The 62656-nt window shown below is 38.5% G+C and overlaps 1 protein-coding gene across 1 annotated transcript; it reads left to right on the forward strand.

The window, feature by feature from the left end:
* Positions 1-40987: 40987 nt before the first annotated feature.
* LOC113768806 (GDSL esterase/lipase At5g22810-like) lies at positions 40988-42706 on the forward strand. The gene is made up of 5 exons (XM_027313302.1): positions 40988-41237; positions 41343-41476; positions 41572-41805; positions 41956-42211; positions 42373-42706. Exons 1-5 carry the CDS (start codon positions 41000-41002, stop codon positions 42561-42563), a joined length of 1053 nt encoding a protein of 350 aa, XP_027169103.1. The 5' UTR covers positions 40988-40999; the 3' UTR covers positions 42564-42706.
* The last annotated feature ends 19950 nt before the right edge of the window (positions 42707-62656 follow it).

Consider the following 62656-nt stretch of genomic DNA (forward strand, 5'->3'; position numbering starts at 1 on the left):
GCAGCCTTTTCTGACCAGTGATCCGAGCTGCTACAGTACCTCGGATCCGTATGGATCCGAGCTCGGATCCACTAACCCAGAAACAACCGAGGGTTCGGATGAATAGTGGATCCGAGTGTGGATCACTTGCTCTGTTTTTGGCCCAACTTCAACCGATCTTTTCTTGATGATAAAAGCTGATTTAGCTCTTGACCAAAACATAAAACTTGTAGCCCTTTGAGTTAGCTTTCCAATGCATCAAGAATCACCTCATTTGGATCTGTGTAGGCTGAGAAATGACTGAAATACCCTTACCTGCTCCATGCCTTGTTCCAGTTTCGACCAGTAGAAATTTGCTATTGTAATTCGGCATTTTGACCTGGAACACCTTCAAACTGGATTTAGATGTCTTCACCAAAGTTGTAGATCTATCTCTTATCTTTAAATGGGTTCAAGAATAATCCCAATCCGATCATTGTAACTCAAGTTATAGCCGAAATACGAAAATGTGTCAAAACTGTCAAAATACACAAAATCCAAGTAAAAAGTGATAAAAACCTCATTTAATCACTTAAAAACATTTATTCACCAATTATAGCCAAAATGATTCATATTCTTCCAATAATATAACCAAAGTGACTAAAAATAATATAAAATGTCATACAATTATTACGTAAATTAGTCACTTATCACCACACATTAAAGCTTCTCAAGGAAGCTTCATTGCAGCCCAAACACTCTCCTTTCTCTCTCTCATTCCAGCGGCCAAAGGAGGAAGAAAAGCAGCCCACATTTCTTCTTCATTTCACCTTCAAATCTTCACCAAATCACCTCAAATTTTACGTACAATTTGCTAAACACTTGGTGAACAACCTCAGCTAGAAAAAGAGCTTACTTTCCACGGTTTTCTTTAGCTATCAAGGGCCGAAAATTTCTGCTTGAGTCACCAACAAAGGTAATCAATGATCAACCTTTCAATTCTTGGTTTATAGAAGATATCTTGCACGTATAAGCTCATATATTCATGTGGGTAGCGTTATTTATGTTGGAAATTTGGTGTGTGGGCTCTATGAACTCCCACTATAGCTTGGTGGACTGATTTGATGAGCTTTGATGTTATTAATGTTGGATTAGTGCTTAATTTAGTAGAAATAAGTGATATTGTGGATGGAAACTCAAAGGAAGTGAAGAGGGGAATTTTTCCGTTTCTGCCCCTGTCAATGCCGTGACCCTTAGAGCATTTTTTTGAGGTTCAATTGACTTGTTTATGATGTATATATGTTGTGTGGGCTGTGTGGAAGGTTTCCACAAAAAGTTACGTGATTTGGTTGGCCAAATGTTGTGATTTCGAAAATTCATCAAAACTGGAAACGGGTGTCCAGTGTACTCTGGCAGTGTTTTTGTTTCGGTCATAACTTTTTGCTCCGATGTTGGAATCGAGTGCTATTTGCGGAAATGGAAACTAGATATTCCCAGTTTTCCAACGGTATAAAATGCATGTCCTGATTCCACTTGAGTGATCCGTACCAACCTTTTAAACTTGCCTATTCTGTTTCTCATTTTACTGGAAGCTCTGTTTTAAGCAGCGAGTTGATGCTCGAATATGAGCTAGTTATGGACAGATTTTTAAAATGATTTCTTCTGAGAAATTGTAGATTTATGAATTTAGTTTTCAACGCCACCAACCATGCTAAATTCCAAGATGAATTGAGTGATTTGTAGCCGAAGTTCGAAACTGACTCAGGGATTGAAAACCCTCTTTTTGGCTAGTTGATGCCTTAACCTTGATTGGGACTTGTTGTTTCGAAATTTTGGTGTTAATCACCTACCAAACACATCTTGGATGTTTCTTAGACATTGTCTACATAAATGAACCATATCTGAGATGTTTTCATTAGCCGAATATTTAGAAAAGGAAAATTTACATACCAGGCAGATTTGCCTTGGAAACTTGTGGGACTTTAATGATTTTGTTGACCGACTTTCCGTATGTATTTTTCTATGAAATTTTACAGAGGAATAACCATTATATGGTAGTATAATACTGCCAAGTTTGGTATCATTCCGAGTCCATTTCGATACTCAACCAAAGTCCAAAGTTCGTGATTTAAACCTGGAAAATTTTCGTTCAAAGAGGAAATTCAGCAACTTTGAGCCATTATATCTTGGTGTTCAAAACTCCAATTCTTGTTCTGCTTATTGTGTTGAAAACTTTGATTGTAACTCTAATTGAGTTCCAAATTTCAGAGGCTAGTTCGCATTGTGTGAATTTTGATGGATTTCCAAACTTTGTCGAAAATCAACCCAAATCTGTCTTGACTTTCCAAAACAGCAACTTTGGGCCAAATTTCGAATATCTTCCAATTGGAATCATGGAAAAGTGTCTTCTAGGACTTTTAATACTTTGGGACTAGTTTCCAATGGTATCAAGTTTTTCAATTTTGGACTTGTAGAGAGAGAGATAAGATTTTTCAAAATACATACGACAAATCTGAAATTTCCTGACTTAAGGAAAATGGAGTTTTCAAACTTTCTCTCTTCCTTTGATATCACTTGATCGTTTTGCACTTGATTTCAAAGATGAAAACCAGATTTTTCTTGTGTTTTAAAACCCCACCCTTGAGTCTCGATTTACGAGTAATTAAGGCTCGTACTTGCGAGATTTTCTTAGATTGTACTAGCGTGCAATCTTTCTTGATACTTAGGGGTTTTAAGTGATTTTGAGTGATAATGCATTATTAATTGCTCAGGCACCCAAGAGGATCCCACGGTGGACTCTTGAACTTCGAGTGACATTTCATCTTTGTTTACTTGGTGAGTGTCAAGTGTATGAATACTTGATACATGCTTACTGTTATAAATGATCGGAGATTTTGAAAAAATGGAGTCGAGTGTGTCCTTTACCGCACTCATTCTCATTTGAAATAAATGACTCATGATTGAATTGATTGAATTGAATGAATGAACCATGAATGACTTAAATGAATGATTGAATGTATCAATTGCTTCAATGACATGAATTAGTATGCCATGGCTGCATACGTCGCTGGAGTGAATCTCCTCAACACACAAATGTTACATGGGGGACGCCCAAACTCATAGACTGACCTTGGGACTCGAGCCGACATGGGCTTGGTCGAGAACCTCGGTGAGCCATGAGAATTCCATGAAAAGCTTGATCTATTTGAGAGATCTCGCTTGGCATACTCGTGGAGTATCACCTTATAAATGTCGTTCGGGCCCGGTGCGATGTACGGTGGATGGACATGAGAAGTACGTGGAGATCTACGGATTGAAAATATCAACCCTGTTGATGGAGAGTCATCGCGAGAAGATATACGAATGAGATTGGCAAAGCAAGTGGAAATTAGCTCCTGAGAGCTACCATATCCTTGAATTGTTTCTGTTTATTTTTCACTGGAACTGTTTACTTCTTGTATTTTATCATTTTCCTGTTGATTGGGATTGTGACTTGGACAACGTGCTTGCATGTGTGTTCTTGACCTCACGAGCGCTTTGCTCGCCTCGTAGATTTGTTTTCGTTAACAGGAATGGGCATGGAATGAGTCTTGAAGGAACCCCTTTTGATGTACTTTTGGCTTAAGGTTTCTAATGTAATTGGCTAGATATTCCGGATGTTGTATATTTTGGGTATTGTTGTAATTTTTGGAAATTCGATGTAAGGATTGGATAATCGTTGTCGCGCCCCACTTTTCGAATGAATATGAATGTGAATTGAATTGTGTGATGATGTGTGTGAAGTGTGGTGTGAACATGTGCAAAATGAAAAGTAAAAAGGCCATGGGACTTTGGAAAGCGACGATTTGGCCAAATGAAATTTTAAAAAGGGTTTTTTAAATATGAAAACGGAGTCGCCACTTGGTATAGATTTGGGGTGTACCAAGTCACCCAAAAAGTGTTTTTAAAAGACAAAGTAGTAAACCCTTTTTAAAACGACTCCTAGTCCACGTAAGCCAAAGAAAAAGGTTCGGGGGTCACGTTTGACAAAGGGGAAGGCAAGGATAGAATCCAAGGCACCCCTTTGACCTAGCCAAGGCTAGTTGCGCGACTTAACCAATTTTTCCTAATTTTTCTACCCAAGGTATGTATCGCGTATTGGATATGTCTATATGAATGCAAAAATCTAGACCTAGGGGGATTGGGGGAAATTTCTCTTCAAAGGTTGAGTGGTGCCAATCACATTAATTGTGAAGCCCAATAATGATCCTTTTGGAGAGGTCACACCTAAACCTAAATGACGTGAAAAATGAGTGGAATGCATGCCATGTGAAAGTGTAAGTTTATGTGAAGTGAGAAAAATGATAAAAGTAATAAGATAAGAGTGAAGGTGTGCAAATGTAGATGAAAGTACTCGTGTGCGAGTGAAGATAAAATGTTCGTGTGCAAGTGAAGATAAAAAGGGTTCGTGTGCAAGTGAAGATAAAAAAAAGTGTTCGTGTGCAAGTGAAGGCAAAAAAGTGTTCGTGTGCAAGTGAAGGTGATAAAAGGGTGCATGTGTGCAAATGAGACGAAAGTGAAAGTGTAATGATAGAGTGGATTAAGAATGCATGAGCCTAGGGAATTCATGCAAATTGGGTACGGGGAGACCTAAATTGTGACTTGATTTTCCCTTTGATTAGAAGGCGAAACTAGCGTGCTAAGGCTATCGAGTAGCCACACTCGCTCGTTTCCCTTATCGGAAGGGGACCCTCAAGCAAATGGACCCTACAACTATCATGATATGCAAAAATCCTAAAATGAAGGGAAAGGGGGTTCGAGGAGCATGCTAAATGATAAAAACTAAGACAAAATGCATGAAAATGTAGTGAGCAAGCAAATGATGTGCTAACGAGGGGAAATCCCTAAGGGTCTAGCGTTGGACTAGCCCATTCTATGAACTCCGACTAGCGTTGGACTAGCGGAAACGTACACTCATCCATTCCATTCATTCATGGCTATGAAAGCAAGTAGACATGCCAAAACGCTCGTAAACACGTAGCACGTAACACTTTGCATGCCCGACTAGATGCAAGAGCCTAATAAAGCAATTAAACATGTAGCAACAAAAGCAAGCAACCAAGGGGAAGGGGAAGTGGACCAGATGCTCTACGAGCCCTATCTATTACAAGCCAAGAGGTGTACACATACCCCATAAAAGCATAAAGGGGAAAGGGAAATGGACCAGATGCTCTCCGAGCACTAGCTATTACAAGCCAAGAGGTGTACACATACCCCATAAAACTTAAATGAAAGTAAAAGTAAGTAAATGCATGCAAGGAGGTAAGGAAAGCGAAGTAGACATGCATATTCACATAACACGTAGGGGCACGTAGAGTCAAATGAAGTGCAAATAAAAGGGTAGAGTGTACCTCTCTCGAAATTGGGCCCCAATGAAATGAAATCACTTATTTATCCTCCAAAATAAAAGAAATGGTCAAGGTACCAATTTATTTGGAAAAAATTAAAGAAAATAGGCGAACACAAGCTCACTTGATCATAAAGCCCCCTAAAGTCATGAATTAAGTGCAATTGACAAAGCATGGTAGTTAATTGAAGCAAACAAACAATGAAGTTGCACAAATTAAAGTTACCAAGGACCAAATTGATGGGATTATTTAATTGATTGGGTCCTAGTGGCATTAGTTAGAAGCCTAGGGGTCAAAATGAAATTATTGAAAGCTATTTCCATGCAAGTTTCATGCAAGTCACGTAGGAACGAATTTCTGCAATAGTTTACTTCCTTCAGGCAAGACTAAATGCGATAAAATGCAAAGGCCAAACACAAAATGCAAAGGCATTGAAACAAAGGTGGGGGGAAATCTAGTAGGCTCTTGGACTCATGAAATGCGGCAAAACGATCTGGAAGCATGCTCATACTTGAAGAACAAAAACTGCTGCAATTTTCCAGGTTTGGTTCATTACCTTGGCAGAAAATGCAATCCACGAAGGAAAGGAAAGAAAAAACAGATTTCAGCAAAAATTATCTCAGGAATCTTCTTTTTCTTTCGCCTCATTCTCATGCAATTCCTTATGCATCTTCAACATATTCATGCAAACAAACTAAGAAGAAACATGCTGGAATTATCATCTAATGAAATCAGCAAAACTTGAAACCGAAAAGGAAGAAAACAATAAGACAAAGCCGTGAGTTTCTGGTTGGGCAAACTGAAATGCATTTTCCAGCAAGCTTTGAGTCATGATTCAAGTGTTTTAAGGATTCACACATACAAACTGAAACCAATCTTCCACTGCCCCTCTCCACACAAGACTAATTAACAAATTAGAAGAAGTTAGAGCCTGGTGGATAGTCACGGAAAAAGGAAAACAGCAAAACAAGTGCGGCGACTGTTTTCATGACAGTAAAACAAAGGTGCAGCCAAGTATTTTCATGCTCTTGAAAAATCAGAATCTGGTCATGATGAAACGATCATTCACCAACTAATAACTTCAATGCTATAAATGTGAGACACGAAAACATGAAGAACAGAAATGTAAATGCACATGTATCAGAAAAATGGAAGACATGTCAGCAGATACAAATATGGATGAGCAGCTCTTGCCGTATGAACTTTGGAGTTTAACAAATTCATGCACCAGTCATTGATAACACAAGAAAACAGGCTTGCATCTTTGTCAATCTTGCTATGAAACCCACTTTAATGGATAACCCAACCATTGAAAATCCAAACAAAGAAAATAATATGGGGATCGCAGGGCAAGGAAACCGGAAGTGGACTTCTGTGATTTTCTTGCTGCAACTTTGCAGCTTGTTGACAAAACAGAAAATCAAAAACAAAACTCTTGATCAAAATCTATAAAGCCTCCCAGAGAGGTAAGAAAGTTGCTTCTTGGGCAAATGGGAAAAAAACTGGAAGAAAGAAACACGGAGACATTAAAGGGCAGCCGACGTGCATAACCATGGGCTAAATCCTGTCAAGTTTTCCACGCTAGTTTCCCACGCAGGCATCAAAGCTCCCTCACACAGGCATTTTTACACGAATCTCAGATAAAACCCAACAACAAAACTCACATAAAGCTCAAAGCTTTCATCCCCCCCCTAACCAGATTCACGGCAAGATGCACAAAGAAGGAAAAGCAATAGGTACAAGCATGACTCTCAATGCAGATCCTACAATCGGCTATCAAACAAGATGGAGAACGTCACCTTTAATCTTTTAAAAGGCCAAGCAAGGCGTGAAATGATCGAAAAGAGCGGGCCTTGTGCTGGAAACAACTCAACTCCGGTGCTGATGACGCCGTGGGTTTCTCCAGAAACGCTCGCATCTGCCTCCTGCCAGCTCCCTCTCTCTCTTTTCAAAACTCCAGCCGCCGTTCAGTGCTCTGCCCTCTTCCTTTTCTGCCCAGAAACTCTCGCTGTTCTCTCCTTTTCCACACCTTTTCAGCAGTCATCAACTCTCTATCCCTGGCTGTCCTCCTTTCGGTGCTTCTCCCTCGCTCAGCCAAAGCTCCGTTGCCCTTGTCTCCCTTGCCCTCTGGTCTTTCTCTCCTCTCTTTTCCGCTCGCAGCCGCAACTCTCTAGTCTCTCCTTTCACCCTCTCAATCTCTCAGCTCTTCGTTTTTCTTTTAGCCATTCCTTCTTGTTCCAGATTTTCCTCGGGTGGGTTTCTTTTCCCTGTTTTCTCTCCCCGTTGCTGCTAACTCTCTCCTCCGTCACTCTTAGCTCTCTCTCTTTTTTGTTCTATTTTCATTCACTCCCTCAAGCCCCCTTGCGGCTGCTTCTTGTTTTTCTATTCATATGGGGCCAAAACAACCCTAAGCTCCAGCCACTTCCTCTGTATTTGCAGCCAAGGACTGCCCGAAGTCCTTTCTTGCAAGCTGCGAAAAACGCAGCTTGCAGTCGCGTTTCTTTTTTTTTTTTTTTTTTTGACTATCAACAGAAATGATAAAATATAAATAATAATTATAATAACAAATTGACAAAAACCAGGTAATAATAATAGTAATAATAATGAAAATAATTTAAAAACTAAACAACTAAAAACAACAAAAATGGCCATTTTTCCATCTTTTTCACATTTTCTTTTTTCATTTTCATTCATTTTCATTTTCTCAAAATAACTTAATAAAAATAACTAAAGTGCCCAAAGATTGAATTTAAAGAAATAAACATATTTTTGTGAACAAATTTTCCTTTTCCTTTTTCTCTTTTTTTTCATTTTTCCGATCTAACTAAAGCCTATTTTTTTTGAATTTTTCTTTTCAAGAAAGCATTGAATAAAAATAAAATGACTACAACATATTTTTGATGTTTTCCTTTTTTTTTCTAAAAACTCTACGCTAATTTTAAACTTAAAAGCTAAAACTAAAAATTAAAACTAAAAGTAAACAACGAATGCAAGCAATCTAAAATGAAAATCATGAAATAGATGCCATATAAAATTATTCAAAATTTGGTGTCTACAGTTTGCCCCTCTTTGTCTGAGTTTTGAAAAAACTTGAGACAAAGAAGTAGACACCAAATACTTACCTGTGTTATTCGGCTGCGAAAGATTCCAACGAACAGGAATTCTAAAATGGGACTGACCCGAACATGAATTTAAAATTGGGGATAGACCCACGGGATAGACCCGGGTAGAAATGTAAAACTGGGATAGACCCACGGGATAGACCCGAACCGAAATGTAAAATTGGGATAGACCCACGGGATAGACCCGGACTGAAATTTAAATTTGGGATAGACCCACGTTTATTGGTGATGCAAATGAAAGAAGTGAAATGAAGTGTTAATGGGACTGACCCATGTTTGTTAGTGGTGCAAATGAAAATTGAAAGGCACACTAGTGGGACAAACCCACGCTCCAGTGGCGGTGAAAATGAAATGTCTTGACAATCGGACAGTGGGATCAAACCCGAACCTGCCGTGAGAACTTGATTTGATTTTTTGATTTTTGGATTTTTTTGGATTTTTGGATTTTTTTGGATTTTAATTTTTGATTTTTCTGATCTTTTGAGGAAATCTTTTCAAAATTTGCCCCAGTATGATGAACTGGTCAGTGAGACAACATCTGAGCCTGACAGGGTGTGGACGGTCAGCGGGATAAAACCCGGTCCTGCCGAGGTTGGCGGGATAAAACCCGGTCCCAATTTGATAAAAAGCGGTCAGCGGGATTATACCCGGTCCTGCCGAGTTAGAATAAAACACACGCGTTAGTGAGATAGACTCGATGCTAACAGCGGTAGGATGAAAACACGCACGTTAGTGAGATAGACTCGATGCTAACGGCGGTTGAAGAAAACACGCACGTTAGTGAGATAGACTCGATGCTAACGGCGGTGAAATAGAAACGCACACGTTAGTGAGATAGACTCGATGCTAACGGTGGTGAAATAGGAACGCACACGTTAGTGAGATAGACTCGATGCTAACGGTGGTAGGATGAAAACACGCACGTTAGTGAGATAGACTCGATGCTAACGGCGGTTGAAGTAAAACACGCACGTTAGTGAGATAGACTCGATGCTAACGGCGGTGAAATAGAAACGCACACGTTAGTGAGATAGACTCGATGCTAACGGTGGTAGGATGAAAACACGCACGTTAGTGAGATAGACTCGATGCTAACGGTGGTAGAAGTAAAACACTCACGTTAGTGAGATAGACTCGATGCTAACGGCGGTGAAATAGAAACGCACACGTTAGTGAGATAGATTCGATGCTAACGGTGGTAGGATGAAAACACGCACGTTAGTGAGATAGACTCGATGCTAACGGCGGTAGAAATGAAACAATCCCAACATGACTTTTGTGAAGTTGGCGGCACAAAATCCAGGCCCAACATGATAAAGTTGACGTTGGCGGCACCAAGTCCAGGCCCAACGTGATAAAGTGAGGTTGGCGGCACTAAATCCAGGCCCAACGTGATATTTTGAATGTTGGCGGCACGAAACTCAGGCCCAACGTGATATTTTGAATGTTGGCGGCACGAAACTCAGGCCCAACGTGACTTTTGTGAAGTTGGTGGCACGGAAACCAAGCCCAACGTGATAAAGTGAGGTTGGCGGCACTAAATCCAGGCCCAACGTGATATTTGGAATGTTGGCGGCACGAAACTCAGGCCCAACTTGCTTTTTAGAATGTTGGCGGCACGAAACTCAGGCCCAACAGGATCTTTGGAATGTTGGCGGCACGAAATCCAGGCCCAACGTAATTTTTAGAATGGTCAGTGGGATAAGACCCAATCCTGCCATCCAATTGGTGAAGAAATTGAATTTGATTTGTCAAAGTACAAGAAATTAAATTTGATTTTCCAAGAAACAAAATTTTGAACTTGATTTTTTGATTTTTTGAATTTTTCTGATTTTTCGAGAGAATCTTTTTCACAAATAATTTGCCCCAGTGTAGGGCCCTTCTCCCTTCTTTCTCCTCTTTCTTCGGCATCGGCCTTCCACATCGCCAGATGCTTTTCGTCGACTTCAACTGTGAATACCTGCACAGGGCTTACGTGCACTCAAATGAGCGTGACTGATTTGAAAAAATGCATTATTTTGATTCTTGGACGAAATCCTCAATTGGACTTACAAAAATATTTGCCCCTGTGTGGGCTTATTTTGCGAAATTTTGCAAATAAAAATTTTGCCCCAGTTTGGGCCCATTTGATTGCAAAAATTGGTTTAGATGATTTCCCATTTACTTGAACAAAGAAAAACCGCACTTTTGCCCATTTAGAAAAGAATGCACATATACAACAATGTGAAGAAACTTTAAGCGTCAAGTTTGAACTCATGCAGAAATTTCATGATGAATTCCTCGAAGTAACACCAAATTCAAGAAGATTTCTTCCTCACTTTTTAGCATTGGTGTTAGGGTAACGGGTCACCACTTTTGGTTGGCTCATCTTTTCAGAATCAATCAAGTGACTTTATTTTTGAAATGGCTAAGGAAATGGGAGATAAGAATTTGTCTCATTTTTGTGCCCCAGTTGTATGTAATCCATTCAATGTCACATCTTAGTGAAAGCAAAGAGTTTGTTACCCTTATTTTCAAGAAAACTTAGTCAACATACAAGCTTTCTAGGCTTGTAACGTATGGACAGAAGTGATAGCTAAAACATGTGGAAACGGGTTATGCCCCTATGATCACAAATGATTTGATGAATTTCTTATGAGCATGATCCTCACTTTGGATTGTCATGAAAGAATAAGTCAACGATGGACTTTATTAGCTTGTAATTTGGCTTGAAAACGATAGTTTAAGACTTTCAAGGATATTGCACCATAGATCGCATTTTTCCAAAATTGCCCCTATTTTGAAATCAAAAGATCTCAGACTTTGTTTGCATTTTTCTCATCACTCACCAGAGACTTCAGCGTCGATTTTTCTGCATTTTCTTGCGTTTACTTTCCTTTCTTTGCTTTTTGCCTCTTTTCCCTTTCCCTCGAGCTGATGGGTTTTCACATGGTGAGTAGCGTCAACCTCATACTCAAGCAATTCAGAAATACAGCTAAAATTTTCCGGCATCAGAAATTTTCTTGACAGGGCCATTGCAAAGAACAGGAGTCAGGACTTTCGGCTTTGTAATGGGGTCAGGTGGGGTGCTTAGAAAAGTTAAGGCCTGAAAACGGATTTCGAAACTGGTTTGAAGAATCTGAGATCGCATTGTTGCGCCAACCCTATTTTAGGGTAAAATCAGAATTTGCCTCAGTTTTTGCTCAATTGAGGCTTTTTCTCTTTCATTTTCTTTTCCCTTTTGATTTTTCGGCCTTTTGCCGTTCTTTCGAACTTTCACAAAATTTGCCCCCAGTTTATTTTTGAACTGAGGTTCTCTTCTCTTCCCTTGTTTTTGATCTTGTTGCTTTTCACTTTTCACTTCTTGAAATTTTCTTTTCAACTCAAACTCGCCCCCAGTGTGGGGTTTGCGATTCTCAGGGGTTGCCAAACGAAATAATTTATTCTGATGGCTCAAAAGGGATAACTAGGGATAAAATGTTCGATTGGAAAAGAAGATGGCCTGACTTGTATTCCGTTCCTTACAATAACTCTGAAAGGAAATTTTCGCTAATGCGAAATTTTTTGCGTGTATCTGAATTAACTGACTGAGGAAGACCCTTGTTCGTCCATATTTGGGAAACGTAGGCGATCCGTGCGGACAAAACTCTTCCCTTTCTTTCTCCTTCTTTTTTTCAAAACTGGACCCCAAGTGGAATCAAATTTCCCCAATTTGCGGTTCCCTCCTTATTCTAGCATTTTTGCTTTTCTCTTTTTTCAAAATTCCCCAATCTCCTTCCCCAATGTGGGGTGCGATCATATGTGCAGTCGAAAAGAACCACCAATTTTTGCTCAAATGAGGATGCAAGGGATAAATAGTGTTTGGATTGTAGAAACGATGGCCAAAGTATCATTCTTACACTTCATGACAACCAAAGTAACGAAACGGTCATTGAAAATCCATTCCCCTATTTGATATTTGAAAATTTCCAATATAGGGTAGAGATCATTAAGGCCTTTATTTGAAACGAAATTATTCTTTCATAGGCTCAAATGGGAGAGCAAGTGATAAAAATCTGTATAGGTAGTGAAACAAATGCTCAAAGTATCATTCCAAATTTTCAAAACAAACAAGAATAATGCACATTTTTGCTTTCACTTAGATGTGAATTGAATCCGGTTAAACCAATGGGGATTTTTCCAAGCAAAGAATGTCCCAATTTGCAATTTATCAATCAATGTGACTGATTTTATTTTGAGGTTAAATGAAGGAGAAAAGGTATCTCATTGGACCTTTTGAGTGACCATCTTTTTAGCACTCTTATTGGATGACTCGGATCAACAATCTGGTGTACATAAGGATTTTGGAAAGCAGACACTTATGATCATGAAGCTTCTCCATTTGGTCTTACTTCTTAAAATTCATCATGAAATCTCCAATGAATAAGAATAAAGAATGAAATGTACATAAATATACACAAAACAATAATTGTCCAAAAATTTTATTGCTGAAAAAGTTTGAAACAAAATTTCTCATTCAATTATGGTACAAATGAGAAGAGAGACTTGTAAAGAGCTCCACATATACACTTTTTGTCTCTTTTCTCTTGGGAACAAAATGTATTAACAAATCAAATATACAAAATTTTCCTTTGGAAAACAATTACAACATCTCTCAGAGGCTTTAGCGTAGAGCTTCCAGATAAATCATTTATGTTTTCGTTGTAGGATCTGCCCAAGAATCAAATAACACTTGCAGTTTTGACACTTTTATTAGATCAAAATTATTATCAGGTATAGAAGAAATATTTCCACCTTATTGAAATATTTTTATGAATGCAGGGGAGGGGGAAAACAAAAGAAAAATATCCAGAGTTAGTAATCAAGACTATAAAATCGGTATGCATGCCCTATGGGGGAACCCTTTTTATGCCAAGGGTAGGCCTAGCATGAAAATGCAATCCTCCAGAGCAGGCACTATACAATACCTGATGGATCCAATCAGCTTATGGAGTGAAAAATAATTTGAAAAATTTGGCCCATTGGAATGAAAAGAGACATTTGTCCTAAAATGAGGGAAAAGTCCGAATGGATTGCTACTTTGATCGATGCATGAAATAATGTGTAAAAGAGATTGCAATGTCTCAATTAATTTATTTGGTGACCCTTAGACTTAAACCCTAAAAAGGGAAAAAACGGGTCAAATGGATTGGATAAAATTGATGATTTATTTAAAAATGACCAAATTGCCCTAAAAATAGGTAAACTGGTCAAATGAATTAAATGAAATTTGATTTATTCAAAAATTGATCGAATCACCCTAAAAAGGGTAGATTGGTCAAATGAATGAAACTTGATTTATTCAAAATCGATTCGATTGCCCTAAAAATGGGTGAATTGGCCAGATGAATGAAAAAGAGATTGATGATTTATGCAAAAATCGACCAAGTCACCCTAAAAGGGTAAATTGGTCAAATGAATTGAATGATTTTTCAAAAATCGACCGGATGACCCTAAAAAGGGTAAATTGGTCAAAGGAATGGTTTATTTAAAATCGATTATGAATTGACAAAATGGATTGATCGGATCGGCCGACCATTGGTGGTTTCAGAAAATCAGTCTATGAGCCTTCTAAAATCACAATTTGGCCTCAATTTATTTATCATCTCAATAGGAGGAATCGTTTGTGAATTTCTTCAAATTAATGTCCTTCACGCAAGGGATTTTTACCAATTTTTGATAAAATGGCCAAAAAGTGATTATTAGATGCTCATATTCCAAAGATCACTCTATGAAAATGATCGGATCTTACCTTACCTTGTGCACTACCCCTTCGGATGGTACGAGAAAGGTAAACGTGCAAGTCTCATTTGGATTACATATCCGAGACATGGGGTGGTTTATTCCTAACACGGGATCCCCCAAATGGCATTCCCTTTCTAGGGTTTATGCGTGATGCCAGTTTATTAAATCGATGTAAATATGTGACAAATATGACCTAAAGGACATAAATAATGTATCGGGGGGAAAAAGTCTAAAAATGAAATATATTTATTGAAAATCAAGTGCAAAGACTGAAATTTAAACATGTGAGCTATCTAGAGGGTGAGTCACTAAAAGAGTGCCAAAAGGGCCTCTTATCGCTAAGGCATATGAATGCAAGCCAAGAAACAAAAGAATGGTTAGTGCAATTGATAGTACACATAACACATTGGGAGCAATTAAGAAAAGAAATACAATAAAGCAAGTAAAAGGGGTGGAACCCCTTCCCTCGTGCCTAATGTGCTTAAAATAGGGTGAGGCCGACTCTACCTTAGGTCATTCTAATATGGATGCATGAGGCTGGGGTTCACTAATGCCTAGACTCGATAAAGCTTCGGCTCCCAAGCCTTCAGACCTAAAGGCGAAGGGTCATCACTCCCAGGGCCTTTGATCGGTGGCTCGAGTGATCCCTTAGGTAGCGCTATGGGCGCAGAGCACACCAGCCGCCTACCCAAGGCAATCGATCCTAATCCTACAAGGCGGTGTGGGATGGCGCCCACGAAAATACAAATAAAATGGGATAAAGCAAGTAAATATGCACGTATGAAGTGTTCCCCTATTTTGAGGGAAGGGGTTGAGAACCACGCGAGGCTCTAAAGGTGACACACCCCCTCCCAAATGCAATGCAAGCGCGAAATAAAGGAGTAAATATACATCCAATCAACCAAACATACGTACGTGAGTGAAGGAATAGTTGAATACGCGCGCGAGGCAAAAAGTCCTAAAATAAAAATGCTACCCTAATATCCAAATGCAATGCATAAAAAGGGTAGAAAAAGGAAACGAATGGCTAAGTCAAATGCTCGGACCCACTTAGGAAGTCCCCAGTGGAGTCGCCAACTGTCGCGCCCCACTTTTCGAATGAATATGAATGTGAATTGAATTGTGTGATGATGTGTGTGAAGTGTGGTGTGAACATGTGCAAAATGAAAAGTAAAAAGGCCATGGGACTTTGGAAAGCGGCGATTTGGCCAAATGAAATTTTAAAAAGGGTTTTTTAAATATGAAAACGGAGTCGCCACTTGGTATAGATTTGGGGTGTACCAAGTCACCCAAAAAGTGTTTTTAAAAGACAAAGTAGTAAACCCTTTTTAAAACGACTCCTAGTCCACGTAAGCCAAAGAAAAAGGTTCGGGGGTCACGTTTGACAAAGGGGAAGGCAAGGATAGAATCCAAGGCACCCCTTTGACCTAGCCAAGGCTAGTTGCGCGACTTAACCAATTTTTCCTAATTTTTCTACCCAAGGTATGTATCGCGTATTGGATATGTCTATATGAATGCAAAAACCTAGACCTAGGGGGATTGGGGGAAATTTCTCTTCAAAGGTTGAGTGGTGCCAATCACATTAATTGTGAAGCCCAATAATGATCCTTTTGGAGAGGTCACACCTAAACCTAAATGACGTGAAAAATGAGTGGAATGCATGCCATGTGAAAGTGTAAGTTTATGTGAAGTGAGAAAAATGATAAAAGTAATAAGATAAGAGTGAAGGTGTGCAAATGTAGATGAAAGTACTCGTGTGCGAGTGAAGATAAAATGTTCGTGTGCAAGTGAAGATAAAAAGGGTTCGTGTGCAAGTGAAGATAAAAAAAAGTGTTCGTGTGCAAGTGAAGGCAAAAAAGTGTTCGTGTGCAAGTGAAGGTGATAAAAGGGTGCATGTGTGCAAATGAGACGAAAGTGAAAGTGTAATGATAGAGTGGATTAAGAATGCATGAGCCTAGGGAATTCATGCAAATTGGGTACGGGGAGACCTAAATTGTGACTTGATTTTCCCTTTGATTAGAAGGCGAAACTAGCGTGCTAAGGCTATCGAGTAGCCACACTCGCTCGTTTCCCTTATCGGAAGGGGACCCTCAAGCAAATGGACCCTACAACTATCATGATATGCAAAAATCCTAAAATGAAGGGAAAGGGGGTTCGAGGAGCATGCTAAATGATAAAAACTAAGACAAAATGCATGAAAATGTAGTGAGCAAGCAAATGATGTGCTAACGAGGGGAAATCCCTAAGGGTCTAGCGTTGGACTAGCCCATTCTATGAACTCCGACTAGCGTTGGACTAGCGGAAACGTACACTCATCCATTCCATTCATTCATGGCTATGAAAGCAAGTAGACATGCCAAAACGCTCGTAAACACGTAGCACGTAACACTTTGCATGCCCGACTAGATGCAAGAGCCTAATAAAGCAATTAAACATGTAGCAACAAAAGCAAGCAACCAAGGGGAAGGGGAAGTGGACCAGATGCTCTACGAGCCCTATCTATTACAAGCCAAGAGGTGTACACATACCCCATAAAAGCATAAAGGGGAAAGGGAAATGGACCAGATGCTCTCCGAGCACTAGCTATTACAAGCCAAGAGGTGTACACATACCCCATAAAACTTAAATGAAAGTAAAAGTAAGTAAATGCATGCAAGGAGGTAAGGAAAGCGAAGTAGACATGCATATTCACATAACACGTAGGGGCACGTAGAGTCAAATGAAGTGCAAATAAAAGGGTAGAGTGTACCTCTCTCGAAATTGGGCCCCAATGAAATGAAATCACTTATTTATCCTCCAAAATAAAAGAAATGGTCAAGGTACCAATTTATTTGGAAAAAATTAAAGAAAATAGGCGAACACAAGCTCACTTGATCATAAAGCCCCCTAAAGTCATGAATTAAGTGCAATTGACAAAGCATGGTAGTTAATTGAAGCAAACAAACAATGAATTTGCACAAATTAAAGTTACCAAGGACCAAATTGATGGGATTATTTAATTGATTGGGTCCTAGTGGCATTAGTTAGAAGCCTAGGGGTCAAAATGAAATTATTGAAAGCTATTTCCATGCAAGTTTCATGCAAGTCACGTAGGAACGAATTTCTGCAATAGTTTACTTCCTTCAGGCAAGACTAAATGCGATAAAATGCAAAGGCCAAACACAAAATGCAAAGGCATTGAAACAAAGGTGGGGGGAAATCTAGTAGGCTCTTGGACTCATGAAATGCGGCAAAACGATCTGGAAGCATGCTCATACTTGAAGAACAAAAACTGCTGCAATTTTCCAGGTTTGGTTCATTACCTTGGCAGAAAATGCAATCCACGAAGGAAAGGAAAGAAAAAACAGATTTCAGCAAAAATTATCTCAGGAATCTTCTTTTTCTTTCGCCTCATTCTCATGCAATTCCTTATGCATCTTCAACATATTCATGCAAACAAACTAAGAAGAAACATGCTGGAATTATCATCTAATGAAATCAGCAAAACTTGAAACCGAAAAGGAAGAAAACAATAAGACAAAGCCGTGAGTTTCTGGTTGGGCAAACTGAAATGCATTTTCCAGCAAGCTTTGAGTCATGATTCAAGTGTTTTAAGGATTCACACATACAAACTGAAACCAATCTTCCACTGCCCCTCTCCACACAAGACTAATTAACAAATTAGAAGAAGTTAGAGCCTGGTGGATAGTCACGGAAAAAGGAAAACAGCAAAACAAGTGCGGCGACTGTTTTCATGACAGTAAAACAAAGGTGCAGCCAAGTATTTTCATGCTCTTGAAAAATCAGAATCTGGTCATGATGAAACGATCATTCACCAACTAATAACTTCAATGCTATAAATGTGAGACACGAAAACATGAAGAACAGAAATGTAAATGCACATGTATCAGAAAAATGGAAGACATGTCAGCAGATACAAATATGGATGAGCAGCTCTTGCCGTATGAACTTTGGAGTTTAACAAATTCATGCACCAGTCATTGATAACACAAGAAAACAGGCTTGCATCTTTGTCAATCTTGCTATGAAACCCACTTTAATGGATAACCCAACCATTGAAAATCCAAACAAAGAAAATAATATGGGGATCGCAGGGCAAGGAAACCGGAAGTGGACTTCTGTGATTTTCTTGCTGCAACTTTGCAGCTTGTTGACAAAACAGAAAATCAAAAACAAAACTCTTGATCAAAATCTATAAAGCCTCCCAGAGAGGTAAGAAAGTTGCTTCTTGGGCAAATGGGAAAAAAACTGGAAGAAAGAAACACGGAGACATTAAAGGGCAGCCGACGTGCATAACCATGGGCTAAATCCTGTCAAGTTTTCCACGCTAGTTTCCCACGCAGGCATCAAAGCTCCCTCACACAGGCATTTTTACACGAATCTCAGATAAAACCCAACAACAAAACTCACATAAAGCTCAAAGCTTTCATCCCCCCCCCTAACCAGATTCACGGCAAGATGCACAAAGAAGGAAAAGCAATAGGTACAAGCATGACTCTCAATGCAGATCCTACAATCGGCTATCAAACAAGATGGAGAACGTCACCTTTAATCTTTTAAAAGGCCAAGCAAGGCGTGAAATGATCGAAAAGAGCGGGCCTTGTGCTGGAAACAACTCAACTCCGGTGCTGATGACGCCGTGGGTTTCTCCAGAAACGCTCGCATCTGCCTCCTGCCAGCTCCCTCTCTCTCTCTTTTCAAAACTCCAGCCGCCGTTCAGTGCTCTGCCCTCTTCCTTTTCTGCCCAGAAACTCTCGTTGTTCTCTCCTTTTCCACACCTTTTCAGCAGTCATCAACTCTCTATCCCTGGCTGTCCTCCTTTCGGTGCTTCTCCCTCGCTCAGCCAAAGCTCCGTTGCCCTTGTCTCCCTTGCCCTCTGGTCTTTCTCTCCTCTCTTTTCCGCTCGCAGCCGCAACTCTCTAGTCTCTCCTTTCACCCTCTCAATCTCTCAGCTCTTCGTTTTTCTTTTAGCCATTCCTTCTTGTTCCAGATTTTCCTCGGGTGGGTTTCTTTTCCCTGTTTTCTCTCCCCGTTGCTGCTAACTCTCTCCTCCGTCACTCTTAGCTCTCTCTCTTTTTTGTTCTATTTTCATTCACTCCCTCAAGCCCCCTTGCGACTGCTTCTTGTTTTTCTATTCATATGGGGCCAAAACAACCCTAAGCTCCAGCCACTTCCTCTGTATTTGCAGCCAAGGACTGCCCGAAGTCCTTTCTTGCAAGCTGCGAAAAACGCAGCTTGCAGTCGCGTTTCTTTTTTTTTTTTTTTTTGACTATCAACAGAAATGATAAAATATAAATAATAATTATAATAACAAATTGACAAAAACCAGGTAATAATAATAGTAATAATAATGAAAATAATTTAAAAACTAAACAACTAAAAACAACAAAAATGGCCATTTTTCCATCTTTTTCACATTTTCTTTTTTCATTTTCATTCATTTTCATTTTCTCAAAATAACTTAATAAAAATAACTAAAGTGCCCAAAGATTGAATTTAAAGAAATAAACATATTTTTGTGAACAAATTTTCCTTTTCCTTTTTCTCTTTTTTTTCATTTTTCCGATCTAACTAAAGCCTATTTTTTTTGAATTTTTCTTTTCAAGAAAGCATTGAATAAAAATAAAATGACTACAACATATTTTTGATGTTTTCCTTTTTTTTTTCTAAAAACTCTACGCTAATTTTAAACTTAAAAGCTAAAACTAAAAATTAAAACTAAAAGTAAACAACGAATGCAAGCAATCTAAAATGAAAATCATGAAATAGATGCCATATAAAATTATTCAAAATTTGGTGTCTACAATCGTTATATATTGTTAAGTTCGAAAGTTTTTCTGCACTTTCTTACTTCATCTGGTTGTGTTGGCTAGTATTGTGTTAAGCCTGAATGGGATTTGTACCGAGATCTGCCGAGAGTTGGGCAGGCGTCCCACGGATACCCTTTGGTTCGCCTTAGAAAGAAGTGGAGGCGTCACGAGATGTATCTTAGAAGCCTCTGGTAGTTTCAACCTATAAGCCACATTTCCTATCTTCTGCATTACCTGATAGGGATCATAATAATTAGCAGATAGCTTAGTGTTACTTCTCAACTCCACTGATGTCTGCCTATATGGTTGTAATCTCAAGTAGACCCAATCCCCCACTTTGAATTCTCTCTCACTCCTCTTCTGATCAGCATATAATTTCATCCTATGTTGAGCTCCCTACAAGTTTTTCCTTAGTAGTTCATCAAGCTGCTATCTGCCCTTAAGATGATCTTCTACTCTAGCTATTTTGGATTGAGTATAAGGACCAAGTGCCAACTGTGGAGGGGCCATTCCATACAAAGCTTCAAATGGACTCATATGTATAGCTATATGATAGGTGGTGTTATAGCACCATTTAGCAAGGGAGAGCCATGCATTTCATCTCTTAGGTTCTAAGTGAGTCTACTTCTTAAGTACATTTCCAGCACTTGATTTACCCTCTTAGATTGGCCATCTATCTGGGCATGATATGCAGTACTCAAATTCAGTTTACTCCCCAACAAAGTAAACAACTCTGTCCAGAATTGACTAGTGAATAACTTGTCCCTTTCAGAAAACATGCTCAGAGGTATTCCATGTAATTTGCAGACTTGATTTAAGAAGATCCTGGCCACTGTTGGTGCATCAAAAGGATAAGTCAAGCTGATAAAGTGTGCTGACTTAGTGAATCTATCTACTACCACCATGATAGTATCAGTATCCTTCCTCTCTGACATTGGTAAACCTTCTATAAAATCCACAGTGACGTGGCTCCATGAGTACTGAGAGGTAGGAAATGGTTGTAGAAGTCCAGGGTAAGCAGTGTGCTCATCTTTGCAATTCCTAGATGTATCACATTGCAACATAGTATCCTTAATGTCCTTGTACATGCCTGGCCAGTGAAATAGTTGTTTGGCCCTCAGATAACTTGACTGTACCCCAGAATGTCTCCCTAATTATGAATCATGAATTGCAGTAAAGATCTTCTTCCTTATTCCTTCCTCTGTGCCAATCACAACCCTTCCTTTATATGTAAGCACACCATCCTGATAAGTGTAATTTGGTAGGTAATTAGGGGTGAGTAGTAGCTGCTTGATAAGGTCTTGTACTTTTCCATCCCCATTATAGCTTTCAATTACTTCTTTCATCTATTCAGGAATGACAAACCATTGCAGTACAGTCTCTTCTTCATTGTTGGCTCTCTAGACAGTGTATCTATAGCCACATTTTCTTTCCCTTTCCTGTATTGAATCTCATTACTTAGTCCCAGCAGCTTGGTTAGCCATTTTTGCTGATGTGTAATAGTGACTCTTTGTTCGAATAAGTACTTCAAACTCTGGTTGTTAGTTCTTATTATGAAGTGGTATCCTTCCAAGTAGTGTCTCCACTTAGTTACAGTAATCACCAAGGCTTGCAATTCCTTTTCATAGATTTATAATCCCAAGTTCCTTGGTCCTAGGCTCTAGCTCAGGAATGCTATAGGCCTCTTGTCTTGCATCAGTACTACTCCCACGTCTCCACAGCAAGCATCAATCTCAATTATAAATGGCTTAGTAAAGTCAAGCAGTGCTAGTACATAGATGTTACACATTGCTAATTTTAGCTTCTAAAATGCCTTATCAACTTCTACACTACAATGGAAGCCATCTTTCTTCAACAACAAGTTGAGAGGCTTTGCTATAGTTCTATACATTTTCACAAATTTCCTGTAGCATCCTGTCAATCCCAGAAATCCCTTCAATTGCTTTACTATAGTTGCTTTTCGCTAGTTCATCACGCTCTCCACCTTCTTAGGGTTAGCCATTACCCCTTGATCAAAAATAATGCGGCCTAAATACTCCACTTTTGATTGAGCAAATGAGCATTTGCTTCTTTTAGCATATAATTGATGATCCTTCAAGATAGTCAGTATTTCTAATACATGATTTAGGTGGCTCTCCAAGAATGAGTATACACTAGAATGTCACCAAAGAATACCAAAACATACGTCCTCAACTGTTCTCTAAAACTATGGTTCATGAGACTCTGGAAAGTACAGCAGGACCTTGAATTTGTAAAGTCCTTATGGGTTCTAAATGCTGTCTTGTGTCTGTCTTCCACCTTAACTCTGATTTGATGATAGCCAGCCGTTAAGTCTATCTTAGTGAAGAACTTAGAGCCATGTAATTCATCAATCAACTCATCTATCAATGACATAGGAAATTTTACTATCAGTTCACTGAGCTGTCTATTGTCAACACAGAACCTCCAGCTTTCATCCTTTTTCTTTACAAATAGTACTAGAGATGCAAAAGAGCTATTGCTAGGTTGTATGATCCCCATTTGTAACATTTCCTTGGCTAGTTTCTCTATTTCAGCCTTCTGCACATAAGGACACCTGTATGGTCTGATCTGAAATGAAGTTGCCCCTTTTTTCAGTGGAATGCCATGGTCATGACTTCTGACTGGAGGCATGCCCTGTGACTCAGCAAACATTTCCCCAAATTGGTTCAGTAATAACTTCATTTCTGCTGGCATCCTCTCAGGAGTTTCCTCACCCTCCTCTACTACATATAGTTGGGCAGTGATCCCATATGACTGTTTCCTTTTCCATTTATCTAGTTTACTTCCCTTGATAAGTTTCAACTTTAGCTTCCCTACTTCTCCTTTTAACTCCACTGGCTCTTTTCCCTTATGGAATTTCATGGTCAATTGTTTGAAGTCAAATTCAATAGGACTATATTTGGCTAGCCAATCAACTCCTCGCACCATATCACAGCTTCCCAACTTTAGGGTGTTAATAAATTGATGTTGGAAATCATGTCCTTGTATATTCTATTGCAATATCTTTTGTAGTTGCCTGGATTCTAATTTCTCCCCATTTGCTACATTGACTGTTAAAGGTGCCTAGTAGTTTGCAGTCATAAAGTTTCTGTTAATTTTTCATCTATGAAGCAATGAATACTGCCATTGTCAATAAGAATCAATATCTCTCTCCCTACTAGTTTACCCCTCATTTTAATACTCTTGTGTTCATTTCCCCCCGCTAGTGCATGAATGGAAACTTCTATGTTCTCATTACTTAGTTCCCCCTCAGGATAGTCACAAAATTCTTCAGCATCACCCCCTTGCCTCTCAAGTGTGTCATTAGATTCAACAGGCTCATCTACCAATATGAAGTGCATATGAGCTTGTTTCCAGACATGCCCCAAGGTATAGGGCTCAACACATTTAAAACACAACCCTTTTTCTCTCCGGCAACTGAACTCAGAAGGAGTAATTCCTTTGAATTGATTATCTGAGTGTGCCCCTTTCTTATTGTTCTTACTGAGAGTGAGTTCTGGTTTCTTGTATTGTGTGTTAGGCCACTTCATCTGTAGAGTTTTGTAAATGAGATGAGAAGGGCTATTTCTACATTATTTTCCCTTGTCTTTTCCTTATGGCTTCTAGATTTTTCTCCTATAGTTTAACAGCTTCAATAGCATCTGCTAAGGTAAGGGGTTTGGTTATCCTAACCATGTTAACAATTTCACTCTTCAAGCCACAAGGAAACAGGATTTATAATAAGAATCATGTTGTCCAGGAAGGGAAGACATTACCAGAGATATCAGCAACTTTAACCTCTCCAAGTATTTTGCTATACTCACAGTCTGCACCAGTTTGTTAAACTCCTTTTATAGCCTTCTCTGGATCTCCTTGTCCAAACCTTTCGCATACAGCCATTGCCAACTCATTCCATGGAACTGCTCCTCTCTTATGGTACATTCCATGGAACCAGATGTCTGCCTTGTCTTTAAAGTAGAGTTGAGTAATGTCAGATTTCAACTCTTCTTCTACTCCATGGATCTGGAAGCATTTGTTGGCTCTTCTGACCCATTCTCTGGGATTTTCCCCGTCAAACAAAGGAAAGTCTATCCTAGGGAATTTAGCTCCCCCCTTTCCCTCTGGATTTTCATACTTCCCTTTGACCACCTCCATCTTCTGGTCATTCCCAGTGCTACATTCCTCTACTTCTTTCCCCTATCATTCAGTTTGGACATAATCTGTGCCATCATATTCATCATCCCTTCATACTTTTGATGCAGATTCTTGATTTCCCTCTCAGTTCTCTCCTATCTATGTTCCATTGTCCTCGCAGCCTATTCTATTCCATCATTTCTATTGGCAAAATTTCTCACTACACTCTCCAGCTCCGTTAGATCCTTTCTCAGCATTTTTTCCTGAGTCTTAGTCATCTTAATGGATTGTAGTTGGGCTCTGATACCACTGTGATAGTACCAAGCTAGGCTAAGGAGAATGAAACAATAAATAGCTAAAATGGTAAGATAAACTTTCACAAAAATTAACAAGAAGACAAGTAAATGGCCAGAAACCAACTCAATGATATTATATTGATATGAGCAAATGTAGTTACAGAAAAATGGCGTAAATAGGAAAGAAGATGCATAAGAAAGAAGGAAAACATGGGGAAGGGGAAAATGGGCTAGGAATGATCCCAAATTTATTTAATTACAAAATAGTCTCTACCTATGCCATCACTAAATCTCCCTATATAAAGTTAGGACTAATAACTAACTCCTCCACACTACCGATCTAGCTTGGACACGTGGCCTTCTTGTGCCAAATTCTGTTACAGGACCATTGCTGTTGAACTCACGTTTCTTGAGCTAATTTCCAGTGAAAGCGTTGTTCTAAATCCATGCCTTATGATGCACCTCTCCATTACATTTCACGACTTTTCCATGGAAAACATGCCTTCAGCTTAATTCTTCAATTTAAATCTCTGCTTCATGACAAGTGAGTAATATAAGCAATAATTATAGTATAAGTTATTCATTTCCGTAAAAGTAAGCACCGAAGCAAATTATATATGATAACCAAGTTATTGAAATATGTAATAAAAAACTTGGTCAAAGTCTGAAGCCAAATTTCCTTTGAAGATTGTCCTTATTTCTTCCTCTATGTTCTTCCCTTCCCACTTGGATGATTGCAAGTTCATCAAAAGTTTCTATATGTTTGTTTGTCAGATGGTAAATGGAGTCATGTTGTCAGGTAAGGGATACTTATACTAAGTTGGTTAGTTTAATTTTTTTTTTTAGTACATGAATTCAATTATCCACTCCCACTATCCATTAGTTTTTTTTTTATCTACTCCAACTCTTACTCTAACCTATTTGGATCATGGAGAATGATGGAGACTGAACCACCGTTGGACCATATGAACATAGTAGATGGAGTTATGTTGTCAAGTAAGGGATACTTATACTAAGTTGGTTAGTTTAATTTCTTTTAGCACGTGAATTCAGTTATCCACTCCCACTATCCATTAGTTTTTTTTTTATCTATACCTACTCTTGGGTCACGGAGAATGATGGAGACTGAACCACCATAGGACCATACGGATGCATTACACACTCATATGAATCTAAGTAAAGCCATATTAAGTGGCAACTTTAATGGGAGATCAAGAGTTCAAGCCTTGCCTCTCCTACTCCACAAGATATGTGGTGGCCAGCTACTCTAGAAATAGTTGGTTACCACTATCCATTAGTAGCTGAGGCAAAGTGGGATACTATTTAGTTACACCATTACCCATTAGTGGTGGAGACAAAAAGGTAACATCAGTAAAATGTTTTGAAGACTTAAACAAACTTATTGAACTACTGATTAAATTTATGAACTTAATTTTAAATACTCACAAGCCTGAAAGAAGGTAAAAAAATTTGGGGTTTCGCAAGGCAAACTTTTCTTGTTTGATGATTAGTGACAACCAGAATGATTTATAGGTATCTCTTGATTTATGGGTATAAAGCAATTTGCGCAGCTTCACAATAGAAAATGGAAGTGCAGCATCGGAACATGTTTTACCAGTGTGCTGGCAAAGTTTCCATGGGTAAAAATAAAACTGAATGGGGTATGAATTCTAAACTTTTGATAGAGCAAGGCCTAAAGTGCAACTTTGTTTCCTTTTCATTGTGACTTTCTTTTTCACTAGTGTATAGAGGTGAGTCAAAACAAGCATTCAAGTAACATTTTCTTTTGCAATTTTTTTAGCTCTATTTATTTTCCATACGTTCAAATTTACAAACAAAAGATTTACTTATTTGTTATGTACTGAAAAAAAAACCTAATTTGGTATTGCTAGCATATGATAACTGCCATTAAAGGACAATTCAGGATTTGCTGCAAATTAATTTTTGAAAGTTTGCCAAGTGAATGAGTCACATTGTGCAGAAGTTAAGAGGATTAATTGTAAAGCTAATAATAGAGTTTACCACAATTTAATTTTCACAATCTGATATGATGCAATTTAATTAACCTTTTTCTTCTAACCAATACGTCTTACAAGCATATAATATTTCATCTGCTTTACTAATTTCAGCTGTGGTGTTTCTAGAAGAATAGGATGACAACAACATCAACTTTAAGATACATGGAGTCTTAAATTATTAATCTGTAATGCTAACCAAAAATTTATGGAAACAAATTCAAGAAAAGAAAAACTAGCCCCCCTCTTGATCATTTCCCTAATTCAATTCTTCTCTTTCGGATTTCTCAAAGGAGGAAAAGAAAAAATATTTTCGTATTGGACAACGGGGTTTATATATATATATGTTTAATATTCAACCGGACAGAATTGTGTACAGTGTATGTATATATAGATCAAATTCAATAGATCAATGAGTTTGATCAAATTCACTTATTCATTTATTTGTTTTACATATTTCGTTTATATATTTTGTTCATGGCTAGTTATACCCCCCGATCTATTAGTTGTAGTCCGACTGCAACTCACTGCCTTACTCTTCTTGTTCATTATTTTTTTGATTTAGGGGCTAACCCTTTGTCCCGTCTAGTATCATAGTTAGAGAAGGAAATGGGGTGATGGCTATTTTTCTTTACTTATTATGATATTGTTAGTGTAGATCTATATGAACTGGTTAGTTTAGTGATTACTATTTTTCTAAACATATTATAATATTGTTAGTATTGATCTATAAATTTAGATCTGTTAAATAAATATGAAACCAATAATTGCCAACCGCCGGTCCAGGCAGTAAGAGCTAGAGGCTATTAAAACCTATAGGACTGTTAAGGTGCCTATGGTCCAAGATCCAGGGCGGTGAAGTGTTCAAAACATTAGATCTAACTTTCTGGATCTATACTACCTTTATTATAATTTTTTTGGAAATATAGTAGTCACTCATAGATAACTAGTTTCAAAAGTTTAGATTTAAACTTTATAGATCTATATTATTTTATTATAATCAACCTAGAAACATAGTTATTCTCCATGGATCCCGAAGGATTCCGTGCCAAAGGGAAGAGGATTATAATATTACTTGTTTGTTTTTCAGTTTCATTTCTCATGGATTCATTTTTCAAAACGAATTCTAGCTCCTCTAGTTCCTCCTCAAACACCAAACTAAAAGAAGAAATTAATATATCAGATATTAATCAAGACATAGACAATTGAGAGATTCCTAAATATACTCAAACTGATATTTATGAAAAAGATAAAAATGAATGTTCTATGCTACAGACTATAAAATCAAAACAATAGAACAAACTATAGTCTTAGACGTAGACCATGAGGAAACTATGATAGCAAGCATTCCCATCAGCTGCTTTAAAAGAAAGGACAGATTTTTTTGGAAACACTCTGTGTCAGGAAGCTATACTATTAAATCTAGTTACATGCTGGCCAGAGAGGAAGCTGAACAATAAGGTTCGAGAGAAGCTGAAAGAGCATAAACAAGCTGGGAAAGAAGCAAACAAAATGTTTGGAAAAAGATGCGGGGCCTCAACATCAAACTTAAACACAAACATTGCATGTGGAAGTGCTTAAATAACTGCCTTCCCTTCAAAGAGCTAATTTACATGAGAACAGGAAAAGTAGACAACATCTGTAACGGTTATGGTGAAGATATTGAAACATTGAAACATATGCTATTCTACTGTCTTGAAGCGCAGAAGGTATGGAAACTAGTTCCTATCAGATGGGAAGGATTCGAAAACCTACGGCACAACATTTGGAAATGTTGACAAGCAGTAATGACGGGAAAAAAGGAACAAGGTATGGATCACATAAACCTCACTATAATCATATTATGGCAGCTGTGGAAAGCAAGAAATAAAAGGATCTTTGAAGAGGAATCAAGAGATGCTCTAAAGACTATGCAAAAAGTGCAAAGGGAATGGATGGAATTCGACAAAGCAAATGCAAAAGAAGGAGAAACATGCAGCAGCACTCACACAATCCAGCAACACCAAAGGAAATAGGAGCCACCAAAGGTAGCTGTCATTAGGATCAACACAGACGTTGCTATCTCAGCTCAGATGACTAGAACAGGCAAAGGTATTATTGCAAGGAACAGGACAGGGAAGATTCTTAGAGCAATGGGGTTAGTAGAACACAAAAGGGGAGAAGCAAGCACTGCAGAAGCTTTAGCTGTAAGAGCAGCGTTAATGATGGCCAAAAATGCAGGTTGGACTAAAATAGATGTCCAGATAGACTGTAAAGCAGTGGTGGATCAGATAGATGCAAGCAAAACGCAGGAGGGACACCTAGCAACTATCTTGGAAGACATTGTAGAATTAAGCAAAGACTTTGAACTGTGCAGTTTTTCTTTTGTCCATAGAACAGGAAACCAATGTTGTCATATGCTAGCTTAACATGTAGTCAAACTAGTTAATGACTTGGATTGGGAAAATCATTCCCCAGTGTGGCTAACCAACTTAGCTCGAAATGATTTGAGGGCAGTTGCCCCTTTTTGTAATTAACTCTTGTATTTTCAAGTGTTAATATAAATCTTGTTATTGTTTGTTGGAAAAAAAAAGATGTAGACCATGAAAAAATCAAACTATTATCCAAAAGAACAATAGAAAAATATAAAGAAAAATATAATTATATTCATTTTGGATTAGCACAAATTGCAGCCAAACCATTAACAAGAGAAGAATTAGACACATTTTTATTCCTCTGCCTTAGAGATAATAGGCTCTTAGAATTCAATGATTCCCTTCTTGAAATGACAGAAACCAACCTTTGTGGAGGACCAATATATTTTGATTGCTTTCCAAACTTTACAATCTCTTTAACAGATAAAAATATTCTAGATACTTTAACATTAAATATCAAAACTGCTAACTATAGAGTCAAGACTAGGACTCTTCCAGTAGTTATCATTTATAGGAACTAATACAAGGTTATAAATTTAGCTTTTAGGATATGAGCCATAAAAATGCTACAAAAAGGATAAAAGTTTTATTCCAAATGAAACTGGCTAGATCTCAGATCACTGTTCCAAGATCTATCACCTAGAACTAGGTCACACTTCCAAAAAGTTGGATACTTCCTGAAGTAGCACCAGCAGAAGCAATACAAAATACGATAGTTTCAAGCATCTGACAGTTTGCTTCAGGAGCTATCCAAATCAAATTCAATAGATCTTTTAAAGTATCATCCTCATCAACAACCAGTATAGATATGCCTAGACACTCAGTATCAAGAAAAAGATCAATCTAAGAAAGAACTTCAACCTCCTCTATCTCAATTCGGCTCCAAGATTTGGATCTCTTTTCTAAAATTCCACAAGCAAGATATGCAACTAGCAAACCTACCCCCTCAAAAATCCAAGATGGATCCTCTGAAGACACTGATCAGAAAGAACTTCCCAAGTCTCCTACATATTCCTTTATGATTGACAATCGACCTCAATTTGATGAGTTAAGGGTACTTACATTCGAGTACCAGGTCGACAAATAGAGCCTGAAGATAGAGTTTTATGCATAACATAATTATGCGGAAATAACATGGTTCTTCAACAAATACAAAGGAAAACACCGACAAGAAATACAAGAAGTATTCTACAACTTTTTTAGAAGAATAAGACAATACATCCAGTTCTTTGAATGGTTTGAAGTGTATTCTCAAAGAAACAAAATTGATTATCCTTTCTCTCAAGCAACAAAAATAGTTAAAATGTGGCAGACAACTGAGGGAGAAATCCAAAGTAGAACTTCTGCCACCAAAATCAATAACCTTCTCATATAAATCAATAGAAATTAATGCCAAACCATTCAAGTTCAAAACTGCCCAAGATGAGGAAGCAGTCAATGCCAAGGACATCCAAGGAATCTATGAACAGCATGACTACACCAACAAGTATTTACAAACACTTGGAGAATAACTCCTTACTAGACCTATCCCTAAAACTCCTTCACAAACACCTCTTCCTCAAACTCACTTTTCAAACCTGATGAAATACCAATCAAATTTCGTAAAGACCTCCAAATCAAGCCTCTGGACTAATTAGAAAAACGAATAGCCAAAATCGAATAATCATTTTTTCCCCAATATCCAAACAAGGATCAAATAACCAAGGATCTGCAATTGTTAGCCAATCAGCCTGCACCATAACCAAAGAAGACCTCCAAGAGTCTCCTACTTTAAATAAACTACAAACCTCCTTTCACAAAATCATATTCCCAACTGGAAAAATCCCCAAAAACTATACTATATCCGAGCTACCTACCCGGACGTTCTCCTTGAGGAAAAACCCAACATCCACGAGAATTCATACAATGCAAACAACATCTATGAATGGAACATAGATGGAGTGTTTGAATATATTACAACTCACTTCAAGCTCTCTCTCTCTCTCTAGAGTTGAAGAATTCTCTTCTCCTTCTCTCTAAACAATCTTAGTGTTAGGAAAGCTTCAAGACAAGTCTTGAAGATTTGTACTAACACTCCGGCAAATCTTTGTAAGCTTTCTTTCGATCTTATATTCAATAATATTCTATTGAATGGTCGGTTAAGCCATCTCATATTCATATTCATTTATTCATTTATTTGTTTTATATGTTTTGTTCATGGCCGGTTATACCACTTGATCTACTAGTGATGGTCCAACTGCGGCCCATTTCCTTACTCTTCTTATTTATTATTTTTCTAATTTAACTGCTAATCCCTCATCCCGTTTGGTATTAGAGCTAGAGAGGGAAGTGGGGTAATAGTTATCTTTCTTTGCTTATTTTGATATTGCTAGTGTAGATCTATAAGAGCTTGAAGAGAGTTGTGTATTGATCTATAAATCTAGATCGGTATAATGAACATATATGTATATATATCTATAATGAACTACCATGTAAGCTAAAAAGGAGATCTACTATTAATGGGCACACGCGGAAGGGAGCCCCCCAAACAGGAGGGCAGCTGTTTTGGGGGTGACCGTCCTTCAGGGGTTGGGTGGGTAGAAGTTCGATATGGAATATCAAACTTTGAGTTACCTTTGTAGCTATAGAAGGATATAGGGAATGAAGGTTACCGAAGATGAAATTTGAGGTAATCCTAAAGCTGAGTCTTGCCCCCCTATGATATACAATAGGGATGAAACCTACACAAGACGTGGGGGTGAATACCTATTATGAAAAATTGGAAATAGTAAAATTGTAGTTTGGTTATTCTAAAAGATTTTAAAAAATATTAGAAATGCATAATATGGTTAGAATTGAAAATTTATCATTGTATACATATTCTACATCTTTACCTTCAATAATAAAACTTCTCAATAACCTTTTCTTATTTTTGTCCTCTTCTTTGGGAGACTATAATCCATTGTTGCTTGGCAATTAAGATATTAAAATTTTGCCAAAAATGATTAAACAATACTACAATAAAGTCAACATAAATTACAATCTCTTTCTTGACTTTTTTGCTAATTGAATCTTCTTCACCTTGAAAAAGCAAAACAAGTTCAAAATGACACTATTAGGAAAATCTAAAAATTAATAAGGACAAAGCAGCTAGATAGACAGTACAACTCCTACCAATGCTTTTGCAAACCAAAACACTGACATCTTAATTTTCAGCACCATCATCATTAAATTCCAGACTTTTCTTTATTTTCTGCTTTGAATTCTATAGCTTTGTCCAAATAAGCTTGTCAAAGCATTTGAAATATCAACCCATTTAATTTTGATAAGCTATTTTCCTATAATAGATAATAAACTCAAGTATATCGAAATTGTACTCAATATTCTTCAATTTCAGACTTTCACTTCTCACCATCCTCTTTAGCAACTTGAATAATTGGATCATCAAATATTAATGTCATAAAAACTGAATAAACAATTAGCCCTTCAAGTTTAGAACATAATAATAAGTAAATAGTGGTGTTCATACCGTCCATAGAAACTTATGAAGAGGGTTTGCCTGCATGAACAATTTGCTGAAATCTTCCTTGTACACTTTAAGCCAAACATAATTAGCCACATCCATCTAAACTCTCTTAATAATGCGTAAAACAAACAAAAGTGAAAGTATATGAATATGAAGGAAGCAGTGGGATGATGTTAGGTTCATTTGGGTCTTAGCTATTGTTCTCTTCTTTTATTTGGTTTCAATAGCTAATTAAGATACAATCATCAACCCATGTATAAGCAGAAAGGTATACACACAAAAGCAAGCATGAAAAACATTCATCCAAAGATATATACAATTATAGCGCATTGTAGATCATTTAGTTAGACCATTGATTGACATACACAATTAACATGTCATCTAAACCAAGTAATTTTAAAAATAAGAAATCTAACATATTGAGAAACTTAATCCGAAATACAAAACCACGTATTAAAAAGAAGTTGTAAGCAAATAAATTTAATCATTGAAACAATTCTAAGGATATGTACCTTAATTAGAAGAATGGTAATCAAAGAATTCAAAGCAACACTTCAACCTATCTGAGGAAAACTCTTAGTTAACAACATGCAGAAAAGTAATTTTACCAATTTAGAAAAAACTAAGAGACTAAGAATGTGTTTGATAAAAGTGAATTGAAGTCTGAAATCTAAAATTTGAAGTCTAAATCCATTAAATTATTGAATTGTTAAGTATTAAATCTAATATATTTGAGTATATATCATATTCAGTGATAGGTGAATAGCTTATCACTTATTTTTTAGGGCAAGTTTTGCCTACAAAATTTAGTGTTACTTAATTAATTCAGATGTTCAATTTTTTGTGGTCAAATGCGTTTGAACATGTTAAGATCAAAATTTATTAAATTTAAGTATTGAATAGGGTTATCAAATAGGGTCTAAGTCATATGAAGACTCGAATTATTCATTAGCATATAATTAAACGAAATTTCACAAATTAAACTAACAAAACAACATGAATTTTGAAAATGGATAGAAAAGAAGAAATTTTGCACCAAAAATTTTGAATAAAAGAACAAACAAATTTGCTTTCAAGCAAAGGATAATTTAAAATAACTAATTTCATTACCTTAATAACAAGATGAAATTTGTTTCTCCAAAAATTCTAGCTTAAAATACCTACAAATCCTGTAAAAAGAAAAAAGAAATAGATAGCAACACAAACTTAGAAAGGGTAAGCAAAAGATCGTAGAAGCAAAAGGAAAGAAGATAAAGAAGACATTGGCTATTAGATCAATTTATTTGACTTAAAAGGGGAAAAGAAAGAAATTAATAAAGAAGGCTGCATTCCAGTGAAACGGAAGTAAAAGCAAGAATTTTAAGTAAGCAAGAGTTATGATTGTAACGGACTACAATTAAATTACTTTTCTCATAGATATTAAATGTAATCTTAAGTATTCTAAATGATTACTTAGTATGAATTTCCGCAAAAACCGTTTAATTTAGACAAATGCAAAACTTAAAAATCACATTTGAGGATAAATAGGTAAATCCACCCCAATACTAACATTTAATAATTCATCTACACGTGCATTATATGTTGGATGAGCACATAAAGGTTAAAAGTGCCATTTTCTTTTATATATACGTGCATTACATTCATGTACAATTTACTTTAGCTATTTTATGATAGTGACTTAAACTACTAAATTAACTCTATAAGAGGTGGATGAAAACTTATCAACAGTAAACCATAGACTCCTTTTTATATGTGTAGGAATAATTGGAACCATATGGCCACAAAAGATGACTAACAAAATCTTAGCCATCGGTTTTTTTTTTTTTTTTGGGAACCATTATAATGAAACGGTTTATATTTTGGAGTTGTCCGCTTCCGAATGGCATTGCTAATTTGGTAAGCACTTGAAGACAGAAAGAAAGCATCTTTTGGGAAAAGTGCTCCAGGTCAAGGGGTCTTTAATTTTATGTCACACTGAACGAATTCAGGTACCGTGGTATTAACTCCTAATGAATATAGTTGACTTACAAATTCTATTATGTTTTGATTAATCATGACAACTCGCAAATACCTTCAATATTCTTAGGAATGACAATGAAACAGGAGTGAGATGGGATTCCTTGCTCCTAACCAGTCATCCAAAAGCTCCCCTCATCCCCTGTCCTGTCCCTCGTTGCCCTTACCCCTATCTCATCTAGTTACTATTTTTATTTTATATTTAACTTTATTGTTGTATACTAATCATTCCTTTGTATCTTTTGCAAAAGAAAAAACTTAATATGAAACAAAGTTTAAAAGTTATTTTGATCTTGTGAATCTGTTTCTCTATATTTGATATTACATAAAATCTAAAACAATTATTGTTATTTTTTTAAAACTATATACCATAACCAAAAAAAAAGGTAAACTAACATAATATGTTTATCATTTTATAACCACAAAAAATTAACAAGAAGGATTACATTATTTGTCATAAGAAAATATCACATTATCAATTTTATATTATATGTATACAATTATATCTAATTATATATTATATATTTATATATATAATATTAAAAAATTAAGCACGGGCCAGGACAGGGAACAGACCCTTGTTTAAAAGCCCGGGTGAGAAAAACTCCCCCTAGACCCGCCCTCACCCTACTGGCAGCCACCCACCCGTTGCCATCCCTAAGTATCGTTCAATTTCATAGGATGCTTACAACCAACAAGACGAACTTTTCCTTCTTAATTAACGAGTCTGAGAACTGAGAACCAAAATGCAGTAATGCCTCCAGCCATTTAATGGAAGAAAGCAATTTGCTTATTATCCCAAAAATGGAATTTTGATCCATGGACCTTTTACAAGAGTTCGCAAAATTTCTAGGGTTAAGAGTCATAAAATTTTTGAGAATGTAAGGACAAAAGTACAAATTTATTTTCTGTAATTTGCATATTTTCACATCTGTTTCCAGTGTCCGTGTCTCAGGCTGTATGTCTATCTATTTTTGTTTCTTTCTCCCACTTTTTCTTTTTTGACTTTTCTTTTGCACTTGTATATGAATAAATTAGACTGATTAGTTGGGAATCTGGAAGTTACGGTTTTGAAAATCAATTATGTGTATTGTATTCAAAGAAGAAAAGTTTGCAATCCATATAACTACACAAGTGCTAGCTGCAACTTGGTAATCACGTATTATCAATAGTAACTTTTTTCCTAGTATAGATATGTTATTTCTAGTGCATGTTTAACTTATAATTACTGTAGATTTTTCTAATCTAAATCAAATTGTGCTGGATAATTTTTAACAATTTCGTAAATGAAATTTACTTTAATAAAAAAAAAGGGTACAAATTTTTTAAATGACCTTTTTGCTCTATTTAATTTCCGATGCTTCAGACTTACAAACAAAACCTTGGTTTGTTACCTACTTTAGATTTCAAACGACTTGCTTTGTTACCTTTCTATTAGTCTAATTTTCTGCGTAATTCAAAATTGCGCGATCACAATTTGATAACGTCAAAATATATTCATGGGCGTGAAAGTGTGAGAACCCGAAAATTTTCTTATTTTATCTCATATTACTGGCTTTTCTAAATGTTTATTCACTTGTTTTCTCCGAACAATTTATTTCAACCCTTTTAAATTCATTTTTATGGAACCATGTCTTATTTATACTTTTAAAACGTCTCGCTAACAAATTTAAATTTTTCGAAGGCTCGTTTATTAAGGAATAACAAATACACACCTTCGAGATGATAGTCGATCTGAGAGTACAATGATTTTGGAGAATTAAGGATGATCAATAGGGGACTAAGAAGAGTTAATTGAGAGATTAGATGTGATTAAATTAAATAAAGTTTTTATTATGCGTACGTCGATAATTTCTCGAAAGTCGTACCGCACGACAAATTGGAGACTTGAGAAACTAATACTAGACTCGTGTGAGGACTTGCAAATTTACTTATTTTAAACTCTTATTACTAGCTTATTTAAATATTTAATTGCCCGTTTGCTCCGAATATTTTATTCTAACCTTTTTAGACCCAATTACATGGAACTATGACTTGTATATATTTTTAAAATGACTTGTTACAAAATTTAATTTTTGGAAGCTCGGCTAGTGAGAATAGTGAACACGCGTTTGGAGGTAATAATCGATTTGAGGGTACAGTGAGCTTGGAGATTGAGGACTCATACATTAGTTTTAAAATATGTATTTTTATGTTTAAGTACTCAAGTATTAGTTAGAAATACTATCGTTACAAGAATTCCTTAGAAATTTCGTTCTATCGCGCATAAATCGAAAGTACGCATTTTCACGCGCGCGATTAATCGAGGGACTTTAGACCTTTATTTTTAGACTATTAAGAGTGAATAATAATAGTATCAATGGAAGTGCATTAGAGGTTTAGTGCACAAATGAAACAAAGCTGAGAGGAAACGAGCATGAAACGCCCGCGTACGCGCACTATTCCTAGTTGACTTTTTGAGCATTGTTGGCCACACATTCTTAAGCTGCCTCAAGAAGCTTTTGCAGCTGCAACAACTCTCTCTTTCTCATTCAAACAGCCGTGCATCACCTTGGAGAAGAAGACCAAAAATTTTCCTTCATTTCACCTCATTTTCTTGCACCAAATCACCTCAAATTCACACTACACCTTGCAAATAACTTGGAGATCAACTTAAGTTAGGAAAGAAACTTCAACCTCACGGTTTTCTTGAGCTTCAAAGGACCAAAAATTTCTGCTCTAGCAACATCTAGGAGGTAATGACGATCAAACCTTTGAATCTTAGTTTTTGTAAGTTATATTGCACTTAGAAGCTTGTAGCTTCATGTGGGTAGTTTTGGATTGTTGTAGATCTTGTGAGTGGGTTCTATGAAATCCCACAATGGACTTGCTGAACTGATGTGATGATATTGGTTGTTGTTTATGTTGAATTAGTGGTTAAACTAGTGATTATAAGTTGAAAAGTGGAAAGAAAACTCAAAGGAAACAAAAGGAAGAAAAGTGCCGGTTCTGCCCCTGCTTTGCCGCACCTGTTGGTGCAAATTTTTGTGGTCCAATTGAATTTTTTTTAATGTAGATATATTGTATAGGTTGTGTGGAAAGTTTCCACCAAAAATCACTTGATTTGGTTGGCCAAAAGTTGAGATTTTGAAATTTCTTTACAACTGGAAAACGTGTCCAGAGTTGTTCTGGCAGTGATTTTGAAATGACCATAACTCTTTGCTCCGACGTCAAAATTGAGTGCCATTTGCAGCATTAGAAACTAGACACTTCCAGTTTTCTAACGGTATAAAATGTATCCCCTGATTCCACTTGAGTGAACCGTACCAGCCATTCAAAGTCACCTGTCCTGTTTCTCCTCTGTGTTGGAAAATCTGTTATGAGCTGCGACTTGATGCTCGAATATGAATTAGTTGTGGACAGAATTTTAAAATGATTTCTTCTGAGAAATTGTAGCCTTGTGAATTTATTTTCCAACGCCACCAACCACACTCAATTCCAAGTTGAATTGAGTGAATTATGGCCAAACTGCAGACCTGCATCATTGCTTGAAAACCCTCATTTTTGGACTGATCAATGGCCGATCTTGTTCGGGACTTGGTATTTTGAAACTCTTGGTGTTAATCACCTACCAAACACATTTTGGATATTTCCTAGACCTTGTCTTCATAAATGAACCATGCTTAAGATGATTTCATTGACCCAAAAGTTAGGAAAAGGAAAATTGAAGTACAAGGCAGATTTGCCTTGAAAATTCTTGGAATTTTAGTGGCTTTGTTGACTGACTTCCTGTACGAATTTTTACATGAAATTCGACAGAGGAATAACCCTTATATGGTAGGGTAATACTACTAAATTTAGTACCATTCTGAGTTCATTTCGACGCCCAACCAAAGTCTCAAAGTTCATGTTTCAAACCTGGAAAATTGCTCAATGGTCCTCATTTTGAACCAACTTTGTCTGCTATATCTTGGCGCTCAAAACTCCGATTCTTGTTCTGTTTGTTGTGTTTTAAACTTTGATTGTAACTCTAGATGATTTTCAAATTTGAGAGACTAGTTCATATTCTGTGAATTTTGCCGAATTTCCAAAGTTGGCCAAAAACCAACCCCGAAACTGTCTTGGTAGCCCAAAACAACAACTTTGAGCCGGATTTTGAATGTCATCCATTTGGAATCATGGAAAAATGTCTTCTAGGAACTTTTAGTACTTTGGAAGTAGTTTCCAATGGTACCAAGTTTTCCAATTTTGGATCTACAAAGAGTGAGATACGATTTTCCAAAATTTGCTTGTCAAATCTAAAATTTTCAAACTTAAAGGAAATTGAGTTTTTCGAACTCACATTTTTCCTTCGATATTGCTTGATCATTTTGCACTTGATTTCAAAGATGGAAATCAGATTTCTTTTGTGTTTTAAAATTCCACTTTTGAGTCTCGACTTACGAGTAATTAAGGCTCATCTTCATGATATTTTTCTGATGACAGATTTGATTTCCTCTTATGCAAGTGCCTCTAATGTTCTTCATTTTCAATAGATGATTAGGATAATTGGATCAACAAGACAAACTTTACTTGTTTCATCAGTGATAACCAGATTCAAGTATGGGTATCCATTGATTTATGGCAAGAAATCAATTTGTATAGTTTCACAACAGAAAATAGGAGTGTAGCGTTTGGGCCATCTTTCACCAATCTGTTCGCAAAGTTTCCATGGCTGGGGTATGAATTCTAAACTTTTGATAGAGTAAGGACTAAAGTGCAACTTTATTTTCTTTTTCTTTTTGACGTTTCTTTTCCCCTGCCATATAAAAGTTTATGAGTCAGAATTGCATGCGAACAAAAGAATTTTGCAATCCATACGGCAAATTAGCAAGCAAGCATTCAGAGTAACGTTTTCTTTTACAACTTTTTAGCTATGTTTATTTTTCAATATTTCGAATTTACGAACATAAAAAATTACTTGGTATTACTCTACATCTCTTCGTATTGCAAAAAATTAAAAAAAAATAAAAACGTAATTTGATATTGCCCGAATATGATAATCACCATTAAAGGAATATTCGTGATTGTGCTGCTAATTAATTTTCGAAAGTTATGCTAAGTGAATGATTTATTTGCAAAGTGTGTGTCTCCACGGGCAGCAATTGAGAGGCTTGTTTATCAAGCTCATAATAGTTTATCACAATTTCCACCGTCCGACAGGAGGCAATTTAATTAACTTTACCTTTTCTTTTCACCAATACTTCTTACAAGCAGATAATGATATTTCTTCTGCTTTATCCATTTCATGCTTTACAGCAGCATGAAGTTTAATATACATAGAGCCTTAAAGCACTAATCTGCAATGCTAACAAAATCATTTGCGAGAAAATTTCAAGAAAAGAAAAAGTAGCCCCAATTTTAATCATCTCCCTAATATAACTTTTCTCTGTTGGATCTTCTTTATTATACATTTTCCTTTTAAAATTTACATCTTCATAGGTGAAAAGATTTTTTTTTTTTAAAAAAAACAGCTTTCCACTGAATGTTACCCTTGCTAAACTGCCGTGACTTTATTCATGAAGCTTTCGATTTTAGATGTTGATTGCAAGGCTACTGATGTTTGTAAAGACTCATTTGGTGGTAGTAAGAATTTAAGACACATACAAGAAAGTTGAATAGTTGAAAAAATCAACCGACTTTGAGCCATTGTATCTGATCTTTGTTGTGCCATTGCCTTTGTTGATCAATTCAAGTTGAGAAATCTTGTGGCTTTGGACAATCTATGCATAAGTAAAGGTGCATTAGAAACCAATACAGCTCAAATAACACTTCTAGCAAGACACGCCAAATAAACTTAATTTGAACTATTGCCAGCTAAATGTTGCTCTAGTTAAATTAAACGACAACTAAGCTCATGGATGTCAGAACTATTCACTGACAACCTTACTTGCATCTAGAAAGGAGTTGCAGAATACTAGATCAGATAACTAGCGAATGTTAATTGGAGTCCAAAATTTAGGCTAATCTGGAGGACAACCATAAACTATAGTCAATTCATTTATCATTTTTTCAAAAATTGGCTATTCTAGCATCAAATGTTCAGAAAACGAAAATCTGTCTTAGCAGCTATTACACCAAGAGAATAGCTTCCACTATGGAATGAACATGTTAAATATGTTTCCCCGAAGACAGTATTAACCACACCAAGTTTACCTAGAGCTCTCCCCCCCCCACCCCCCCCCTCCCACAAATATATTAATTGACCAACTGGAATTTTCTATTTCTTTTTTTTAAAAAAAAGTTTGATGTGCTCTGAAAGTTGTAGCTGTAATTAACCAAGTTGGTGAACATACATATGGCATAACATTCAACTGTTTGAATGCTGTTCTTATCTAGATACTCTACCAGAAGAGTACTCTACTTCCCATAATCTACCACGTTAAGAGGGTTGAGTTTTAAAATTGCAAATCGAATCTCTTGAGATGTAGGCCTTTCAACCAATTGGGCTAATGAATACTACATCAATGGAATTATATAAATGCATCATCCAATTGCTGCATTGCAATCATCATTCCTCTCTTTTTCTGAGTTACATCACTGATTAACTGCTTGAAAACAATGGCCGCTTCAGTTTTTCTATTGACATGCTTCCTACTAGTTTTGGGCCTCAATGTTGTCAATGGACAGCCTCTAGTTCCTGCACTATACTTGTTTGGGGATTCTATTGTTGATGTGGGAAACAATAACTATTTAGAGACTCTAATCAAAGCCAACTTCCCCCCTTATGGAAGAGACTTCATTAACCATGAAGCAACTGGGAGGTTCTGCAATGGGAAGCTTGCCACAGATTTTACTGGTACTTCTCTTCAATCTCAACCCTCCTATCATTTTCTCCTCCCTTTGTTTTCTCAATGCAAATGTATGATTTTTACAGGTATCTAACGAATTTTAGCTAATGCAGGTGAGAATCTAGGCTTCACTGATTATCCAAAGCCTTATCTGAGCAATAAGGCGAAAACAACGAAAAACATGTTGCTTGGGGCCAACTTTGCTTCAGCAGGTTCTGGTTATTATGAAGCTACAGCAAAAATATATGTAAGTACAAAGTCTTTTACTATGTACAGACATTCTATATACAAGTGTAATGCTGATCAGATGATAATATTAACTGTATATTTTATATGGTTTAGAATACCCTTTCACTAAGCAAGCAGCTGGCACTTTACAAGGACTACCAGAATAGGCTAGTTGTGATTCTGGGGAAAGTCAATGCTTCAGCCACCATAAATGGTTCAATCCACTTTCTGAGTGATGGAAGCAGTGACTTTGTTCAGAACTACTACATCAATCCTCTGCTCTACAAGAAATACACACCTGATCAGTTCTCAGACATCCTCATCCAATCCTATGTAAATTTTGTACAGGTAATGTTTTCTCCACGAACACTATTGCTCTCTGATTGCATATCTGCAACTGCAATTCCAGGAGTAATAATCTTGATGCAGCACGTAAGTTAGGTGAATTTTATATAATCCATCTGCTCTAAAGTTAAATTCTTGCAAATTCTGCAATAGGCACTGTACAAGTTGGGAGCAAGAAAGATTGGAGTCACAACATTGCCACCAATTGGATGTCTTCCAGCATCCATAACTCTGTTTAGCGAGGATACCAACAAATGCGTTGAGAAGATGAATGCAGCAGCTGTTTCATTCAACAATAAGCTTAACATGACATCGCAAAGCTTAAAACAAAAGCTCCCCAATCTCAATCTTCTTGTCTTGGATATCTATCAGCCACTTTTAGACCTTGTCACCAAACCTGTAGATAATGGTACTTGTCAACTTCCTCATTCTCTAATTGAATGCAGAAAACTACTAATCCTGATTAAATTATTTTTCTCTCGTTTGTTATTCATTCAAGAGTGGAAAGAGTGAGGCCAAAGGTTGAATTGAGGCAAGATTATACATATACTGAAATCAATTATTTTGCAGGATTTTTTGAAGCAAGAAAGGCATGTTGTGGTTCGGGGCTGATAGAGACATCTTTTCTGTGCAATGCCAAGTCTCCAGGAACATGTGCAAATGCATCAGAGTATGTGTTTTGGGATGGATTCCACCCAACAGAAGCTGCAAACAAAGTTTTATCTAGTGACTTGCTAGTCAGCGGCCTCAACCTTATCTAATGTCTTCCACTAATTAAAGACAATGCATAAGAGTAATGATTTGATGTATTCCCCAGGTCAAGTTTGTTGCAATTGTAATTGAGTATTTCCCTTGATCGTAATGAAATTTATGAATTGTGCGTGCATCCATCAACAGTTTTATTACAGAGCACTTAATATATTTGATTATAAAACAAGCATTAGACAAATGAGTAATTTTATTAGCCAATCCTCTTGCTGTTTATGTTAGTGTTATCAGTTCTTTCAATCCATTTAATGGTGAATGTTGAGCAAAATCCTCTCACTAACCGACACAAACCTAACATTTGGAACATGTAATTAGAGATGTCACAAAATTTAGTGACCAATCAAATACTTTTAGTTTTTCTTATGGTTTTTCATCTCACTAACTTAGAAAAGCACTCTGTAGTTTGTCACCTCATCAATAAAATTTAAAGCAACATGTAAAACAAAATGCCTTCAATTAACAGCAATGCTTGCGCTCAATTTGAAATCTCATATGAAAGCTTGTTAACTAATCAATATACGAAATTAAACCAACTAATTAATTTTTTTTTTAATAGTTCGATCACTAAATTTTTATTTCAGTCAAAAGGTCACCTCTAATGAAAGCGGACATTTTTGGGCACTCAACAATTAAAAGCATATTTTGTCACTGAACAAATAAGGATTTAAAATCTACATTTTAATTAGCTGAATAAGTCATTGCGGCTCAAAAAAAAAAAGACATTAGTTACCAAATCAAAAAAATATTCAAAATGAGTCACTGATTATTTCCCACGTTCTAGCTTACCAATGGGAAAAAGATCGAGAGAAAGGAGGCAGGCCTACTGTTTTTTTCCTTGCATGATCATGATTGGAATGCTGTTTTGGCATCTTTCCGAGATTCAAGACGGAGTAATTTCAATCTGTTGTATGTATGTGGATTTATAATGAAAATTAATTTGCTTTGTTTGTGGATTCAGACAATATGTACCGTTTGCATTTTGTAGAGTGGATATCTTTTGTTCTCGTATATCATATAATATAGTGTATATGGGCCAATTATGGAGCTCCTAATTTTGTCCAACTTTCACTAAACTCTTTTAATCAACAATTTTTCAGTAATTATATGCCTCCTAATTACACCACCTCAAATAATTCAACATCTACCATCACACCAATTTACAATATTGCAAGGCATGATTGGGCAGTAGGTATATTTTCACTTGCATTGCAATATGTTTCTCTCCTAGTTTGCAATAGTAAGTCCACAAATAAAAAGAAAAAAATACTTCAAAGCGAGCAGAAGGTAAATTCCCTTGGTGTCTCTTTTGGTGTAGATACTAGATGCTTTGATTATTTTTCAAAGGCTTGATTTCAATTATTTGAAATTATTTTTTGTCTCTATCTCATCTATAGTTGTTTGAAAATTTCCATGTTGGAAAAAAAGAAGTTTAAAATGGAATTCTGTTCTAAGAATTCCTACTTCGTTCTATTTCCCTTATTAAATTATGTAGACACCAAATTTTAATTTATCTTTAATTTATTTTTATTTTATTTTATTTTATTGATAATCATTATCTATTTTTACTTATTAATCTCATGATTTTGTTTTTAGACTTTTTTTAGCATTTTAGATTCCAAATTTTTAATCTAGCTTTATTTATTATTATTTTCATTAAATGATAATTATTATTCATTTTTGCTCATTAGTCTCTTAATTTTTATTTTTAAGACATTTTTAGCATTAAAATTTATCGGAAAAAGAAAATTGTTCACAAAAATAGGCTTTAATTCTTTTAGATTCAATTTATGAAAATTTGTTGTTTGTTTACCTAAATTAAGTGAAAATTAGTAAAATACAAAAGGAAAAATCATTAATCAAAATTAAAAAAAAATTAGCGTTTCATTTAATTTGGTTAATCTTGTTTTATTTCTATTTTTTGTTGTTAAAATTATTTCATTATTTGTTTATTGTTGTTAAAAAAAGAAAAAAAAGGGAACCACGCGCGTGTGCAATGTACGCGCTATTTCTTCATGCCAGCGGTGCTACAGTATATAAAATGCAGCAGCGTAGCAGCTCTTTCCTCACTCTTTTTTGGTTGTTCTAGCTTCGTTGGATTGCTTTAGTACAGGCCATTTGGCCCTAATCTAGAAACCTCAATTGTCTTGTCTAACAAGAACCATCAAACAGCTCCAAAATGAGATAAAAAAAAAAGGCAGCTTCATCCCGTCGTCCAGCCAAGGGTTTAGAGAGCTTAAAAGGAAAAGGCAGTGTAGTGGGGCCAATCTACATATGCCATGTATCAGCCCGTATGCAGCAGCTCGGGCAGATCAGTTCGGACATAGTGGGCACCAGTTCAGCCGTTTCCACCGCCATTCAGCCGTGTGGGCTTAGTGGACCGCGCCTCCCGCGCCTTTCGGAATTAGCAGGCGAAACCCTAGAAAGACTCCCCCTTGATTAGGACTCGTAGTCCTATAAGGAAACTCTCACCCTCAAGCCTATAAATATAGCACCACAAGACGACACAAGGTACGCCTTCAACAGTACTCTATGCTGAATCCCTACTTATAAGCTCTACTGACTTAATCATCGGAGCTACTCCGGGGAACTAGTCCCCTCATTTCCTACTTTTTGCAGGACAGTTCGTTTGATCTCCTCCCATCAGCTCGGCCTTCCTCTGTTCGCCTAGCTCGCTGCACCTCGGCTCGGATCACGTTTCTAACAGTCGCATCAATTGGCGCCATCTGTGGGAAAGTAATTCTCCTTTTCTGCGAATCATGCCAAGGACTAGATTCCAGAGAAAAGCCGATAGGTCTAAGGGGGACGAACGGAGCAACCCTCGAAATTCCCATCAGAATCCCCCGCTGGGGAACGAAGGGGCGGAGCTCTCGCGAGTCCCGCCTGAACAACTAGTGCAGGTAGTGGCTGGCAATTTGCCCACCTTTGAAGCTATTATGAACTACCTAAAGGGGCAGTCTGGAGGCCATCATGACTGGGAACACACGGCACGGAAGGCGGATGAAGTCGGGCCGACAGAGTCAAGGACGGGGAGCCCTAACCCTCACCCAAAGTGGGCGCGAAAAGAGCACACCCGCGAACAGGTCGAGGTCATGGAATCCTCCCACAAGAACTCCCGAACTGAGCACCTGGAGCCCTTCCAAAGGTTCCCACGGAGGGAGCCCTCTCCTAGGAGAGATGAATACCGGGTGCATGACGAACTGGATCTTTTGCTAGATCCGGAGGCTGATAAACATATCGCCTCCCCCTTTGTGCCTGACATCGAGGATTACCCGCTACCCGCGAAGTTCAAATTACCAAGCATGAAATCTTATGATGTGACCACGGACCCAAAGAATCATCTGTTTGCCTTCCTAACATAGATGCGCCTGCAAACAGCCGCAGACGCGGTCAAATGCAAGACCTTTCCAATGTTCTTGGAAGGGAAGGCGCGTCAGTGGTTCCAGGGGTTGCCTTCCAGGTCAATTCGGTCATTCACACAGCTTGCGCGGCTATTTTCACACCGCTCATTTGATGACGATCCATCAGAGCCCTGAGGAGTCCTTACGTGAATACATGGTTCGATTCAACAATGAGTCCCTCCAAGTCCGAGATCGGGACGATAAGGTTGTCATGCTGCTTTCATCAATGGGCTGCGCAAACAGAAACTGTATACCGAGTTTGTGGAGAAGCCTCCCAAATCAGTTCGGGATATGCTGGACCGAGCTCATGAGAAGGCTAATGCTGAGGAAGTCAATCGCCTGAAAGGCGCACAGGAGAGACTAAGGGATGATAGGCACAGAAAGAGTGCTAGTTCGGGTGAAGCGCAATCTAGCTAGGCCCGGAAGATCACTCTCGACCGCCAACCCAGGAGCGGCCCCTGGTCAGGAACGAGTCGGCCCTTCGAGAAGGAGAGGGCCTGGACCTCCCTCACAGCGCCCAGAGCTCAGGTCCTGGCGGTAATGGAACGGGAGGGCCTCTCTCGATATCCTCTGCAGCTGCTCGGTGATAGGAGCAGACGAGATCGGACTTTGTATTGCGCCTACCATCGCGATGTAGGTCATGATACTGAGAATTGTCATCATCTAAAAAGGGACATCGAAGAGCTGATCAAACGAGGACACTTCAAGCAGTTCATACGGGAGGGACGGGCCGACCAGAGGCAAGGGGGCAATAAGCGGGAGCACGCGAGCTACCCACACGATCGACCTCAGGGCCCCCGTGACCGAACTCCCGAGCTAGACGTACAAAACCTAGCAAGGGTAATTAACACCATTGCAGGAGGACCTGTTGGGAAAGATAGCCACACAGCTCGGCAGAATAACCGCCCCCTCTTAACGAAGAAAACCCAAGTAAGCGATTGAAAATATACGAGGAGATCATCTATGGACCTGAAGACGCAGTACCCTTGGCTTCTAATAACCATGAGGCCATTGTGATAGAAGTCATCACGTGTAACTACAAAGTCAGAAAGGTATATATAGACAATGGGAGTGCCATTGACGTGTTATATTACAAGATCTTTAAAGAACTGCAATTGGAGGACAAGCAGCTCATACCAGTCAGAACTCCCCTGATAGGCTTTGCAGGTCCACCGGTGAGACCGGAAGGGATAATAACCTCATGGTCACGGTGGGGATGTCGCCAAAATGTCAAACTGTTTCGGTGAATTTTGAAATGGTAAAAGAGCCCTCGTCGTACAACATGATTTTGGGACGGTCTACCCTAAACGCGTTTCGAACCGTCTGCTCCACCCTGCACCTTAGCATGAAATTTCCTACACTGGCAGGGGTGGCCGAGGTGCAAGGGGATTCAGAAGTAGTTAGGGTCTATTACATTACGACTCTCAAGGGTAAGGAGAAACTGGTGGCTCAGACAACTCGCTTAGAGCCCTGGGAGCCAATAAAGAAGAAAGAGCGGTTGGAGACCGACGAGGGGCTACTCGAACTGCCAGTAAGTAGGGAGAGACCCGATCATGTGGTCAAAACCAGCTCAGACCTGGGCGAACAGACACGGAGGGCACTCGAAGCTCTTCTTGAGAAATATGCGGAGATCTTCGTCTGGAGTGCAGATGACATGCCTGAAATTTCGTCCGAGCTGGCAATTCACAAGTTACACGTAGATCCCAATATCCGACCTGTGAAGCAGAAGAAGCGAAATTTTGCACTTGAGCGGAATGAGGTTGTCAAAGATGAGGTAGGCAAGCTGCTAGAGGCCAAAATTGTGAAGGAGGTCTTCTATCCGACCTGGCTGGCCAACCCTGTGTTGGTCAAGAAAGACGATAGAGTTTAGAGAATGTGTGTGGATTTCACCGACTTGAACAAAGTTTGCCCGAAGGACTGCTATCCTCTTCCCCGAATCGACCTGCTTGTGGACTCGACCACTGGGTATGAAATCTTCTGTTTCTTGGATACTTTCAAGGGGTACCACCAAATAGCTACGGACGAGGAAAATCAAGAGAAGACCTCATTCATCACGGAGTATGGTACCTACTGTTATGTCACCATGCCGTTTGGACTAAAAAACACGGGCGTGATGTACCAAAGATTGGTGAACAAACTGTTCAAAGATCAGATAGGTCGGAATATGGAGGTCTACGTGGACGACATGTTGGTGAAAAGTCGAACTGAGGAGCAGTTCATTACAGACCTCAGAGTTGTTTTCAACGTTCTTTGGAGCTCACGCATGCAACTGAACCCCAAGAAATGCACTTTCGAGATCAGGTCGGGCAAATTCTTAGGATATATGATATCCAAAGACGGGGTATGGACTAACTCGGATAAGGTAAAAGCTATCATGGATATGGCTCCTCCCAAAAACATTAAGGAGGTGCAGCGCCTAACTGGTAGGATGGTAGTCTTGAATAGATTCCTGTCCAAATCGGCAGTCCAGGACTTGCTTTTCTTTAAGGCCCTAAAGAAAGGTCCCTAGTTTGAATGGACCTCAGAATGTCAGAAAACATTCGATCAACTGAAGAGTCACCTTGCCACGCTGCCTGCCCTGACTTCCCCCAGAACGAGGTGAAACTCTATTCATCTACCTAGCGCCGGGGGAGGAGGCCGTTAGCGCGGTGCTAGTAAGAGAAGAAAACAAGGTCCAGAGACCGGTGTACTATGTCAGCGTGCTTTACAGGGGGCGGAGGTCATGTATTCGCCGGTTGAGCGCTACTTCCTGGCATTAATTCACGCGGCGCGAAAGTTCAGGCCATACTTCCAGGCTCATCCCATTATGGTAGTGACTGACCAACCTTTGAAATCAATCCTGTCCAGACCGGACGTGTCAGGGAGGATGGTCAAGTGGACTGTCGAGTTGTCCGAGTACGACCTCGGGTACCAGCCCCGGACGGCCATCAAAGCCCCAGGATTGGCGGACTTCATAGCGGATGGCGTTTCCTTTGGGCAACCAGAATTCGAATGGGCCGAAGAGGCTGGCACCAAGCCAGCTGAGGCCAAATAGGTCGGAGAAACTCTCTCGCGAGCTGAGGCCAAACAGGTCGGAGAGGTTCCTATGCGAGTTGAGGCCATACATGCTGGAGAGACTCCTTTGCGAGCTGAGACCAAATAGGCCAGAGAGGCTCATTTGTGAGCTAAGGCCAAACAGGCCAGAAAAACTCTCTCGCGAGCCGAGGCCATACAGGCCGGAGAGGTTCCTATGCGAGATGAGGCTATACAGATCGGAGAGACTCCCGGACGAGTTGAAACCATACAGGCCAGAGATAAGGCCATGCATGCCGGAGAGGTTCTTATGCGAGCTGAGACTATACGGGCCAGAGAAACTCCATTCGAGCCGAGGCCAAGCAGACCAGAGAAGCTGGCATCCAATCAGCTGAGGCCGATCAAGCCCTTGTACGGGCTGACATCAATGAAACCGAGGAGATTGCTGGACAGGCTGTTCCAGTCTGGGCACTATACGTCGACGGCTCCTCCAGCAAAGAAGGGTGCAGGGCCGGACTCCTTCTAATCAGCCCTACCGGGGAAGAGCTGGTCTACTCCTTGAAATTCAATTTCAGGGCCTCCAATAACAAGTCTGAATATGAGGCCATAATTGCAGGGATGGAGATGGCTTGGAAATTGGGGGCTGAATCAATAAGGGTCCATAGCGACTCTCAGTTGATAGTAAACCAAGTCTTGGGGAACTACGAGGTCAAGGAATAGTCATTGAAGAAGTACGTTGCTAAAATACTTGAGCTAAGGAGCCGGTTTAAGCAGTTCACCCTCGAACGAGCCCCGAGAAGCCGCAATAAGAGAGTGGATGCTTTGTCTAAACTAGCTTCCACTTATTTTGGCACGCTGAACAGGGAAGTATTGGTAGAGGTCGTAAAAAATCGTGCATATGAGCAGCTGGACATGGCAGTAGTACAAGTGATGAGCTCCTGGATGGATCCCATTGTACAGTACCTAGTCAGGGGAGAACTTTCCCTGAGCAAGATAGAGGCTCGCAAGGTCCTTCTCAAGTCACAGAGGTATGTTGTCGCGGATATAGTGCTTTATAGGAAGTCATATCTACGTCCATGGTTGAGATGCATGACGCCTGAGGAGGGGAGCTACATTCTGCGCGAACTACATGAGGGCATATGTGAAAATCATGTCGGTCCGCGAGTTCTGGCCAAGAAGGGCATGTTATCCGGATACTACTGGTCGACCATCTTTTGGGACTCGGCCGAACTGGTGGCAAAGTGCAGGTCATGCCAACTACACGCGCCGGTTCATCATGCCCTGACTCAAGAGATGGTCTCTCTTCAAAGCCCATGGCCATTCTTTTAGTGGGGAATTAACCTGCTTGGTCCTTTTCCCCGAGCTCCCGGAGGATATGAGCATCTAGTTGTGGCAATAGACTACTTCACTAAGTGGGTAGAAGCTGAGCCCCTCAACACCATCAGCAGCATGTTGGTTCAAAAGTTCCTCTGGAAGAATATAGTTTGTCGATTCAGCATACCACGGGCCTTAATCTCAGACAATGGCAGACAATTCACTAACAGTTCCTTCCAAGACTGGTGTTTCGAGCTCAGAATACAACAACACTTCACTTTCGTAGGGCACCCACAAGCTAACGGTCAAGTCGAGAATATCAATAGGACCATTCTGCATGGCTTGAAGGCACGGATCGAATCTGTCCGAATTGGGTAGATAGACGAGCTGCCAACCATACTGTGGGTTTACCGAACCATGCCTCAAACTGCTACACAGGAAACTCCGTTTGTCTTAACTTATGGGGCAGAGGCTGTAATCCCAGCAAAAATTGGAATACCCTCGGGCAAGGTCCAGCATTTTGTGGCCCAAGAGAATGAGGAGGAAATGCGACTCAACCTAGACCTGCTAGAACAACAGTGGGAGGAAGCAGCCATAAGAATGGCAAAGTATAAAGGGCAGGTCGCACGGTACTACAACGCTAAGGTAAGACACCTCTCCTTCAAACCAGGAGACCCGGTGTTATGAAAGAACTCGATAAATCGAGTTGGGGGCATGAGCAAACTAGACTCGAACTGGAAAGGCCCCTACATGGTGAAGGAGGCAGACCGAGCTGGCTACTGTAAGTTAGCTCGCCCCAATCGGGAGGGACCAATCTAAGGAATTTTCGCTAGTATTTGAGTGCATGACCTGGGATTAATTCGCGTGGGTCTGGATAAGTTAGAAGTCAGTTAGGGGGAGCTGGATGAGCTGTTTTTACACATGTTAAGCGCAATTTTTGGCAGGGCGATCTGCACATATATGTATTGAGATATTGTGACATGAAATGAAATTTTGGCTAAGTGTTGAACAAAGGAAAATTCATTCATTTTCAAGTAAGCGTACAAAACGAGGGCCATACAAAAATGAACTGGCCAGTTCGGGTTCCTACCCTACTCTGACTACGCCTACACTAAGTACTATTTAATTCTCCCCTTGGTCCTCTTGTTCGGCCTTGGGGGAGGTCGCGGGTAGAGAGGGATCAGCCACGAGGTCGGTAAGCTTGCGGCCGTGTGCGTAGCCTGTCACCAGCCTGTCTATCTGGTCAACTGCGCCCGGATTGTAGTCCGACCACACTCCCCGCTCGAAACCAGGCAAGTTCATGGCCTGCACATCGTTTATGGCCTTGATATATCCGAGCTGTAGGACTGGGCCATTTAGAATGGCTAGATCGTTCATGAAGCCTTCTGACTTCTTGAACTCTTGGATGCCTAGCTGACGCCCCTCCTCTCTAGCCGCTTCGATCTAGTCGAGGAGCTCGGAGGACTTCTTCTTCTCGATCTCCAGCTGGGAGGTCAGTTCGGCCACCTTCTTCTTCTCCAGTTCGCAGGTGGACTGGGCATCCGCGAGCTGCTTCTTGACAGTTTCCAGCTCAGCATCAGCCGCTTCAAGCTGGTTCACCAGCTTGTCCCTGGCAGCCCGACCTGGGACAGATTCACCCCCATGTTCGCGTACCTCTGCGTCAGCTCGGCGCCCGCCACGTTGAGCTACGTTCAAACGTAAAGTTAGACAAGCAGGACAGGTGGAAGGAATAGAATCTAGCGGCCAGCATTGGGAACTCACTTGAGCCGTGTTGAGGTAGTAATGTCCGAGCAGCTCGAGACTCGAGGCCATCTTGATAAAACGATGATCTCGGGGAAGTTGGAATGAGTGGCCGGAGATCAGGAGTAGGGTCGATCACCTCTGTCAGAATCAGCCCCGCAGACCAGAGTTGGGCGTTATTGAATTCCTTCACATTCAAACGCGTGTCCGAACTGACCAAACGGTCTAGCTCGGCAACAGGAAGAGATGAAGGGAGTGGGTCGGACACTTGGACATTCTCCCTCCAGGTCGGGGGAGGAAAATCGGTGTTCTTCACGAAAAAGAACTAGGCCTCCTAGCCCTTGATGAAGGAAAGAGCGCTAAAGAACAGCTCACGGGTTGGGAGCTCCGCTCCGTTCCTACGAGCGAAGTAGAACCAACCGTGAACTTGACCGATGACCTTCATTTGGAAGAAGGATCTCAACAGCTCCAAGGAGTAGGGAATCTCCAGGATCCTACAGAGCATGAAGAAACCTAGGATTGACCGAACTGTATTAGGAGCAAGTTGGGTTGCCCGGATCCCCCAAAAAATCAGAATTTGAAAGAAAAACTGGGGAATAGGAAGGCGGAGACCTGTATGAGCTGGTCCTTGTAGATTGCCACAAACTCAGGAGTAGGTCGGCAGGCAATCTCCCCAGGTTGGGCAGCTCGGGTTTCAAACTGATATGGAATGCCATATTTCTCCACCAATTTGTCCACATCCCCCTGATCTAGGATAGGGGGATAAGGTCTACCTCTCCGAAATCAATGTCAGGACCCCTGAAGGGTCCTTCCCTAGCTCGGAATGGAGCTGCCTCGAGCGGAATTGCTTCATCAGCAATTCCAGCTACGGGCTGAGCAGGCTAGTTGGGTTGAGCCATTGCTAGGACAGGAGAAGGAATGGAGAAAGAAATATACTCTGACTAGGATGAACTTGGAGACGAAGAACTAGAAAAAGAGGAAGAGGAAGAAATGATTTCTATGGGAATAGGCCGGAATACTTTACGCCTGGGGGGCGAACTGGTTATATCGGAATGTGCAGAAGAAGAAGACATAAAAGAGAGAGAGGACTTACTGCCGAACAGGGAAGGAAAGCTAAGAAGTGCTTAAAAGGTGGCACGAACTGACTCTTGGTCGAACTCACTAAGCGATCGGACAAACTTGGAAGGGGAGAGATGTGCGAGCTGCTAGAAATTGGAGAGAGGAGGAAATGAGAAAGGAAGTGTGAAAGTGACATCTGGTGGGGCCTATTTATAGGCCACCAGGGTGGGAAGACGAAGCGTCCCGACTTGAAATTTGAATTTATTACCGAAAAACCGCTGTGTTGCGTGACGGTTGAGCTGGTAACTACCATTATGAGAGACGTGACGCTTGAAGTGATAGTTACGTCAACAGACGTGACAGCTACCCGAGGAAAAGCAGCTATCATGGGATTGTGGGCCCCACAAGGAACTGACTTGTCTCGAAATTTGGTCCAGGTTCATGCGACTTTTCGATGACCCTAGACTTAAAGGGGGGCTAGTGTAGTGGGGCCAATCTATACACGCCACGTATCAGCCCGTATGCAGCAGCTCGGGCAGATCAGTTCGGACATAGTGGGCACCAGTTCGGCCGTTTCCACCGCCATTCAACCGTAAGGGCGTAGTGGGCCACGCCTCCCGCGCCTTTCGGAATTAGCAGGGGATATCCTGGAAAGATTCCCCCTTGACTAGGACTCGTAGTCCTATAAGGAAACTCTCACCCTCAAGCCTATAAATATATCACCACAAGACGATACAAGGTACGCCTTCAACAGTACTCTATGCTGATTCCCTACTTATAAGCTCTACTGACTTGATCGTCGGAGCCACTCCGGGAAACTAGTCCCCTCGTTTCCTACTTTTTGCAAGACAGTTCGTTTGATCTCCTCCCATCAGCTCGACCTTCCTCTGTTCGCCTAGCTCGCAGCACCTCGGCTCGGATCACATTTCTGGCAGTCGCATCAGGCAGCAAGGGTTGAGAGAGGAGTGACGGTTGAAAGAGAAAAAAAGTGAGATGGAAAAAGGGGTGGCGGCTGAGTTAGAGAGAAAAACCAAAGGGAAAAGAGGAAACGAGATTGAGAAGAAAAACTGAGGAAAAAGCGAGAGAGAGAGCTGAGAGTGAAGGGCAGGAAGTAAAAAAAAAAAAAAAACTAACTAAGAAAAGAAGACATCAATGGAGACATCGAGAAAGAGAGACCGAGAGGGAGAAAAGCTCAAGGCTTGGAAATCTGGAAGGAACTTGGGACGAGACCTTGCCTATTTGCTTCACCAGATTTACGAAACTGTGGAAAATTTTTCACTCCATCGCTTCAGACGCAAGTTCTCGGCTTCCTCTATATTGATTCGGTTTGTAATTACTTGCAGGTAACAAATGCATCTTGATTTAGCCAATTCAGTCCATTTTATGAAGTTTGGTGAACCATCGCATGAGTTCTTCTTGGTTAATACATATTTCATCTGTTAGTTCCTTTTTTGTTTGTTTTTTATTCAAAGATCTATTTTTAAATGACTAAAAGTTTTACTAAAAGAATATTAGACACGGTTGAAGGGTGGATCTGTGTTATGGCTGTCATTTTGGATGTTTGATGATGTAACTGGAAAATTTCTTTTGGTTCCTGATGATGCCACTATCGGTCTTATCAGAAATACAAACCCAGTGCATTTTTTTTCTTTTCCTCGCGTATCTTTCATGCTTTTCTTTTATTTTGATCATTGATGACTCATGTATTATTTGCTGTGGCTAACGTTGATGTCTCTCTTGTGAGTATGGCCTCTTGCCCTTGTCCCTAGATCCATCATGATAGCGAGTTAAGTCTGTTAGGATCTTTAGAGCCAGATTGAGGGGTTTTGCTGCAACAAGCTTGAATATCTCGGCTTGTTGCAGCAGTTTTTCCTTTTCTTTCTTTGGTTGCTGAAGTTGTGGCTGTGTTTGACGTTATTGTTTTGTTTGTTGTTTAACTGGGGTGCCATGAACATGTTTGTTATCAAAGCTGTTAGTTTTCATGTGTGAAGCTAAAAAGGATGAGAATCATGTCTTGGGGGTTTTGATGTTTTCCTTATTTTTCTGTCCTTGTATTGTGTTATGCTTTCGGGTTGGGGTTTATTTTTTATTCAAGTTGAAGATGCATGCTTTTGGTTTGTGATCTGAATTCGGTCATCAACCCCATTAGAATGATTGGATTTGGTGCATGAATTATTTGGTCATCATAAAAATGGATAGTGCTGATTTTCTTTGATAAGAAACCATGAAAGTTATGCCCAAGCTTTTGCGAAGTTGCAGATGGTCGAATAATAGATTGCCGAACCATTTTTGCATGAAAGTTTTCCAAGAATTTGCATCATTTCTTTCTATATTTTGTTGCTTGTTTGGACGATTGAAGTCCTGTGATTTTGTTGCTTAGATTAAGGTTTTTGATGTTTGGTTGAGACTTTATGTGAATGGAAGTTTGTATCTTGAACCCAGAAGAAGATTGCAAAGGTTTTTGGTTGCAGAACAATGTTGCAGCAGCTTTCTTCGTAGCATGCATGGAAATATTTTCCAAATTTTGCACTTTAACCCCTTGATTTTCCTTTAATGCTACCATGGCTCATAAAATTGGAAATTTAGTCAATCTTGACCCTTTAAAGTATTAATCTCTTTGATATGATTTAATCTAACTTCTTTTGGGTTGGTTTTAGTGAATTTTATGATGATTTTTGAAGGTTTAACAATTGGTAATAGATTTATAGTTTGATTTGGATTTTAGTGGAACTTCGAATAATTTGTCGTTTAATTATGATAAATAGGTTACCATTCATTTTTTGTGAAGTTTTGGCATTTGATGTAATAGATCGCATCTTAAGCCATCAATTTTAGTATTTTGTTTTAGACCCTTAAAACTTTTTAATTATTTTAATTAGGTTCTTGTTGGCTTTAATTTCTTGCACATGGATGGTTTGTTTTATGTAAATACTTTAATTGATTTCACTTCGTGTTTAATTTTCATTTCATGTTTAATCTTTATTTCTTGTGATTATTAGTTAATTAAAGTGATGCCTTGACCATTTTATTGTTTTGGAGGGTAAAAATAGAAATTCCATCCCATTAGGGTACAAATTCAAGGGAGGTACACTCTACCCCTTTATTTTGATTTTCTACTTGACCCTATGTGCCCCTATATGACTTTATGTGTTTAATTGCATGCCTTTTGAATGTTTTCATTTCATTTATTTATTTATTTAGGATTGAGTTGTTTTAATTTTGTATATTTGTTTTAATTCAATTTTGATTATTTGAAAGGCATTTAAATGCTAAATTGTAATAGTTTGGGGGTTCAAGATATATATTTAGATAGAATATGTAATAGTTAGGCTTATGTTATTTCATTTCCCCCCTTCGATTGTAGTTAGGGCCCCAAGTGTAATAGTTAGGGCTTTATTCACTTTATTTGCTTTGTGTGTTTTGCATGCCTATGTGTTACATGTTCATCGCTTTCTTAGGGTCTTGCATCTAGATATCATGATTATGTGTTATGTGTTTATGTGATCTTATGTGTTTACATGCTTTATTATGTTTTATATTTTTTGTTTAGTTATAATTAATGTGTGACGTCACCACACTAGTCCAACGCTAGTTGTGACCCCTTTTCCCGTCTCCACACTAGTCCAACGCTAGTTGTGGTTCCTTCGCTGTGACTCTTCTCACTAGTCCAACGCTAGTGAGAATTCATAGATATGAGTTAGTCCAACGCTAGACCCTTAAGACTCATTCGTCCTTTAGATTATGATTGTGTGATAAAGTCACTTCATCTCATGCATGTTTTTTCACTTTTTAGGGGTTTTACCATGTTGCATGACACTTTTCTTATATATGTACATCCTTTATCCCATATTCCCTTCTATTTATATTCCCTATTCCGTATTTCCCCTTATATGTATATTTCTTACCCCTTTGTATGAAAACATGACATTAGACTTGCGTTCCCATTTAAGAATTAGAATTAGACTAATACATTTGCATGATTAGATAGGAAAAACCCCTTGAGTATGGGATATGAACGAGTTTGGCTTTCTAGCCTTAGCACGTTTTTTTTAAGCCAAACTCGTTCATATTCCCTCTATGAAAGGAAAAATTAAGTCACGAACATTAGCTCCCCATACTGGTTATAATGCATCCCTTTAGGTCATGTATACTTGTATATTATTATTTTCCTTTTCTTTTCTTAGAGTCTCATATTTTTACATTATTCGTGACCTCTTCAAAGAGCCCCTATTGGGCATCACAATTAATGTGATTGGCACTAATTAAGTTTTGAAGAGATATTTTGACCCCCCGATACTCTCTTAGATCTAGGGTTTGCATTCATATAGTACATCCAAATGTGATAAATGTTTAGGTTAAAATAAGAAAATCTTTGACTAAATCACGCAACTAGCCTTAACTAGGTCGAAAAGGTGCCTCGAATTTTTATCCTTACCTTCCCTTTCTTCAAATGTGACTCCTGAACCTTTTTCTTTGATTTACGTAGACTTGGAGTAGTTTAAAAAGGGTTCTTCTATTTTTTCTTCAAAATATTTTAGTTGATTTGGTACACCTTAACTCAATACCAAGTGGCGACTCCGATGTTTTATTCAAAAACCCTTTTTAAACTATAATCTGGGCCCAAATCTTCGCATTTTTAGTCCCATTTAAGCCCGTTTTCTTTACTTATTTTCTAAAAATTAGAATTCAATTTTTAATCAAAAAATATATCAAAAATCCATTTTGTTATTCATTTTTAAATCAAAGTTCATTTTTCACTGAATAAACTCGTAATTAATTTTTATTTTTAAAAATGGGGCGCGACAAATTAAATATAGATTAATATGATTATTTTAATGAGGTGATACAAAAAGAGTTACTCCCTCCATCCCGAAATATTTGTTCCACTTCGGGTCTCATACTTATTTTCAACAGTGCCACAATTTGAAATGATTTTGGTCTAAGTTCTAGCAATACCCTTATTCAATTTCTATGCATTATAACTTGTTGAATGGCAGAAAAATGATGGAGTGATGACAAGATGTGTGGGACCCATGCCTCAAGATCTTCTCCAGCTATTTTTTGAGAAAGTATCTTGCACGACCATTGTTTGCACTTGCTGTGGGACTCACGCGTATCAAGTGCAATTCTTGTAGTTTTTTCGGGCCCATCGAAAGATTAAAAGAATCTGGTATAGTTAAGGGCATGAGATGGGAATGGGGGAAAGTTTTCATTGCCAATTGTGGTAAGTGACACTAATTTTGTAACAGACCAAAAAGGAAAGTATGATACTTTCAATGGGATAGAGTGAATATAATATTTTTTTAACCTAGTAACTCCTTTGGATTTGATGCCTTTACCGATGAATGAATATGTTAACTTAGATGGTAAGAAAAAGGTAGATTTTGTTCATGCTTTGCATAAGAAAGTTTGTATCAACATTGAGAAACAAACTTCTCAATATATTCAACAAACTAACAAAAGTCATCATAAGATGGTCTTTGAGCTCGGTCATTAGGTTTGGCTACATTTGCTCAAGAAAAGATTCCCTATCCAAAGGCATAGCAAATTATCACCAAGAGGTGATGGACCTTTCCAAGTGGTGGAGTTGATCAATGACAATACCTACAAATTTGATCTTCTAGGTGAGTATAATGTAAATGATACATTTAATGTTGCTGACTTAAACCCTTTTATTATAGATGATGAATGTGATTTGAGGACAAATCCTTCTCGAGAAGAGAGGAATGATGCGGGAGATCCAACTTCAAGTGATGTTCGAGTGAAGGTTCCTTTAGGTCTGGTCACTAGAGCTTGTGCTAAGAGATTTAAAGATGTATTGCAAACTTTGGTTCATGCCTTTCAAGATCAATTTGGATCTTACAAACACATAATAGGAGTTGGACTTGAGGGAACTGATCATTATATGTTGATTCAAGCTGAGAAAATAAAGGGTGACGGATCTATGGTTGGATTCACCCTCAGATTGGGTCACGGATTGTGTCCCCATGAGCAACTATGTGAGGACTCATGTTTTATTTCTAAAATAATTATTTTTTATGATTATTTGCCCTAGTATTAGTTAATTATATTATCGTTACAAAAATTTCTTTTAAATTTCGCTTTATCGCGGGCGAATCGAAAGTTCGCGCATTTCGCGTCAAAACGGCTAAGTGAAAATTTAAGATTTATTCTAGACTACTAAGAGTGAATAATTATAGTGTTAAAGGAATTACATTGGAGGTTTAGTGCACAAGTGTAACAAACAAGAGAAAAAACGGTGGCATGGTACTCGCGCGCGCGCACTATTCCTAGTTGACTTTTGGACAACTTTTGACCACAAATCCCTCAATCTTCCAAAGGAAGATTCACACAACCAACCTCTCTGTTCTCTCTCATCTTGGCTGGCCAAAACAGCAAGGGAAGAAGGAAGAAAGCTCACCGTTTTTACTCCAAATTCTTCCTACCATTTCACCTCAAATTTCTCATACAACTCACATATCACTTGGAGAGCAACTTTAGCTTGGAGGAGGACACCTTCTTGCTGTTTTCTTGGGAGAATTTCGGTCCAAAATTTCTGGTTTCTTCTAAAGTGAAGAGGTAGTTTTCATCAACCTTGAACCTTTCTATTTTCCTAAAAGATTGGAGCTTTATTTGCAAGGGTTTGAACCCTACACATGGATTAGGCTAGCGGACTTGAGGAGTTTAATTTCTTGTTTTAAATGTTAGGCTAGTAGTCTTGTGGTGACCTCTAGGTAGCAGGCTTGAGGTGTAATTGCTTGAATATGATTGTTATGTGTGTAGATGAAAAGATTATGGTGAGAAATGAAGGAAAGACCAAAGGAAAATTTTACAGGAATGCTGGCCAAATCTGTCATGTTACTGCCTAGCTTATATTTTGAATTTTTGATGCTCAAATGACTGTGAAACTGGTGTATATATGTTGTATATGGTGTGTAGAAAGTTTCTACCAAAAATCATTTGAATTGGCTGGGCAAAACTTGAAATTTGAAATTTGAATAAAACTGGAAAATGTGTTCTGGTAGTCTGAACAGTACCACTTTGATCGAACATAACTCTTCGTACAAAAGTCAAAATCGAGTGCTGTTTATGGCATTTGAAACTAGACGTTTGTAGCTTTCCAACGGTATAAAATTCACCCTCTAGTTCGAAATGAGTGAGCTGTAGTGATTCGGCAAAGTTTGATGTCCTGTTCTGATGGCCTATCCGAGAGAAAAGTAGTAGCTGCATTTTGTGGCTCTATTTTATCTCACTTATGATTTGATTTTGAAAATTATTTGTTCTGATGAAATGTAGCTTTATGATTCTAGTTTCCAACGCCACCAACCATTCTCGATTCCAAGTTGTATTGAGTGAAATATGGTTCAATTTCCAAACTGCGGCAAAGCTGGAAAACCCTTCCTTTTGCTGACCGACTGGTTTAGTTGTTTGTGAGATGTTTTATTTCGAAATTTTGATGTCAACCAACTATCAATTGCTTTTGAAATGTTTCTTGGACCTTGATTTCACAAATGAACCAAAATGGGACTGATTTCATAGTGCAAAGTGTTTAAAAACGAAAAGAAAGCAAGAAGACAGATTTGCTTTGGAAATTTCTTGAACTTTGGTAGTTTTGATAACTACCTTCCCGTACGAGGTTTTTCATGAAATTTGACAGAGGAGTAGTCCTCATATGGAAGTTGAATTGTACCAAATTTGGTGTTATTCAAAGACTATTTTGATACCAAATGATGTCCCAAAGTTTACTTTCAAATCTGGAAAATTCATTGTTTAGTAGTGAAAATTTACCAATTTTGAGCTACTATATCTTGACGTTCAAAACTTCAAATGTAGTTCTGCTTATTGTGTTTGAAACTTTGTTTAGAACTCTTATTGTGTTATGAATTTCAGAGGCTAGTTCACTTTCTGTGAATTTTGCCGAATTTTCAAAGTTTGCTGAAAAACATGACTGAAACTGTCTTGTGTGCTCAAATCAGCCAATTTGAGTTGAAATTTGAATGTCTTCCATTAAGAATCTTGGGAAAAACGTCTTCTAGGAACTTTTAGTACGTTGAACCAAGATTCCAACGGTATAAAGTTTTCCAATTTTGGACCTCCTGAGAGTAAATTCTAATTTTCCTAAATTTGACGTGCAAAACTGAAATTTTCCAACTTGATGAGAAATGAGTTTTGGAAATTTTTCCCTTACCTTTTGATAATGATTGATCGTTTTAAACTCAATTTCATGGAGGAAATCAGTTTTTCTTGTGCTAATAAATCCTCACTTTCGAACCTTTATTTTGAGTGGTTAAGGTTCTTTGTTTGAGGTATTGACTAGTCTAAATAAGTGTATCGTCTTTATTGATAAATACATGGTTGTGAGTGAGAATACTTGTTAATTGTCCAGGCGCTCAAGGAGATCTGCAAGAGAATCTCGAAGCGGACGCCTAACAACTTAATTGCTCGTTCACTCACTCTTATCTTGACTTGGTGAGTGTCAAGTGTGTGAAAAATTGTTACGTGCTTAATTGTTATTATTGATTGAGTAAGTTGAATATGCCGGGTCGAGTGTGTACTTTATCGCACTCGTTCTCGTTTAAGTGAAGTATATTTGAATTGCTTGAAGTGAATTGTTAAGTGTATTAAGTAAAGTGTTGCAATGGTTAATTATGCTATGGTTGCATATGTCGATTGGAGTGAATCTCCTCGACTCCTAGTGATAATAGTGGGGGACGCCCAAATCTCATCGGCCGACCTTGCGACTCGAGCCGGCATGGGCTTAGTCGAGAAACTTGGTGAGTCATGGGAAAAGTGTATAGGCTTGATCTATTGGAGAGATCTCATTTGGCATACTCGAATAGTATCGCCTTATATAAAAAAAGTGCGGGTTCGGAGCAGGGGGAGTAACGGTGAACAGGGAAGAATAAGTGAAGTTCTACGGACTTATAACCTACTCGGTTGACGGAGTGTCAACGCGTGGAGGTACTGGATTGAGCAAGTGGAAAATAGCTCTTGAGAGATCCTGTATTCTTATCACGTGTGTTTTATTGTTAATTGTGAATTACTTGAATGTTACAGCTTTCATTCTTATTCAAGTGTTATTGTTATTTGAACTACGTGTTTTGCATGTTTTCTTGGCCTCATGAGCATCCGCTCACCCCGTTAGATTTGTTTTCCTTAACAGGAGCTAAACTGGAAGGAATTATGAAAAAGCCTACTTGATGGCTCTTTTGGCTAGAATTTTAGAATGTTTTTGTCTAGACATCTTTTGGGAAGTTGTATATTTTGGAAAGTGGATGTATTTTGAACTTGTGGTGTAAGATTGGATATTTATATATGGAAACGACTTCTCTTTCTTATTTCGTCTTGTCTTATTAGTTATTATGGTAATAAGGTTGAACGGAAATTATACCGAGTCCTGGCGAGAGTTGGGCAGGCGTCCCGCCAATACCCTTTGGTTCGCCTTAGGGAGAAGTGGGGGTGTCACAGACTAATTTTAGTTTCTTCTTGGTTCAGTCTCTGCCTTCAATCCGCATGAGAATCCGGCCAAGAATTCATACGCCGATTTGATTCGGACAATTTTT

Source organism: Coffea eugenioides, chromosome 4, assembly GCF_003713205.1.
Source record: "Coffea eugenioides isolate CCC68of chromosome 4, Ceug_1.0, whole genome shotgun sequence".
NCBI lineage: Eukaryota > Viridiplantae > Streptophyta > Magnoliopsida > Gentianales > Rubiaceae > Coffea > Coffea eugenioides.

What these genes read in the sequence shown, in the direction of transcription:
- LOC113768806 (XM_027313302.1), top strand. Translation starts at nt 41,000, where the DNA reads ATGGCCGCTTCAGTTTTTCTATTGACATGCTTCCTACTAGTTTTGGGC. An exon ending in GCTTGCCACAGATTTTACTG is followed by an intron (nt 41,238 to 41,342) that starts GTACTTCTCTTC and finishes TAGCTAATGCAG; the next exon opens with GTGAGAATCTAGGCTTCACT. An exon ending in CACCAAACCTGTAGATAATG is followed by an intron (nt 42,212 to 42,372) that starts GTACTTGTCAAC and finishes ATTATTTTGCAG; the next exon opens with GATTTTTTGAAGCAAGAAAG.